This window comes from Silene latifolia, chromosome X, assembly GCF_048544455.1.
Source record: "Silene latifolia isolate original U9 population chromosome X, ASM4854445v1, whole genome shotgun sequence".
Classification (NCBI taxonomy): domain Eukaryota; kingdom Viridiplantae; phylum Streptophyta; class Magnoliopsida; order Caryophyllales; family Caryophyllaceae; genus Silene; species Silene latifolia.
The window spans coordinates 185,905,431-185,977,519 of record NC_133537.1 but is presented as its reverse complement, the minus strand read 5'-3'; the positions used below and the strand labels follow the sequence as shown (position 1 = coordinate 185,977,519).

The following is a 72,089-nucleotide window of genomic DNA, read 5'->3' as shown; positions in this document are numbered from 1 at the left end:
TAATCACTCATATTCCGTCTTATACTGAGTTCATGAAAGACATTTTAACTAAGAAGAGGACTTTTGACGAAGTTGAAATAATAGCCCTCACCGCCGAGGTGAGTGCTCTTTTGCAAAACAAGTCCCCTCCTAAGTTGAAAGATCCCGGTAGCTTTTCTATTCCATGCACAATTGGCACTTATCAAATTGATAAAGCTTTATGTGATTTAGGTGCTAGTGTGAGTGTAATACCTTACTCTATTTGTGCTAAGCTTAATATGGGAGTCTTAAAATGTACTAGTGTCACATTGCAAATAGCGGATCGTTCTATAAAACGCCCTTTGGGAGTTTTGGAGCGAGAATGTTCCCGTGAAGATTGGTAAGTTTTTCATTCCGGTTGATTTTATTGTTCTTGACATGGCCAAAGATGCCCAAATCCCAATCATTTTGGGAAGGCGTAATAGGAATATTTATAATAGTTGGGCCTCAACCATCACCTTAAGGTTTTGGCTGAGTTGGTTCATCTATCATGGTATCAGAGCCAGTGTGACCGAAGGTCACGGGTTCAAATCCTGGTAACCTCAAAACTCCTCAAAAACTCGAAGTGGAAACCCAGCACACGGTACGGGGGAGCCGGTGCACAACCAACACTCTTCAAGCCCAATGGGCATTTGAGTGAGGGGGCGTAATAGGAATATTTATAATAGTTGGGCCTCAACCATCACCTTAAGGTTTTGGTTGAGTTGGTTCATCTATCACCCTTTTTACATACCGCGGGTGCGGTAATTGATGTCAAAAATGGTACAATCACATTAGAAGTGGGTGACGATAAGGTCCCATATAATTTGAATAGTGCCATGAAGAGTCCTATAATAGAAGAGTCTTGCTATTCTATTGACATTTGGGATGTTGTTGACATTGTCATAGAAGACTCTATACCTCGATCTTTGTCTAAAGATCCCTTGGAGGCACTCTTGCTATTGGAATCATTTGCAGGTGATGATGAGATTGGAAATGAGGAGATAGATGTTTTGGAGCATGAATTGGATGGAGAAGAGCTATCATTGGAGGAAAGCTCACACTTTATAGGTTTGGTTGCTACACCTCAAGACCTTGAGGTACAAAAACCCGAACTTAAGCCCCTCCCTTCCAATTTGAGGTATGCTTTTCTAGATGATGAGGAGATGTGTCCGGTAATTGTTAGTGCTAAATTGAATGAGAGTCAATTGTCTAAATTGCTTCATGTCTTAAGGTCTCACAAGAAAGCCATTGGATATAAACTTGATGATTTAAAGGGCATAAGCCCTGAATTTTGCATGCATAGAATCAATCATGAGGAAGATCATAAACCTTTTGTCCAAGGTCAAAGGCGACTAAATCCTAACATGTAATAAGTGGTCAAAAAGGAAGTGCTTAAATTGTTGGATGCGGGAATTATTTATGCAATTTCCGATTCTAAATGGGTGAATCCGGTCCAAATGGTTCCTAAGAAAGGAGGAACCACCGTAGTCAAAAATGATAAAAATGAACTAATTCCAACTAGAATTGTGACGGGTTGGAGAATGTGCATTGACTATAGGAGGCTAAATTTAGCCACCAAGAAAGACCACTACCCATTGCCTTTTATTGATCAAATGTTGGAGCGGTTGGCATGTCACAAGTATTTTTGTTATCTAGATGGTTATTACGGGTTCTTTCAAATACCCATTCACCCGGATGACCAAGAGAAGACCACATTTACATCTCCCTATGGTACCTTTGCTTACCGTAGAATGCCTTTTGGTCTTTGTAATGCCCCCGCCACTTTCCAACGTTGCATGATAAGCATCTTTTCCGACTTTATCGAGTCTATCATGGAGGTGTTTATGGATGATTTTAGTGTCTATGGTTCTTCTTTTGATTCATGCTTGGCTAACTTGTCTAAAGTGTTGAAGCGTTGTGAAGAAGTTGACTTAGTGTTGAATTGGGAAAAGTGCCACTTCATGGTGAATGAAGGAGTGGTGCTTGGTCATATTGTCTCGGAAAGAGGAATTGAAGTGGACCGTGCTAAGGTCCAAGTTATTGAGCAACTACCCCCACCGGTAAATGTGAAGAGTGTAAGGAGTTTCTTAGGCCATGCGGGATTCTACCGTCGTTTTATTAAAGGCTTTTCTAAAATTGCAAAACCCCTTACGGAGCTTCTTTTAAAAGATGCTCCCTTTGTGTTTACTAACGATTGTCTTGAGTCTTTTAATAGGATCAAGAAGGCTTTGATTTCTGCACCTATCATCCAATCACCGGATTGGAACTTGCCATTCGAGCTCATGTGTGATGCAAGTGACTATGCGGTAGGTGCCGTGCAAGGACAAATAAAGGACAAGGTTTTCCATGCTATCTACTATGATAGCAAGACCTTGGATACGGCTCAAATCAACTATGCCACCACGGAGAAAGAGCTACTTGCCATTGTTTATGCCTTAGACAAATTCCGCTCTTACTTGATCGGTTCAAAAGTCATTGTTATACCGATCATGCCGCACTAAAGCACCTCCTAGACAAACAAGAAGCTAAGCCAAGGTTGATATGATGGATCTTGCTCTTGCAAGAATTTGATCTTGAGATTAAAGACAAGAAAGGGGCCGAAAATGTTGTTGCCGACCACCTATCCCGTTTGAAGTTCAATGATGGAGGTATTGAATTATCTATCGATGATTCCTTCGTCGATGATGTTTTGATGATCTTGGAAGACAATACTCCTTGGTATGCCGACATAGCCAACTATCTAGTTGGAAGAGAGTTGTCACCTAACCTTTCATATTAACAAAGGAAGAAGTTCTTACATGATGCCAAGTTCTTCCTATGGGACGATCCAAATTTGTTCAAACATTGCTCCGACGGGCTATTCCGGAGATGTATCCCACATTGGGATGTGAAAGGGGTGATAGAAGGATGTCATTCTTCTCCTTATGGTGGTCATCATGGACCATCCAAGACCGTTGCAAAGGTGCTGCAATCCGGCTTCTATTGGCCAACTATGTTCCAAGATGCTAAAACTTTCGTGATGGCTTGCGATCCTTGCCAAAGGACGGGTTCCATATCAAGGAGGCACGAGATGTCTTTAAATGGTATCTTGGAAGTGGAGGTATTCTATATTTGGGGAATTGATTATTAAGGACCGTTTCCTTCATCAAAAGGGAATCAGTATATTTTGGTTGCCGTTGATTATGTGTCTAAATAGGTAGAGGCAATTGCTACTCCAACAAATGATGCCCATGTCGTGATCAACTTATTTAACAAGATCATATTTCCAAGGTTTGGTGTTCCAAGAACGGTCATTAGTGATTGCGGTACTCATTTTGGTGAGAAACAACTTGATGCCTTATTGGAGAAATATGGAGCCTATCATAGAAGAGGCTTGGCTTATCATCCACAAACTAGTGGCCAAGTGGAGGTTTCTAACCGTGAGCTCAAGTCCATACTTGAGAAAGTTGTTGCCAAGTCACGAAAGGATTGGAGTATGAAGCTCGATGATACCTTGTGGGCCTACCGTACCGCATATAAGACGCCTATTGGTACCTCACCATATAGGTTGATCTATGGAAAGGCGTGTCATCTCCCCGTTGAGATGGAACAAAAAGCTTATTGGGCGGTTAAGGAGCTTAATATGAATCTAAAGTTGAGTGGAGAAAAGCGGTTGTTGTAACTAAATGAGCTTGATGAATTCTGCTTACAAGCTTATGAGAGCTCCTGACTTTACAAGGAGAAAACAAAGAGATGGCATGATAAGAAGATCTTGAACAAGGAATTTCAAATCGGTGATAAGGTGTTTCTATTCAATTCCCGTTACAAGTTATTTCCGGGAAAGTTACAATCACGGTGGTCCGGTCCATATACCATCACAAATGTCAACAAGTTCGGTTCCGTTGAAGTGATGACCACCAAGGGCGATATATTCAAAGCAAATGGCCATCGTTTGAAGATCTATCATGAGAATGTGATCGTTGGTGTGATAGAGGAAGTGACTGTTCAAACTCTACTTAAGAAAGCTTAAACCGACTCAAGCTTTTTCGTCGTGCGGGACGTTAAATCAGCGCTTCTTGGGAGACAACCCAAACTTTTTCTTTGCTTTTATTTATTTTTGTTTTTAATTTTCCGCAATTTACTGTTTTTCGTATATTAGAAATAAAATACTAGACTTGACAATGTTTGTTTTTGTGATTTATAGGTGAAAATGAAGAAAAGGAGACTTGGAGGAGAAAATAGCACGCTTCCCCATGCAAAAACCCCGTTTGGGGACGTAGTTTTCGAAAAAACAGGACATAATTAGTTAATTACGGAAGTAAGGCAAAACGAGGCATGGCAACCCCGATCGGGGACGTGGTTTTGCATTTTCCTGGCAGTTCTTGGGCACGGGTAAAAAAAAAACAAATTCTATCACTTTCATACACCCAACGGTACTCTCCTCTACTCTCCGCCTCTCATTTTCTTCACTTTTTCTTCACTAAAATCACAAGGAAACATCAATTTCTTCATCAATTTGCAAGATTAATTCATCCATTAACATCATCAAGTAAGTTTTCTTCCCTTTTCTCTTTAATTTCATCCAATTTAATCAATTTCATCAAGTTTATCAAACCCTAACTCAAATTAGGGGAAATTGATTTTGTGCTTATTTGTACTAGAAATTGATTTTAGTATGCTCTATTCATGTTTATAGTATGAATTAGTTCACTAATTCGTTCTATTATGTCTATTTGGATGAATTTTTGTTTGCCTTAAAATGAATTTTTGTCTTCAATTTCAGAAGAATGGCACCAAGAAGACCTCCTACCCAAGGTGCTTCTAAGAGGAGAAGAGGTGATGCGGAATCGTCCCGGGCTGCGGAGGATGTGCAAATGGAAGAGGTCCCGGAATGGCAAGATCCGGATTTTCCCGAAGTAATTTTCAATTGTCAAAAGCAATATGACAATTGGGTCATCTTTAGGAGAAAAGGTATGAACCCGACTAAGTTCATTAACCAAGCTTCTTTGAACAATATTGGAATAAAAAAGAATGTTAAGACATTATTTAAAAACTTTGGTATGAAACATTGTTATACAATGGATTATAAGACCTTTCCCAAACTCACTCTTGAGTTCTTGAGCTCTTTTGAGTTTCATAGGTCGAAGAAACCCGGTTTTGTACTTTTTGTGACTTTCCGATTGTTTAATGATGACCATAAAATGGACTTAGCGGACTTCGCTAATATCTTCCAATTGCCTCATAAAGACTTACCTATTGAATCACCCGAGTCTTATTACCTGGGGCTGGTTTTGACATGGAATGCCATTTCTCACTTCCCTTTTCAAAGTTGGGACCATTGCCCTCACCAATACATACACTACCCCGACATTCGGGTTTGGCAAAGATTTATGGGGTGGACCTTTTTTGGGAGAAATGAGCCTCACTCGGTGAGGAAAGTTGAGGTGGAGATTTTGGGTGCTTTCCTTAATGTTAATGGTGATGATAATTGGGGGATCAATATTCCCTACCACTTTGCGGTCCACTTGACCAAACAATATAACCCAAAGAATAGTTGTATTGTCTTAGGAGGTTTGGCTACAAAGATTGCTCACCATTTGTGTCGCTTCAACCAAGAAAACACCAACTTGAGACCATTGCTTGTTTCTAGGGAAAAAGGGGTTGGGCTAGATTATGAATATTTCCTTTCTTGCAATTGGTTTAGGGATTCTCACCCTAACATGGTTTGGAAAATTGGTAGGCAAGACTCCATTAGTCTACCGGAAGAAAAGAAAGAAATTAAGGCCTTGGTCCACACCAAGCCCTATCATGGGAGTTCCCCTTTTACTAGACCTACTTACCATTTGGCTCTACGAGGTGAGACACGTACCACCGTTGAGCGGCGTGAGGGAGGTCAACCCTCTCAATCACGTCATTCCACCTCTAGTATTCATTCACCCTCTAGTCTACAAATGATGGATATGATGCGAGACTTAAGCTTAAGTGTTAATACAATTCGTGATGACTAAAGACTTGCATTGCATCCCATATATGATCATTTTGCTAGGCAAGAAGTAATCCAACCCGCGGGGCCACACCCTTCATTTTATACTTATCCCCCGGGTGGATTTCCTCCTCCTTCTCCCCCTCATAACAATGATGCAGGTACTTTTACTACATATGCTCCCGGTCCGAATTTTTGTGGTTTGGATTATGGACTTGAGGCATTACATGGAGGATATGGAGGGTATGGTGGGTATGGTGGTTATAGTAGTTATGGTGTTGGTCTTGGAAGTGGCCAAAACATTGGTGAGTATGTCACTCCTCTCCAAGAGGATGACTCTAGTGGAAGTGGTCAGCAAGATGAAGCATCCAGAAGTGGAAGTGGTAAGAAGAAGAAAGGAAGGAAGGGGTTCAACTTTTGGCCCTTTTCTTAGATGAACGTTGAAGAAAGAATCCCCCGTATACATACTAGCTTGGGGGGAGGCTAGCAAGTCTAGTAAGTTTTCTTTGCTTTGCATTTTAGTTTATTTTCTCACAACCCATTAAATATGACCCCTTGTCCTTCTTATTTATGTGCTTTGAGCCATTTTTATGGTTTGGTTGGGTAATTTAATTGTTGGCACATTGAGAACAATGTTGTGTTTAGCTTGGGAGGGGGGGGGGGGGATTGCATTTGCATATAGTATAGTTTGCATGTAGAAAATTTGAAAATTTTGAGAGAATTTGTGTTTTTTTTGCTTGCTTGTAGCCTACTTTCCCTCTTACGTATCCTAATGATAGCTTATAGCTAATGATTTACTCTTTTATGATGGGATAATTGCTACATGGGGACGTCTTGACATAGTAGGTGGGAGATGGAAAATGAACCGAATAGGCTTGATCTTGACTATTGGCAAGCTACAAAATTGGTAAGGTAGAGCCTCTTTAGACCGATGCATCCATATCCGGTCTCTCTTATGTGAGTATAGGTGTCTCCTTATGATGTGTGTTTCATCAAAACGCACAAGTATGGTCTTCATTTATATCTTTATAAGCATGCATTCATTTGTTATAGCATTTTGGAGCCATTCACATGATTATTTTTGCCTTTTTGACCCCTTCACAAACATTTATCCCTAGCTACATTATAATTTGCCTACCTTGTTGAGCTAGTAACTTTGTTTAGTTTTGTTTGGGTGCTCAATTGGGATTTGGTTCAAAGTTTGGAATATCATGTGAGCTTGGTCTTAATGCTCAAGAAACAAATGAAAGAGAAAAAAGAAAAATAAATGATGAATGGAAAAAAAATGAAGAAATGAAATGAGAAAAAGAAAAAAAATGAAAAAAGCATGAAAGAAAATGAAAAAAAAAGTATGATTTGAAAAGAAAAGAAAAGAGAAGAAGAGGTTGATGTGAGAATCTCTCATGCATTATTCACATATTTTGGAGAGTTTACTTATGATTTGTGTTGTAATTTGGGATTAGAATTGGGATTGAGCATCCTTACATTTGGTTGTTGCTAGCTTGACATTAGCTCCACAATCCATAATTCATTTGTTCCCCTTTCTTATCCATTACATATTGCCTTCTTCTTACCCATTTGGCTTCTTTATCATGCTTGCATTTGATTGTTTTGGCTAACTAGTTTTGATTGATTACCATATTAGATTGCGGGCACATTATTATAAGTCGAGGATAGTTGAGTGTTTATTCACAAAAATGTCCTTTCACATATAAAAGAGTTTGAGTGCACCGTGAGAGTCCATAAGTCAAAAGATCATGCAAGAGCTTAAAGGTTCATTTCAAGTTTTCCATGCTACGTCGTCATGTAAATCTCATCCATGTTATGCTTTATTCCTTTGCCCATATTGTTTCGGGTTTTAAATCATTATGCTTAGCTTGTCTTAGGATATTGCAATTGATGGGATATGGTTTCTTGCTTAGGGACAAGCAAGAGTTTAGCTTGGGGGAGTTTGATGTGTTCATTTTATATATACTTTTACCCCTCATTTTAGCTCGATTTTTATTGTATATCATACTTTAATTAGTATATTTGTGAGCTAATCTTGTGTTCTAGGTGTATTGTTTGTATTTGTTACGTTTTGTAGGAATCTAAGCATTTAGAGGCTTTTTCCTATCACATTATCAAGCACCAAGTTCACTAAGCTAAGTGGAAATAAGATGGACCAAGTATAACAACGGAAGGTGTGTTTCCAAGCCCAAGCAAGAGTGTATGAGATAATGCAAAATGATCCTACAAAAGAGCCCAAAAGAAGTCCAAATTTATGAGAGAGTTCTAAGCTTAGGATGCTCCTTTGGATGCTCTAAGAAAGATTTATGAAGCATTTACCGGAGGCGTTAAGAGGCATTTATCGCATACTTAGGATTCCCTTAGCATTTAAGCAAGGAATTAGGGATATCTTTTCTTACGTCTTTCATACACTATATTAGCCTTAAGCAAAATTCTCTCATTAGTTTTCATCTTTAGTTTCAATATTATTAAGCATTTGATTGTTAAACATTTGGTTCTAAGTTATTCAAGCATTTGGTTCTCTTTATTGTTCTTTGCAAGTTCATTTCCATTACGGTAATTCTAATTCTAGTCTATTAGTTTACATTTCTACTTTAGTTATCACATAGATTATCAATAGTACTTTTTATATCACATAGCTTATTATTACATTATATGCTTTACCATTTAGTTTATATGCTTTCCATTAACATGTCTATCATTTCTTATAACAAAGTTTATAGTTTACATTTCGTCATGAGTAGCTAAATTCCTTAGTCTAGGGGCTAGGGAAGCCATGCAAAATCAAATATGTAAAATGATAAATTAGGTTGATATAATATTGTCTAATTATTTCTATCACATGTTTGCACCTCAACGTTTAATCTTTGATTATTGGCCGTAATCGTAGATTAAGTTTGTTCATTCATTCTATAAGTCGAGAGGCACAGAATTGGATTAGACTAAGCATGTTTAGTAGGGCGACCCAGTCATAAACTAAAGTTTCTCTAGGACCCGGTCTATGGTTGACACTAATATCCTAAGGTGGATGTCTCTAAGCCTAAACAATTGACAATGTTATTATTACCAAGTTTAACATGAACATATATTTACCTTTGCATGTGTGACCCGACTCCCCTAGACTCCCTTTATCATATAATTTACATCTTCATAATTATTAATCCTCAAACCAACCAACAAATCAAACCAAACGTAATCGACCTTGATAAGAATCTTTCCATAGCATTTCCTAAACGCAATTCCCGTCTCCTTGTGTTCGACCCCTATTACTACGTTAATTTGTGTTTAGGGTATTTATCTTTGCATAGCTATATGATAGCCTATCAATGCACTTAAGAAAAGATCAAATAGTCCTAATGCAAAGATTGCACTAGGACAAAGGGAGAAAACAAATAAAGGAACTAAGCCTAGATAAAAACAAATAATCCTATCCAATATTGCCGTCCCCTGCAACGGCGCCAAAAACTTGTTGTAACCAATCTTAATACTTATTTCCTCACAAATGTACGAGGGTGTCATGTGCATGTGAGGGTCGAACCCAAAGGAAGAAGATTATGGTTCTAGGATTGTTTGTCTAGACACTAGTTTAGTTCAATCTAAGGTGATGGATTGATTATAAGACTAACTAAGGAGATTAAAGCCAACTAATTAAAAGTAGAGCGATTACTAGAATGATAAGAAACAATGATAGGGAAAAACTAGGATGTCCGGGTTCACTCATATAGAAAAGGGGAGAAGTACACATAGATTAATAAAATCTAATAGTAAATGCAAAGGAAAGACCCAATCTCTCGATGTGAGGCTAACCCTAGGTTAAGATCGATTAAGCTCTCACTTAATTAACCAAACCCATAGTTTCATCATGTGATTCCTAGACACAAGTCAAGCTCTCACCCAACAAGTAGAAAAGATAGTGTAAACACCTAAACTCGCATTCAAGCATTTTCACAAACACCTTATGTGCATGATAAAACTAACAAGCATATACTCAAGGATTGTAGTCTTACTATGTCATAATCCACCCCTATGACTCTATATAAGATCCCCCTCCATCCTAGTATGAAACTACTCACACATGTTCACAATAACAAAGGTAAAAGATGAAGATTTTAGCATGGAACAAGTAAAGGAAAACATGTTTGCAAAGTAAACTAATTAAGCACTTAAATATGTAAACAATTGAAAGATGAACAATAATAAGAAAGAGATTATACCAATAATGAAGACAAAGTTACAATCTTTGATTAAATAGAAGAATAATTTTCACCAATCTTCAATTAACAACCCAATACAAAATGTAAACAATTGATAACAACTAATTCTTAAGCTAATCTATGAAGTAATTAATGTTTGATTAAGGAAAGATTAAAGTTTTGATTAAGGGTTTGCATAAGATTAAAGAAATAATTTGAGATCTAGGGTTGTGTGTCCAAGGGGAATTAGTGACGAAGTATTTATACTATCCCCTTGGATTAGGTCTTAAGAGAAGAGAAGAAGCCCAATCCCGTCTGAGGCTCCTCTGCCGGTCCACCGGCCTGCCTGCCAGCAGCGAGCTCTTTAAAGCCAAATGTAAGGAATTCATCTGAGGTTGTTCTCTGCCGGTTAGCCGACTGTCGGCCTGCCGGCATAGAACTCTTTTCCTTGTCTTTTCTTCATTTCTTCACAGGTGTAGGCGTATGTGCCGCTTGACCGGTTGTCGGGTAGCCAACCGGCAGCGAGCATTTCTTTAATTGGCTTCAATTCCTTTCTTCAAAAACGGCTATGCATTGGGAGGGGTTCCCTGCCGGCAGAGAACACTTCTTCAATGCTTCCTCCTCTTCTTCCTCTCATGCTAACACAAGCTATCGTCCGTGCTTGCTCCTTATTCCGTCTTGCCTCTTCCTTGGCCTATTCTCTACAAGATGAGACGGGAATTCATAGTATGGGAGCACATGGAATAAAAGGGGTAAAATGCAAGCGAGTCGGAGCTAAAACCATGTCAAATGGGGACAAAAGGCATGGGAATAAAGAGGGGAAGCGGTCTAAATTAATCACATATCACTCGGGCCATTTAATTGTATTACAAACCCATCTGATATGCCCTAATCCTTTGGCCCATTTATTTGTATTGTAAACCCATTTGCTAAACCCTAAACCCAATTCACTCCCAATATAATTTCCGGAGAATTGATGTTACCTAAATTCACTCCACTCATCTTTGATCTCACTACTTTAATCACTCTTTCACTCCACAACCGTCTCTCTCAATTCACTCTAAACTCAATTTACTCCCAAAATTAATTCACTCCCTTACCCTATCATCAGATTAATGAAATTATCTATATTTCATCGACCCTATATTATTTTTGTCCAACATCTTTTTTATGTCGCCGATATATTTCCATCACTAAAGTGAATTCATGCATTTATAGGGACGAATATATGCGGATATGTTCCTAATTTGAGTGCATGCTATTATTTTTTTATGGTTATTTCATATTTTGTGTATCTTTTTTGTGTATGAATATCTCAGATCTAATGTTTGTAATTGAGTTTTTTTTATGTTCACAATACTAAATGACACCCAATATATTTTTAAATTTGGATTTGATCATAATTAACTTTTTTTTAAATAAAATTATGAATTTTAATATTTTTGCTTCTTTTACAGTATAACATTATTTATCAAAACTATTATTTTTTGTGATCCTAAATTTCAATTTATTGTTGATTTTTTTCAAAATATGAGTTGATGATAGCAATTGAACCCCAAATTTTTCAAAACTATATGTTGATAATAGCAATTAAACCCCAAATTTTCCAAATTATGAGTTTATTCTAATGATTTTTTAATTTTTTTTAATTATGTTTATTTAGTAATTTGGGGGACTACCATGTTTTGAAAAGCAAAAAAATTATTTCTCTTTTCTAAAAGTCATGGACCAATAAGAAGCCAAAAAATGTTATGCTTTATAGTATAGGATTATTCTTTCAAACCAATCCAACGAATTAAAATCTTTGTATCTTGGATCCAAAGCAATGGCAAGCCAGTTAATGTATTATGCAACCAGTTCTATATACAACTAGTTTTGTTACCCGTGAGAATTCACGGGACTATTTATGGTTTTCCGTTCATGTTTACTGTTTGATGTCATGTGTACAGTGTACTCGATCTTGACATCTTGTGAAGAATTAAGATTTAGATGATAGCGTAGAACCTTGTTTTAGTTTTCGTTATATTTTTGTATGTGTTAAGCACGAACTTTCATGGAGATGGGGAAGTTAATATATAGACAATATTATTGGATATTCAAAAATTAAAAAGAGGGCATTAATTTTAGGATAAATTTTTGGAGGAATTGAACAGTAAAATTGAGATACAGCCATATAAGGAGTAATACTTTGGAAAATTGAGTTTTAAATCATTTACATGTATTGTGATATTATTTGCTTCAGTGATAAATAATCATCATTGAGGCCCTTATTAAACTACCCTATTTAACTTTTATTTCTTTTATTTAATAAGATGACCTATTATTTCCCTTTAATATTATTATACTTTGTATTTATGTTACCATAATTTAATTTTTATCTTCACCTTCATTAATAAAATATTTTTTCTTCCCTGTAATAAAATGTCGAAATTAATGTGAAGATTAATTACAAAAAAAATCTTATATAAATATTATAATAATCCTAATTTAAAATTCCTTACCAAAATATCATTATATCTAGAGAAAATTGTTGATTACAGCCTTTTATAAACCACTTTTTGAAAATTACAGCCTTATATAATTTTTTTTGAAAATTACATCCAAAATATTACTTTTCTTCTAAAATTGCACCAACTTGAGGTTTTTGGTGAATTTTGATGATGTTTTTATGATGTACCCTTTTATTATTTGAGAGCCTACTTACCCAGATTTCTTACCTCTCCTTAACACAAACCAATTAATCACCTCAAACATCATAAAAACATCATCAAAATTCACCGAAAACCTCAAGTTGGTGCAATTTTAGAAGAAAAGTAATATTTTGGATGTAATTTTCAAAAAAAATTATATAAGGCTGTAATTTTCAAAAAGTGGTTTATAAAAGGCTTTAATCAACAATTTTCTCTTATATCTATATTAAATTAATTGTGTACATTAAAAATTTCGCGAGTTAAAAAATTCCAAGACTCTATAAATCACATCTACGTTTCATATTTTATAATTAAAATTGACATTTTGATTAAGGTTTTCATAATTGAACGTGTTAGTGAATCGATTAAGATTTTTCATACTAATTTTTTTTAACTGCTTTATTGTGATAAAATATTGATTGAAAATGATATATATTTTTTCTTTGATAATTGTTAAACTTAATTATTCAAAAAATATACTACTTAAAAATTACACATTTATTTATTTATTTAAAATTTTAACAAATAAGTAGAATTGTTTTTAGAAATATTAGTTGCTAACACACAAAAAAAGTTAAATTAAAATAAACTTTTTATTTTCCTCTCCTTTGTTATTAAACTACCCTATTTATTTAACCTTTATTTATTTTATTTAATGGGATGATCTTTTTGTTTTCCTTCAACATTATTATACTTTGTATTTATGTTACCATAATTTTTTTATCTACCCCTTCATTCGCAAAAATTTTTTTCTTCCCTATAATAAATTTGTTAAATTAAAGCGAAAATTAATTACAAATTTTTTCTTATATTAATATTATAATAATTGAGACAATCCTATTGTGAAAAAAAAACATCTTATTTATCACCAACAAATGATTTTTGTTAACGCAAATTAAAAGTCTCATATCTATAATTTGTGTTACGGAGTAAATAGTCTTTGAGCTAGTAGTTTGTTTATATTGCAATGATTCCTCTTTAATTTGTTGGATCTCACATTACTAACATCACTAGAAAAATTTATCACTAAAATAAAGTCATAATTTTAACAATGTACCTAAGTAAAAGGATCTTAAGGAATTTAAACATACCAAAAAAGCTATTGAGAGTAAATACGAAGAACGATGGAATTCCAGTAAGACAAATTATTATTAAAAAATAAGGATTACAATTTTGTCATTCATTCTCGAACTCACTTTAGTAGCTAGTAGTCTAAAAGTTTTCGTCTATCGATTTTATATTCAACCAAAAGGATTAGTCGCTAAAAAATCACACAAATTACGTAGTCGGGGGTTTGGGGATTTTGGAAGTGACCACTTTCATCCGAACAACTCAAAATATATACACCTGACAAAATAAGAAAACCATATAAGGACATGACATGAAATAATTAAAGGCACAATAATCTAGAGTACTATATCAAATCTTACTTGTTAAAAAACGCAAACAAAAATCATGGCAAGATAAAACATGCATACTGCTTACATCTCAAATCTCTACCATTAGAAGACAATATATCAGTGTATTTGAATTCCGATTAAAAAAATCCTACAAAATAAATAATAAAGTAAAAGTTAAGATAATTTTACGATTGTGGTAAGCAAATTTCGCTAAACACTTTCTAACAAATTACTTATAAAGTCGAGGTTTTGGTGATTTAGGAAGCGACCATTGAACACCTCAAAACATATAAACCTGGCAAAATAAGAAACCATATAAGGACATGGAATGACATAATAAAAGGCACAATCATCCAAAGTAATATATCAATAAGTTAATCTTACTTGCTAAAAAAACTAAACAATAATCATATCCAATAGAACATACTACTTACCTCTTAAATCTCCCAAGTTAAAAGATAATATATTGGTGTATTTGAATTCCCATCAAAGAAATTCTACAAAGTAAATAATGAAGTAAAAGTTAAGATAATTTTACGATTGGAGTAACAAATTCCAATAAACACTCAACTAGATAACAATTTGCGCCACATAATGCATTTGGCGTGTAATGTGGAAGACATCATTTAAAATCTACAAAACGTCCATATGCAAAACAAATTGTTTGGTTTGAATAAAACCAAGAAGCAACTAATATGTAATTGGTAGAGCGAAGGGTGGATATCGACATGTAATGGTGTTCATCTATTGATGTCAATAATTTAAATGATAAAATGAATAAGACTTATAGTTAAATGGAATAAACGGGGAATTTCAAATGGTAGAATTAATTTTCTCAAAAAAAAAAAAAACATAGAATTAACAAACTCATAAATGAGTGGGGTAAATGGTAGAATGTAGATAGTTTTTTAATTAAATTGGTCAATTATTTGTTTTGACATTTAAGAAGCAAATATAGATATGAAAATTTCTAATTAAATTTGGTAGGGTATTATAAGTGGAATTTACTTAAGAGATGTCACATATGTTTTAGATGACTTAAGAAGATGTCATGTCACATTGTTCAAGCTAGCCTTTTTATATTGTTTATAGATTGTAGATAGATATAACATGTCACCACATATCAGAGGTTCATATTATCATTTTATATTACACACCATAATAGAAAATGGAAAAACCCGACAAAAATGAAAGAGTATTCAAGCCAAAAGAAAAGTGTAAACATTGCCATTATTTTCTAATTTCATGTAATGTTATTGATATGTGAGGATGTCACCCTCCTGCAATTCGAAAACAAACACAAAATAATAACTAAATTAGATTCTAACTATTAATTCAAAACATAATAAGGATAAAAATTGAAACAATACATTTAGTTCTCTATGTATTTTTTACCTACCGACTTTTGTAATAAAAATGAAAATTAAGATTGGTGTGATATTTATATAAGATCATTTTTGTAATTAATTCTCCTATTAATTTCAACAATTTATTTGGAGGAAGAAGAAAAATTTTGTGAATGAAGGGAAGATTAAAAATTATCATAACATAATTACTAATAATGGTGATTAATAACACATTACCATTAAATAAAAGAAGTATATGTTACATAAATATGATAGATTCATAACCAAAGTTGTAAGTGGAAAATAAAAAGTTTATATTAATTTATTTTTTGTGTTTGTTGTATTAATTTATTTAAGAATAATGATGATAATATTGACATTTTTGTTAGACATTTTAGTACATTTTATGCATATATAAAAGGGTTAATTTAGTAAATTTACATTGTATAGATTAGTGCCATGTCATAATAAATTTTGTCATGTCACAATTAAATTTTTGTCATGTGGCATTGTCTACGTGGCTTTAATTGGTCATTTTAGGATAGCCTTTTAATAATATTTATAGACTTATTTAGTGTTGTGGAGCTTTGTTACAAAGTTGTCGAGCTGTATTAAAAAAATTATCGAGTTATGATACAAAATTGTTAAGTTTAACAAATAATTATTAAGCTCAATCACTTCGTCAATAACTTATAAAATAACTCAACAACTTTTTGTAATGAGAGCTCGACAACATATTAATATCAAGTTATTGAGCTCTCACAAGTTTTTTGGTTCATTGCTTAGGAATGTGATGACCAACCAGTCCCTAAACAAAATCATCTATCTTTCACTTATTAATACTATTAATTAATGATCCATTAATCTCTAAAGTATCCTTGAGACAACCATGGCGGAGAAGCCTGACTCAGTGACGGCGATCCGAGTCCCCTATCAGAACCTGAAGCGCACGGTTGAAGTCGAAATGATCGGCTTTAACGATGACTCCAGTGTTTCCAATGGTGGCGGCGGTGATTGTAGATCGGAGAATGCTAGACTGTTGACGTTGATACTTAGTTGTACCGTTGCCGCCGGCGTTCAGTTTGGCTGGGCGCTTCAGCTTTCTCTTCTCACCCCTTACATTCAGGTTCTTAATATGAATTTTCTAATTCAATTGTATTGTTGTTGAAACTATAGAAAGTTCAGTTAGGTGGATTCAGATATTGTTTGTGTTGTGCGGAAGGTAATTAGGTTAGAATTGCACGGATTCTATGGAGTTCATTTGTTGAAATGCCCAAGGACAATAGTTACTGATTGCAAGTTTCCATTGAGAAAGTAGAAACTATGCACTATAAGGTTTCGATCTGCAAATAGATGCTATCTCCGCCGATAATGTAAAAACTGTTTAGGGGGTGTTTGGTTGGTAGGTTTGGAATGGAATGGAATGAAATGAATTCTAATCATTCTAGTGTTTGGTTGGGTATTTTGGAATGGACTTAGAATCCATCAGGATTCTCATCCCACCCCAACCCCTTGGAATCCCATACCCACCTCCTCACTATGGATTCAAACTCCATTCCTCTATGTTTATTTTTCTAATAAACCAAACATGTTTTGAAAGGTATGGAATTGGAACCCCATACTACTATGGTTTCTCATTCCAATCCATTCCATTCCTAAGCACTGTACCAAACGACCCCACTAGTGTATGTTCTTTAATTGTTATTATGGAATGCAGTTCGACAATAGCTCCTCTTGCCATGGTGTATGCTGTTTGAATCGATCGAAATAGTGGAGTCTCACTACTGACCATTGCAATGTTGATCAGATAGCCAGGAGCGTAATCTATCTGTGTAGCCATCTTGTTATATTTTGGTATTCTTGTTGAGTTGCTGTCTTCCAAGAGGAAGTAGCCATCTTGGCTAATGCTCGAGTCGTCACTACTAACCAACTGTTTTTTTTTTTTTGATAAAAAAAACCACATACTTCACGTTTTACTTCGATTTTCAAAATTGTTTTAATCTTTATTCTCGATTTAAATTTGAAGTTTTTATAAAAGAAATCCGGACTTCGATTTTAAAACCTATAAGTCTACCTTGACTTCTGTATTATGTTGCACTCCCCTTTTGTTTTTCACTTTTTCTTTTCTATATTTTCGCATTTTGAGGTGTGCGATCACCCATGGACGGTTCTAAAGGATGATTCATGTCAGCCGACCTCAAATCATTTTGCGATTAAGGCTCTGATGTTGTTGTATAAAAAAAAAACCAAACATAAATGACCAGTTTTCAAGATGCATGTATGACACTTATGAAATATCGTTTTTGTTTTTAAATTTAATCCTCTTGTGATTTTTTCTTCACATATCTACTATGGCAGATAAACTCCCAGACCAATTTTCCATTATTAGACTCTATTGATGCTGGATGAGACCTTCGGATATAAATATGTTAAAACTATAAATTTGTCTTCAAAAACAGGCCATGTTGAGTTGAGTCTATGAGGTGTGTGCTTTCCTCTCGCGCCTTGTATCTTGTTCTCATCACCATGGACCTCCATCACCTAGGTGCGCCTCACACCTTTTAAAACTAACAATTGAACTAAAGAAATCAGCGTGTGAATTGTGACTTGTGAGTTATGACTTTTTGTTTGTAGTGATATTTATTTGTTTCATCAGTGACTACTTTTTGTATTTCAATTTACTTTCTTAGCTCATTTTCAACATTGTACTTAACCTTGCTGTTTTGACTACCTGTTGCAGACGCTAGGAATAGGACATGCATTTTCTTCCTTTATTTGGCTTTGTGGTCCTATCACGGGACTTGTGGTAAGTAATGAATCATTAAATCACGGCTCCCTTGAATAATGGTGAAGACTTGAATAGGTCCGGTTCAAAATTTGCATTGTATTTGTTTCAGGTTCAACCATGTGTAGGTATTTGGAGTGACAAATGCACTTCAAAATATGGCAGAAGACGACCTTTTATTCTTGCTGGATCTCTCATGATATCTATAGCTGTGAGAACATGTAGCTCTTGCTATTTCTATTTAAATTATTTTTATGGACTATTACGTAAATGCTGAGGTGAAATCTTGTACTTTAGGTGATAATAATAGGCTTTTCTGCAGACATCGGATATTTATTAGGGGACACAAAAGAACACTGCAGGTATCTACTTCTTTTATCCGTTTATCTAATCTGCTTTTCATCCAAGTTACTTCCAATTTGCTTACTTTTGTTGACAGCACATTCAAAGGTACTCGAACAAGGGCTGCCTTCGTGTTTGTTGTTGGTTTTTGGATGTTAGATCTTGCAAATAATACTGTACAGGTTAGTTTCCGATCGATAGTTTTGATCGAGACCTTCATCTTGTATGTTGTTAGTTGTTCAACTGATGGATTTAATGTTAAATTTTGGTTTCTGCAGGGACCAGCGAGAGCTCTTTTGGCTGATTTGTCAGGTACCTTATGGTGTTTTTGGTATGCTAATCATGTTTTTTCCACACGAACGTGTGCCGTACTGACTCACTAATGTTCACCAACATTTGGAATGTAGGACCTGACCAACGGAATGCCGCAAATGCTGTGTTTGCCTCGTGGATGGCTGTTGGGAATATCTTAGGGTTCTCAGCTGGTGCTAGTGGGAATTGGCACACGTAAGAGTCTTTGCAACAAAAAACTCAATGCTTTCAGATAAACGTTGATTTAAATAGATATGGTCCAAAATATTGGGAATGATTTTCAGTTGTTAACCATTGACATATCAATGCGTTACCATTCCTACAAAGACCCTTTGACCCTCCTTTCGGTTCACACCAAAATGAAACCCAATATTACCCGTAATCGAAGTCCATTGCTCTGGCTAATCGTGAGATTAAGTCCTCAAGTTTCAATTGGAGTGATTAGGCTTCTTAAGTTAGATGAAAAGTGAAATTCAACCCCTTGCCCAAAATATCGTGAAAAATTGAATATCTCATACCACAAAATACAAATGTCTAACCTAAAACATAATTAAACTTCGGAAAACAATACAAATAACAAAATTAGAATAATTTCTTGGAATATTCTATATTGTACCCCTCCTTTTTTTATATTCTACATTGTACCCCTAAATTTCTTACTTATTTCTCCATCATGACCTTTTCAACTCTCCATTAACTTTATTATTATCGAACAATCGTATTTTGACATTTATTCTGCATTAATAATGTTGTATCACCATTCTGTATGAAAAGCCTCACAAATCATTTTTAATAATCACAAATTACTATTAAAAACCTTGGGTCATTCGGAAACAGCCTCTTTGTGTTTCTAACACAAGGGTAAGGCTGCGTACATCCGACCCTCCCCCTTCTCTTACCCCGCAATTTGCGGGAGCCATTGAAGCATTGGGGTAATGTTGTTGTTGTACTATTAAAAACCTCCTTAGATGAAGCATGAAATGATGATGGAGATTTGATGAATTTTAGTTAGATTCGTATACTATTTGGTAGCTTAATGGGTAATTCGGCAAACTAATAAGGGGGCGTTTGGTTGGGGGTAATAAGGAAAGGGAAAGAGAATAACAATGGTTGATTCCTTTTGTTTTTGTTTGTTTGACACAAAGAAAGGGTAACCCATACCCCCCTTACCCCCAAAATCATTCTCATCCTTACCCCTCTCCCCCTTGGGTAAGCCCATAACCTCATAATCCCTTCTTCCTTCTACTCCCTATTTCCACCGCTCCCACCAACACCCACCACACCCTCTCACACCGTCAACCACTGCCACTTACACCTTACACCCACCACACCGACACAACCACCACCAGGGACGCCGACACAACCACCACCAGCGACGCCGCCTGTCCACGCTACCCATATCCTCAACCACTAAACACCACACCAACACCTTCAGTAACTCTCCCACCCCACCAACCACCACCAACACCTTTCTCGGCCACACCACTGCAACCGCCCGACGCCGGCCACACCAGATCTGGTGTTTTAAGGGGTGGGGGAGGGGTTTTCGAAGGGTTGTGGTGGATTTTTTAGAATGAATAAGGTATTTGGGGTCGGGATTGTGGTCTTTGTTGAGGGCGTGAGGCGCGGTGATTAGGTTCATCGTGGGGTACCGTGAGGAAGATCGTCGGCGCCGCTACTTGTGGTGGTGTCGGTGTAGATAATGGTGGCAGGTGGTGGGTAATGGTGGTGGGTAATGGTGGTGGAGGTGGTGGATGTTGGCTTTTAATTCCCTTTTCCTCTAATTGTCAACCAAACACCCAAGTATAATATGGGTGATCCCATTTATTTCCCTCTCTTACCCTTTCTTGATTTCATTCTCTTACCCTTTCCCGTACCAAACGCCCCCTAAGTAGGCACGCCCCCTAAGTAACTGATTAGGTTATCAAGTAGTTGGAATGATATAAACGGTTTAATAAATCAGTTAAGAAACTAAGTTAGCAAAGACAATAAATAATGTTACGATATAGACTAATATATAAAGTTCAGGGGTACACCATAGAATTTCAAAAATGTAGGGGTACTATATAGAATACCGAAAAACTCAGAAGTACATCGTAGAATATCCCTAATTTTTTTTAGAGAAAAGAAGTCATAATTGGGAAAAAATGATAAAAATTTAGAAAAGAAAAATAAAAAATTATAAAACTTCACAAAATATAAAAAAATTATATTTTTAGCTTGCTATACTTTCAAAAATGTTTTGATAGGAACATCATTAATTTTTGCCAAAATATTTTGCAGTACAAAATAAAAACTTGGTAACCAACAACTCAAAATAAGGTATATTATTATTAGGTTTTTTTTCAAGTTTTTGGCATTTTTTTTTCCCTAACTTCTTTATACTTTTTGTAAGAATTGTTAGGAAATTTAGAAGAAAAACATTTTATTTAAGATCTAATTCTTTTTTAAAATTTCTTATAATAATTCCTATGTTTTATATCTGTTTCGAATATTTATATTTTATACACTCCCTCTGGTCACATGAACTCCATACGTTTTCATTTTTGGGATGTTCATTTTAATTCCATACGCTTCTATTTTAGAAAACTTTTACCATTTCAAAGTACCAAATACCCTTATATTTTGTCATTCATAACAATTGGATCCACTATAAATAAGGGTAGTTTAGTATAATCACTTTTCAACCCTTTATCTACTTTTTCATTGTTTTGTACTTTAATCACTTTTCTTAAATCTTTCGCGAAAAGCAAACGTACGGAATTCAAGTGAATGGAGGGAATCTTATTTAATTTTTTTCTTCTAAACCGTCATTTTTTAAAAATAAATTTAAAAATAATTCTATATTTCCTTCCCTAAATTTAATTATGTTTTAGGTTAAATATTTGTATTTGTAGTATGAGATATTCAATTCCTCTGCAGATTTTAGATGATGGGTTGAATTTCATTTTTTTTTTCTTCAAACTTAAGGGGCTTTATTACTCCAATTGGAACTTAAGGTGTTTAATCTCACGATTAGATAAACTAAAGGGGTTTACTGACTACTTTCACGTATTTCGCTTTATTGAATGAAATATTGCCTTTGAGATTCAGTCATAAATTACAATTTCATTTATTGCCATTCCCTGCGCAATTTTTAAACGGGCCATACAGAAATAGCCTTGAGGCAACCCCAACGGAAAGTTGATGCACATATGGAGACGTTCACTCTGTACCACTATAAATGAGTGATTTTGAAGTACTACTGGTGGTTTTGGTACTTTTGTTTCAGGCCTAAACCTCAACACCCCTCCCCTCGCTTCTAAATACAAATTAATATCTGAAACCTTTTAAAGGAGGTATCTTGTGAGGTCAGAGAGGGTGTTGTACACCTCTTCTGGACTTTCTAATTTTCAAGGTGGTTAGTTGGTTACTTAGAACCTACTATTGCTGCTCTTGTTACTCCCAGAATTAATATTTTATAATTTATTATGATTTTAATGTACGACTCATTTGCAGATGGTTCCCTTTCCTGATTAACCGAGCTTGTTGCGAGGCCTGTGGAAACTTGAAAGCAGCATTTCTGGTTGCAGTGGTAGGGAACCTTATATATGAGCATTTCTGTCTGTAAATGTATACAGTATTCTAAAATTTTGGTTACAACCTTATATTGATATGTTATCTATTCAGTTGAGTAAATCTTATCTTTGTTGACATGTTCATCTGAGTTAGAGATTCTTCATCTGTAATCAACAGTACCTGATTTTTGCTGTATAACACCCGGAAATGGAATCAAAGAAAGATCATGATTTAATGATTTCCTAGCTGCTTGCATAACATCAGAAGCCTTGTGATTGATTTTGTGTTTAATATCTTTATGCTTCCAGTATTGTTTGATTAACTAATGTTAGTAATAGTGTTGAAAACTTCTGTTTTATATTATCAATTCATAATAATTGCTTAGACTGTGGTAAGTCAGGACATTCTTAGTTTAAAAAAGCGCGCCTTGAGTGCGCCTAAGGCGCGCCTTAGATGAGGCACTATCCAAAACGCCTCTGTGCATTTTAGGTGCTCCTTTTAGACAAGGCTCACCTAACAAGGCTAACTAGTACGCACTTTTCATATCTTTTAGACATGACTCACCATTCATGTTCCCCTTTATTCCCAACTTTGCTCCTTGACATGTTAGCTAACTTGAAAACTCCTAAAAAGGCTATTGTTGCCAAAAAAATTATTTGGAAATTACAAATTTGTTATCGAAAATAGGGCGCCTCGCGTCCAAAAGGTGCGCGCCTTCGCCTTGCGCTTTGCGCGTCATCGCCTTGGCCCTTTAGCGCCTCAATGCGCCTTGCGCATTTTCAAACTAAGCAAGTCCGGATTCTAGAAAGCTATGGAATAAGGTGGTATAGGTTCTGATAGATCCTGACTTTTCTGTGTGCTCAAGTGTTGCTGCTTGTTATTCTTATTTTTATATCCATCATCTGTCTCTTCTCAAGATCTACTCTTCCCCTCTGTTGCATGTTAAAAAATTTCGACAACTCTGTATTGTTTTTTCTTAGTTTGTAGTTTTTTTTTTTTTTTTTTTTTTTTTTTTTTTTTTGAGAAAACTAGTTTTCCTTTGTAGTATGTTATGCTCCTATTCGTGAGTGTTTCGTTCCTCTCTCGTTGGTTGGTTGCAACATCATTTTTAAACTCTCATCATAATAATTCTAGCACGCAAGCATATTCTCTTATCATAATCAGCGTTTAGATTCAGAAACCTTTATCTGATATTTTGCAGTTCTTCTTGACATTGTGTACATCTGTGACACTTTACTTTGCCAAGGAGATTCCCTTGAAGGCGAACGTACCACAAAGGCTATCAGATTCTTCACCTCTACTGGACGATCCTCAACGGCTTTCCATGGATCTTTCCAAATCAATGGGGAAAGAGAGTAGTCCCCTGTCATACTCTGAGAATGTGCGAAGGGTGGAAAACCATTTGGGCTCTGAGGAGGCCAGAAATGAAGATCATATGGATGTAGATTTGAATGATGGACCTGGATCTATTATGGTCAAGTTGTTGACCAGCTTAAGACATTTACCCTCTGCAATGCATTCAGTGCTTATTGTAACAGCTCTCACTTGGGTACTTCTTTTCTCTCTTCTTTCTTTTTCATTTTCTATCTTTTAATATATGGGTGGGTGGTGATGACAATATCAATATGATCTTGTCTACTTATGCAAGTAAGCAGGGCTGTGACTTAATCCCCTTAATTCTTGTCAATGAGTGAGACAGTTTCATTAAGTTGTTTAAACAATGTATTTTTTTTTTTTTGATAAGGTAAGGAAACTAGGTTGATCGAAATCAACCTATAACATCCTTGCGGATGAGAGAGGTGAAAGAAAATCAATGATTTTTAAACAACCAGGAATCGAACATAGTAAAAGGGCATTAAAGAGGAAACTCTCAATCAAAAAGAATGTCACTTCAAAGCCCAACAAAGAATTAAAGAATAATAAAGAAAATAAACTTAAGAAGTATTCCAAAATTATAAGTGCAAACAATTCTAAAGGGGAAACAAAGAAACCCCAAATTGTAATGAAGAAATAACTTCAGATTTCAGTAGAAAAATAATTTCAGATTTCAGTAGAAATCCAATAAGATCAAAAGTTCAACCAGATTTCTATTTTTTCTCAACAATAATTTCAGATTTCTGTAAAAATCCCAAAAGATAAAAAGTTCAACGACATTTCTATAATCAACATTGATTTAGGTACAATTCATTTGAAAATACTCTTGAAATATTACTCTTAAATCCCTGATTTAAGCCTTCTTTTACCAAGACATATGACTAAAATAAACTCTCCTAGGCTAAAATGCAGAGTAAATTAAAGCCGAGTCTTTAAGAAGTAGAAAATCAAGAAAGAAAACTGAATTTTTTTCAATTAAAGGACTAAATAAGACAAGAATCTACACAACCATGAAGAAGGGAAAAGATGGCTATGAAGAAAAGAATTGAAGATGAGAGATGAGAGATGAAGGGCTGGGAAGAAGACCAAGGAAAATGAAAATTTCCAGATCGCCTTTTTCTAAGAAATTGAGAGTATTCTCTCTCAAGTTTCTCTCTCACACAAATTTTGCGTTTGCATCTGTTTAAACAAAGTAGTTGTTAGTTCATAACTCATTTGATCCAAATTATCCAAAACATTGAACTACCAGGAATTGAATCTTGAATCCTGGACCGGTCCCTAACATGACATTTTCTTATTCTCACTTTAGTAGGATCTAACCCGTGACCTTCCCCTCTTCCCTCACCTTCGACTTTGACATTGTCTTGAATCCCTACATAATATCTCAAAATGAATATTGTGTCGCTAGTTGCAGTAGCGCAAATAACTTAGTTCCATATTGGTTTTTATGAAGATGCAAAATAAACCATTTTCTGATCATTGCCCTCAAAGGCCTACCTTTCTTTGTAATCCAAAGGTAAAAGGGATGTCCGCTGGTTCGTTATTTTTTTTATATGAGTACTGAATGGCGGAGTGCGTAGAATACAAAAGAGTGAAGTTAGAAAGGCGCTAAGGAAGATGGGGTCAAAGAAAGCACAGGGACAGGATGGTATACCCATAGAAATTTGGAGGTGCTTGGGGGAGAAAGGAATCAAATGGGTAACCATGCTCTTCAACAAGATTTGGAGGAGCAACAATGCCATCAACTTGAAGGAGCCCTTTGTATAAGAATAAAGGTGATGTTCAAGAGTGCTTCAATTATTGGTGAATTAAACTTATGAGCCATACGATGAAATTATGGGAGCGGATAATCGAGCAAAGGCTTAGGAAATGTGTACACATCTCGGATAACCAATTTTGATTTATGCATGGGAGATCGACTATGGATGCGATTTTTATCTTGAAACAGTTGATGGAACACCATCGGGTCAAAAAGAAAGACCTAAGACCTGCATATGGTTTTTATTGTCAAAAGGCATATGATAAGGTACCGAGAGAAGTAGAAGTACTCTGGTGGGCTTTGGCGAGAAAGGGTGTGTCTCGAAAATATATTGACCTCATAAAGGACATGTATGAGGGAGCTAGTGCAAGTGTTCGTACTAATCTTACTAATGTTGGGAGAACGGATGAATTTCCCACTACCATTGGGTGCATCAAGGTTCCGCACTTAGACCTTTTCTCTTTTCTATAGTTATGGATGAGTTGACAAGGAATATTCAGGACGACATCCCTTGGTGTATGATGTTTGCGGATGATATTGTGTTGATTGATGAGACGAAAGAGGGGGTTGAGAGAAAGTTGGAATTGTGGAGGCATACTTTGGAGACTCGTGAGTTTAAGCTAAGCAGGAGTAAGACCGAGTACTTGAGGTGTCAGTTCAGTAACGTCGAGGCGGGGTCAAGATCGACAGAGGTGGGGAGTATTATTTTCGATGGAAATGTTGAGGGGTCAGATTTCTTTAGATATTTAGGATCTATTATTCAAAAAGATACGGAGTTAGACGGAGATGTGACTCACAGAATTAAAGCGGGATGGTTGAAATGGGAAAGTGCTCTAGGATTTTTATGCGATAAAGATCTGCCCGAAGGATTAAAGGGAAAATTTTATCGTACGACGATTAGGCCTGCCTTACTGCCTTACTTTACAACTCTGATTGTAGGGCCGTGAAACATTGTCACATTCAAAAGATGAGTGGCGGAGATGCTTATGTTGAGGATGTGCGGCCATACAAGGAAAGATCGATTAAGGAATGGGGTAATTAGGGAAAAGGTGAAAGTGGCGCCAATAGAGGATAAGATGATGGAAAACCGACTAAGATGGTTTGGTCATGTGAGAAGGAGACCTATGGACGCACCAGTTAAGAGGCTGGAGATTTCGGGAATAGAAAAGGTTGCTAGGGGTAGAGGGAGACCAAAACAGACATGGCTGAGAGTGATACAATACGATATGAGATTTCTCGGGCTTGGTGAGGGAATGGTGACGGAGAGGGCACAATGGAGGGCAATGATACATGTGGATTTTTAGTATTTGACGTTATTTGGTGAGGGAATGGTGACGGAGAGGGCACAATGGAGGGCAATGATACATGTGGATTTTTAGTATTTGACGTTATTTGATATATATATATATATAGAATAAAGTTCTTATGAGTCCACCAAAATGTTTGAGTCCATAAGTCCTCTCTACATCCCTTAGATCTTCCACTAAGGATGGTTGAGATTGAAAGCAAAAAAGCATACTTAACACTAATGAGTTCCCTATACACTAATTAATCCACTTTCTCTCTCTAGCTTTAATTATACATTCATTAATGGATTAATTATACACAAAAAAAAATTTTTGAGCATAATTTTTTTTTTGGACTGAAACTTTATACAAATGTTACTACACTTTTACTGTTTTAAAAGTGTAATTTCAACGGAAAAAAGTGTAATTTCAACAAAAAAAAATTGCGGTTTGACGGATTTTATTTTGAAATTTGAAAATTTGAAGCAAATTTACAATATATTTTGCGTTTTACGAGTGTAACTCAGTTTTTTCGACAAATATTATTTTGAATTTTTCCAATTTTAACACAACTCATTGTGAATTGAGTGACTTATAAGTGTAACTTTAGTATTTTAAAAGTGTAATTTTAGTCTATTAAAGTGTAATTTTAAACCATTAAAGTGTAATTGTAGTCCATTAAAGTGTATTTTTAGTCCATTGAGAGTTTATCTTTAGTCCATGTTAAAAGTGTAACTTTAGTCCATTAAAGTGTAATTTCAGTCCATTGAGAGTGTAACTTTAGTCCAGAAAAGTATTATTTTAGTCCAGGCAAATGTAATTTCAGTCCAATGAGAGTGTTATTTTAGTCCAGGAAAGTGTTATTTTAGTCCAGGAAAGTGTAATTTTAACAGAAAAAAGTGTAATTCTAACAGAAAAAAGTGTAATTCTAACAACAACAAAAAGTGTAATTTTAACAGAAAAAAGTGCAATTTTAATGGAAAAAAGTGTAATTTTAACAGAAAAAAGTGTAATTTTAACAAAAAAAAGTGTAATTCTAACAACAACAAAAAAAATGTAATTTTAACAGAAAAAAGTGTAATTTTAATGGAAAAAAGTGTAATTTTAACAGAAAAAAGTGTAATTTTAATAGAAAAAAGTGTAATTTTAATAGATGAAGGTGTAATTTTAATGGAGAAAAGTGTAATTTTAACAGAAAAAAGTGTAATTCTAGCAGAAAAAAGTATAATTTTTAACATAAAAAAGTGTAATTGTAATGGAGAAAAGTGTAATTTTAATGGGGAAAAGTGCAATTTTAACTAAAAAAAAGTGTAATTTTAACAGAAAAAAGTGTAATTTTAATGGAGAAAAGTGTAATTTTAACAGAAAAAAGTGTAATTTTAATGGAAAAAAGTATAATTTTAATAGAGAAAACTGTAATTTTAATAAGTGTAACTTTAATAGAGAAAAATGTAACTTTAACAAGATAAAGTGTAACTTTAATATATAGGGGAAAATGTAACTTTAATCGAGAAAATTATAACTTTAATTAAGAAAAATGTAACTTTAATAGGGATAAAAAAACACAACAATCAGATCTAAAACTTTATCGACATAAAACAAAAACAAAAAATCAAATCTAAAACTTAAAACAAAAACTTAAAAAAAAAATTAAAAACAAAAACAAAAAAAGGAAAGGAAAAATGAGAGACAAAAGGAAATCTGATTGTTGGTGTTGACTGATGGTAGGCAAACTTAAAAAAAAAAATTAAAAACAAAAACAAAAATAGGAAAGGAAAAATGAGGGACAAAAGGAAATCTGACGAGGACAAATATGAAAAAGCAAAATCTGATTGTTGGTGTTGACGGAGGACGGTAGGCGGCAGGAGGGAGTGTTGGTGGTGGTGGAGGAGGTCATGAAGCAGGCGTGGAGGAGGTCGTGGCTGTGTGGAGGTCGTGGCGGCAGGAGGGAGGGTCGTGGCTGTGTGGAGGAGGTCGTGGGGGTGGTGGAAGTCGTGGCGGAGTGGAGGTCGTTGGTGAGGCAGGCGTGAGGATGGCGGTTGTTGTGGTCGTGGGGGAGGTGGCTGCGAGGAGGTGGCAGGATGCGTGGGTGGTGGTGGCTGCGGTTATGGTGTGTCGGCAGGAGGTAGTTGTGGTCGAGGGGGGTGGTGGCTGCGTGGTGGAGGTGGCTGTGAGGAGGTGGTGGGCTGCGTGGGGGAGGTGGGTTGGTGAGGAAAAGAGGGGGAAATTTTTTTGAATTAATTGGGTTTTTGATTTTATTGGGTTTTTGATAGAGAAGTTGAATGAATTGTGTGAGATGAGAGATAAATGGGTGTGATGATAAATTATATATAGTGGAATTAGTGATAATTAAGGTGGATTAGTTAAGGTAGTGAGAGAGAGTGTTTATTTAGCTAATTAATTACCTTTTTGTGCTTTAATCTCCACCACCCATCTTCCTCATCCAATGGCTTGGATGAGGACTTATGGACTCACACTTAATGGGTGGACTTACTTGATCTTTACACTATATATATATATATATATATATATTTAGAGAGAGAGAGACCCATCATCTCCCCCTCACTCACCCCAAAACCGACACCCACCAACCGCCATTTCCACCACCATAGCCGCGCCGACAGCCCACTAATCCTCCTCGACACCACCCACGACCACCATTCCCCACACTCCTTCCTCCTGCTGCCCCGACAACATTCCGGACCACACCACCCTGCCAACCCGACCACACCTGTCGACAATACCACCTCCCGACAACACCACCGCCGACAACACCACATCCGTCCCAGATCTGAAATTTTGTTTTGATTTTGTTTTTTGTTTTTTGTTTTTTGTTTTTGTTATTTTTTGTTATTTTGTTATTTGGTTCTTGTTTTGATTTACAAAGCCGGTTCTTGTTGTTTTTTTTTTATTTTGTTATTTTGTTTTGATTTACAAAGCCGGTTTGAGTACAGATTTTTGGTGATCCATGGTTGGAGGTGGGGTTAGTGGTGTTCATAGGGGAAACTTAGATGTTATGGGAGTGATGTTCATAGGGGAAACCCGTAAATCTTATGAAAAAAAATCAAATAACAAGATGTTTAATTGGTGTTATTCTCTGTGTGTTTGGTTTTTTTTTGTGATTGTTTATTTGTTTTTTTTCCTTAGATTTACAGGTTTTTTGTTAGATTAACGGGTTTTTTTTCCTTATTGGTTTTAGATTTGTTGATTTTAATTTTTCATATTTATTTGATTTTTATAAAAGTTACACTATTTATGACTAAAGTTATACACTTAAAACATTAAAATTATACTATTTACGACTAAAGTTATACCCTTAAAACATTAAAGTTATACTATTTACGACTAAAGTTATATCCTTCAAATATTAAAGTTACACTATTTACGACTAAAGTTATACCCTTCAAACATTAAAGTTATACAATTTATACTATTTTGTTGTGTGTTGTTATTTACTTATTATGTTGTTATTTACTTATTTTATACTTCCTCCGTTCCATTGAATTGTTTACGTTTGCTTTTTGGGCACTATTCATAAGTGAGAAGAATTTTCAATACAACTTCTAATGTATAACATAAAAGATAGTCATGTGAGATCTTGTTTAAATTGTCTTACCGAGAGCATTATGAATATCAAATTTTTATAATTTTTAATTATATGTAACTAAAGATATAAACAAAAGAAAACAAGCATTGGCATACGTGCATAAAGCAAACGTAAACTATCATATGGAACGGAGGAAGTATTTTTTTATTTCAAATATGTCTTATATTACATTTTGATATTTGGATAATGACTTTTTTTTTTTTTTTTTTTTTTCAGATCTAGTATTGTTGGTTTAAAGTTAGTATTGGTGGTTTTTTGGATTTCGGTTATATATTGGACTAAAGTTATACGATTTTGGACTAAAGTTATGCGATTTTGTAGTAAAGTTACACAATTTTGAACTAAAGTTATACAAATATGGACTAAAGTTATACATATGAAGGACTAAAGTTATACAAAAATTTACTAAAGTTATACAAATAAGGACTCTAGAGTTATACAAATATAGACTAGAGTTATACAAAAATGGACTAAAGTTATATAAATAAGGACTAAAGTTATACAAAAATTGACTAAAGTTATACAAATAAGGACTAAAATTATACAAAAATGGACTAAAGTGATACAAAAATTGACTAAATTTATACAAACAGTACTTATATAACTTTAGTCCATTTTTGTATAACTCTAGTATAACTTTAGGCAATTTTTGTATAACTTTAGTCCATTTTTGTATAACTTTAGGACTAAAGTTATGCGATTTTGTAGTAAAGTTACACAATTTTGAACTAAAGCTATACAAATATGGACTAAAGTTATACATATGAAGGACTAAAGTTATACAAAAATTTACTAAAGTTATACAAATAAGGACTAAAGTTATACAAATATATAGTAAATTAGTGGTGGGTGGTGGTGAATGAGGAAGAGAGGAATGAATGATTTATTTGGGTTTTTTGATTTATTTGGATTTATTTGGGTTTTTTTTTATTTATTTGGATTTTTGGGTTTTTTTATTTATTTGGATTTTTTGGGTTTATTGAGGTTTTGAGAGAAGAGAAGAGTGAAATGTGTGAGATGAGAGAGAAATGGGTGGGTGGAAAACAAATATATAGTAAATTAGTGGTTAATTAGGGTGGATTAGTAATGTGTGTTAATTAGCCTTTATAATGACTTTGGGTGGGTTCATCTCATCCCTCAATCTCCCTCTATCCAATGGCTCATAATAGGACTTATGGACTCAATACATATACATGGACTTAAATGATCTCTTCTCTCTCTCTCTCTATATATATATATATATATATATATATATATATAGAATTAGGATCAAATGAGTCCACCTTTCTTAGGTGAGTCCATAAGTCCTAATCTTAGCCATTAGATTATAACAAAATCAATGGCTAAGATTAATTCTGAAAATAAATGGCCTATATAAAACACAACAAACCCTAATGCTATTCATTTTACCACCTCCCCCTTCTCTCTCTTCCTCCATTTCTCTCTCCGTCCGTCTCTCTCTACCTCCCACAACAACCGCAGCTCTGCCGCCGTGCCCCCCTGCCACGCCTATTTTGCCGCCTCCACTCCGCTCCTGCCACACCCCCCTGCCTCGCCGCCAACACTGCCCAACCACCATACCACCACCACAACACCTCCGTCGGCGTCGTGGTCGTCCCTCCTCATCTCCTCCACCGCCGCAACCAGACCTCTCTCACTTCTCGTTTTTTTTTTGGTCAAAAGGTTTGTTTTTGGTGGTGGTTGGAGATGCGGTTGTTGGAGTTGTCGTGGGTAATGGTGTGGCAGTAGTTCTGCCGCCTATTCCCTCCTGTCTTTTTTTTTTTTTTTTTTTTTTTTTTCAGATGTAGGTGGTGGTGTTGGTGGTCCTTTCTCTTATTTTTTTCTTCAGATCTAAGCAAAGGAGTGGTTGTTGGTGGTGGGTCATTTGTGGTGCTGGTGGTGCGTGGTGGTGGTTCTGGGTGTTCGTGGAGAACCGTGGTGGTGGGTCTGGGATGGTGAAGTCGTGTATGGTAGTGCGTCGTTTCTATTTTTTTTCAGTTATTTTTTTTTTTTTTTTTTTTTTTTTTCGGCGGTGGAGTGGTTGTGGTTTCTGAATGTAATGGGACGGTGGTGGAGTTGTCTATTTTTTTTTTTTTTTTTTTTTTTTTTTTCATATTTGGTTTTCTTTGAGTGGTTGGTGGTGGTCAGTGGACCGTAAATTGTTGTGGTTGGTTGGAGGCGGTGGTGTCGTGGTCATGCGTCTGGGTGGTTGGTTGGAGGAGGTGAGGGTGGTGGTTGCGGGTGGTTATTAATATAAAGTTTCAGCGGCATGGACTAAAGTTACGCTTATATGGACTAAAGTTACGCTCTGATATGGACTAATTATACTCGCCATGGACTTAAATTACATAAATTCACATTAGTATAAAGTTACACTCCTAAAAAAAAGTGTCAAAAATTATGACTAAAGTTATAATCGTAAAATATTAAAGTTTCATTTATAAAATTACCATATTTACATAAAATTTATAAATCAATAAAATTAAATAAATTCAAATTTTTGTAGTAGAAATTGTCTAAAAAATTAAAGTTTCAATTTTTAGTATTAAAGTTTCACTAGTAAAACATTAAAGTTACATTTATAAATCAGTAAAATTAAATAAATTCAAATTTTTATATTAAATATGTCAAAAAAAAAAATTAAAGTTTTAATTTTTACCATTAAAGTTCTACTCGTAAAACATTAAAGTTACATTTATAAATCAGTAAAATTAAATAAATTCAAATTTTTATATTAGAAATTGTCTAAAAAAAATTAAAGTTTCAATTTTTAGCATTAAAGTTTTACGATAAGTCAGTAAAATCAAGTAAATTCAAATTTTTATATTAGAAATTGTCTAAAAAAATTAAAATTTCAATTTTTAACATTAAAGTTTCACTCGTAAAACACTAAAGTTACACTCAAAAATCAATTTTATATATTTAAAATAATATTTTATAACATAAATTTAAATTTTTATTTATAAAATGACCTTAAATATTAAAGTTATAATTGTAAAGAATTAAAGTTACACTCATAAATTAAAGTTACATTTATAAAACATTAAAGTTTTCATCTTAAAATTTTAAAATCTCAACCATCAATCCTAGAAGATCAATGGCTAGAATTAGGACTTAGTGGACTCCCCATTTTAGATGGACTCATTTGAACTTGCCTATATATATATATATATATATATATATATATATATAGATTGAGGATCCTATGAGAACCCTACTCCCATGAGAACCGTGAGAACTTCATGTTCAGAACTCTCGTATGAAAGGTTCAAAGTCTTTATGCCAAAGTTTCAGAACCTTTGTACCAAAGGTTCATAGATTTTAATTACGATCATAATGGCACCTGTTGCAAGTTAGGATAATCTAATACAAATTGGGAGCTTTAATTTGGCCTTCTACTTGTTCGGATAGCAGATTTTTGACGGAAACCTAATTAGTCTACCTAACACAAACTATTATTGTCATTGTGTTGGCGCATGTTGGAGGCCTCATAATCATGATCTAAAGATGCGAATTTTGCATCCATTGGCTAATTATATACTTCAAAAAGTTGTTAACTAAAACTAAAGCTATTAGTTAACTACCTCAAAAAGTTTGCAGATGTGTTTGAGTGGACAAGTCCACAAGTCCATAAATTCCTTAACAATTAAACCAAATTGCAGCAGCATGTTTCGACCACATTAAGATATTGCAACCATAGAAAGAATCATTATACACTTATTAACACGCTTAGTTTGAGCTCTAACAAGATTGGTCCGTCATTTTCCCGCAGCTCTATCTTTTATTTCCACCTTTTTATATTGGTTAAGTTAACTACCAAATTCGAGCGATGTCTACGACATATTTTACTCCTGAAATGATTTTTTCACTAAAAAACTATCAAATTGCAATTTGTTTCAACCAACATAAAGATTTATACATATATAGATTATGATTTACTTGTGCTTTGAATTTGTTGACGAACGATGTGCGAGTATGTTAGTTATCTTTCATCTCATGCATTACCCCTATACCTTTTGTACAAGGGTTCTGAACCTTTGGTATAAATGTTCTGAACTTGAGATATGAAGGTTCTGAACCTGAGGTTCTCACGGTTCTCATGGGAAGAGAGTTCTCATAGGATCTCAACCCTATATATATATATATATTTTTTTTTTTTTTTTAAATTTATTTGTTCTTTTCGGATTTATTACACCTTTTTACCAACAACTTTCTTATATATTAATACTTGGTTCACTTTTAAGGTATTCCAGGCCCTTAAGTTTTACTCCGGTTTTCAAAATCGTTTTAATCTTTATTCTCGATTTAAATTCTAAGTTTTATAAAAGAAATCCAGACTTCGATTTTAAAACCTACTCCCTCCAATTTCCTATGTTGTTCCCTTTTCTTTTTTGCCCAAGAATTAAGAGAATAAATTTGGACCACACAATATACATGACCCCACATGTAGTTAATTTTTGACCACATAAACTTGTCCAAAAAAGGAAAGAGGGAACAACAATGAAATTGGACGGAAAGGGAAAGAGGAACAACATAGGAAATTGGAGGGAGTATAAGTTTACTTGGCTTTCGTATTATGTTTCACTCCCCTTTTGTTTTTCACTTTTTCTTTTTTATTTTTTCGCATTTTTGAGGTGTGCGTTCACCCATGGACGGTTCTAAAGGATGATTCATGTCAGCCGACCCCAAATCATTTTGGGATTAAGGCTCTGATGTTGTTGTTGTAGTACTGAATGGTTGAATTGTGTCTCTTATCTTGTCCTACTGTGTTACTGGAGGCCATGCAACACTTTAATGTCCCCAAAATCTGTATTTATCCTTTCAGATTTGTTATCAAGCTTCTATGGATCTTTTCATGTCTTGTTAACACAAACACCATTATCATTTACTGAAATTTGTTAAATGACAGGACACGAGTTTTGTCTAGAGCAACGAATAATTCGTGTTCTATGTTTGGTGGAGCTTTGCTTCTGTTTTCTGAAGTAGGTCTTAGTTTAGAAAGGTGCGCCTGAGTCGCGCTTGAGCCCTTCGTGAGGTCCTAGCCAAAACGTCTTGGTGCAGCTTAAATGTAAGGCGCTTTTAGCGTTGCGCACTACTATGCAATTTCCAAATTTTCTTCTTCATCTAGCACTTATATTATGGCGTTCTCTTTAGCACATTATTCCTATTCTTCTACCCCTTACATGTTATCCCTCTTCAAAATCCAAAAAATGTTATTATTGCAGAATATTTGATTTTGAAATGTAAAATTGTTTGTTATACGTGCACCTTTGCCTTGCGCCTTCTGCTCGTTGACATAGGCTCTCGTTGCATCAGGGCGCATCACACCTTGAACAACTAAGAATAGATGATGTGTATGCCGACATGCCGTTGACTGTAAACTATACTGCTCTGGTGGCTATTATTTGTATTGGTGAATATTTTTAATTTAGATAACAACTTTGGATTGCTCCATATTTCCAATGAAGCCAAAGACTCATTACTCTTTGGTTCTGGATTATGATGGAGTAAAGCAAAATGGCTTACTAAAGTGGCTGTGCTTCTTTCTCTTGTGAAGTAGAGTCCTTCGATGCGGTTCTCGACGCAATTTTCATCTTGGGTCATTCGGAAACAGCCTCTTTGTGTTTCACGCCCGACCCCCCCCCCCAATTTGCGGGAGCCATTGAGGCACTGGGGTAATGTTGTTGTTTGTTGTTGTATAACAACCTTGGATATGTGGTTTTGTTTCTTCACTTTTTTTTTCTTTTTCTATAGCTGACTTTATAAAGTGGCACACAGCTTTCCTGGTTTCCCTTTTTGCTGTTTGACACTGATTGGATGGGAAGAGAAGTCTATCACGGAAACCCGATTGGGAATGACTCTGAAATAATTCTGTATGATCGTGGTGTCAGAGCAGGTGCTGTTGGGCTGCTGTTGAATTCAGTAAGAGATCAAAATTTTAATGCTTCTCCTTTTATTAGACGACTTTATCCATTTATTTTTCTAGATTTTCTCCCGTGTTGGTCTTATCGTTTGCTTTCAAAAATATAAGTCATTTTTGCTTTTGGATTAAGTTCTCATCGTTTTTTAAAAACCTTTTCAGGTCGTCCTTGGTGTTGGCTCTTTTCTCATTGAACCTATGTGCCGGAAATTGGGAACCAGAGTGGTGTGGGCTTTGAGCAACTTTGTTGTGTTTGTCGCAATGGCATGCATCGCTGTGATCAGCTTGGTTTCACTCAAAAACTATAAAGATAATTTGTCAACAAAGACTGCAGCGCTGGTTGTTTTTGCCATTCTGGGTTTCCCTCTCTCTGTAAGGACCTGTTCCCCCTTGGATTATTGGGTACATATCTTTGTAAATCCTGTCTATTAACTCTGTTGTGAAATGCTTCCTGCATTCCAGATAACGTATAGTGTACCCTATTCTGTCACTGCTGAGGTGACTGCAGAATCAGGTGGCGGTCAAGGTATGTATGACGTCTCTCTCTCTCTTTTAAGCCATTCACTGACCTGATGCTTCATTTTATAATTTATATCCTAAGACAGTAACGTTTATGTAGGTTTGGCACTTGGAGTTCTTAATCTTGCAGTGGTTGTTCCCCAGGTAACTTGTGCTATTTTTTCGCTGCCTCTGTCAGTATATCTGAATTGCTAATAAAATGGTACTGTATGGGTGATTGTTTGATGGCTTGTTTTAACACGTCTGTATACCCTTATGTACAGTTGTACAGCTTTGAAACTTACTCTACGGTTTGAGTGGATACTTGAATAGTAGTTTATGACTTTTTGCTACAAGGTTGAGTTTGTGCTCATCAAGGTATAAACTGCATGAGAACTCCTTGAGACCTACCTGGTTCATTTAAATTTCATTGATCAGTTTATTACTCCCTCCGTCCCAGTCAATTGTTATCCTTTGGTTTTGGCACAAAGACAAAGGAAAGAGGATGGAGCCAATTACTAAATGACAAGTGGAACAAATTGAGTGTGAATGATCAAATTGCTCATCAAGTTCATTCTTAAAATAGAAAGGACAACAATTGACTGAGACACCTCAAAATAGAATAGGACAATAAATGACCGGGACATAGGGAGTAAAAGGGTTTTTTGTTAGAAGACACCTGACATTTCGACCATCTCCTAAAAAGGCACCCAATGTTATTTTTATTGCCCAAAAGCACGTGCCATTTGCATTATTTTGTCACAAGGCACCAACTAACGTTTTCCATTAAAAAAAGTCAACATTCAGTCTTGACTTGACGGAAAACAATGTTTAACCTAATCAGTCTATTATCCATTACTCTCATCACCATTACACCTTCCATTCTCTCACTTCAATAACCTTGTCTCTCCTCCTCTCCTCGAGTCCTCCACACTCCATCCATGTCTTCTCCTTCCTTCCTCATCCAACCACCATCTTCTTTCCCATCCATGTCATCTTCACTCCCTCCACCACTTCACACCACCCTATCAACTGCCTTTATCGTCACCTGAATGCTTCATTAATTCTTCACCTCACTTTTCCCTTTTCAGCTCATCTCCCTACCTTGCATGCATCTCTCTCCTCCCTAACCTAACTTATCAACTTTAATTGTCACTTCTTCCCCTTTCTTATTAGAGGATTCAGTGGAGGCGAAAATGGTGGCTAAAAATTGCTTAGTGGTGCTCATTTAAAGGTGGTTGGGTGAATTAATCTGTGGTGGTGAATTTGTTGGTGGTGCAAGGGGTTCAAATCTGGGTTGTCGTGGTGATTGACCGTGTTGAAGATAGGGTGGCTCAATGGTGCGAATTAGATGCTGGGGTGGTAGAGGGTGGTTCAGTGGTGTGAACTTGTGGTTGTGGTATGATTGTTGTCATGGTGGTTGTTTATTTGCCACTAGTTAAGGGGGATGGGGAGATGAAAGAGGATGAAAGGGGCCGAAGATTTTGGTTGGCTGAAATTTATAATTAGAGACTATTATGAAGCTAAATATCTTGGTAAGATCTGAACAAAACAAAAAATCATGTTTTCTGTCAAGTCACGATGGAATCATGACTTTTTTAGTTTTTTTTACGGGAAACGTTTCTAGGTGCCTTTGGACAAAGAAAATGTAAATGTTAGGTGCTTTTGGGCAAAAGAAATAACTTTAGGCGCCTTTTTGGCAGATGACCTAAACATTAGGTGCTTTCAACAAAAAAATCTATATTTAAATATATCAAAATTGTCTTGCATGGATTTATTGATGGCAGGTTGTTATTAAGGCAGTTTATACCTTCAATTTTGTAATGTGTACATGATGTTAAGCTTGATAAACCCCTAAAATTATCTCATCTGGTTCTTTATGCGTTTATTCATTTGTGAAGAGTATGTTTATCAAATGTAAAAAATCAATTGAGACAGAGGAAGTAGTAAGCAAGGCAGCTGTTGAAAGTTGTGAAAATTTGATCGCTGAACTTCCTATCTTGTGCTTGGTTATATCTCATGTCGTCTAATTATATCAGCTTTTGACATTTCTTGTTTGAGTAACTCTTCCTTGTGTTTCTCTTCCTCGTAGTTGAAATGTTGAATGGCAGCTTGGTAGGGACGTGGGAACTTATTGCTTTAGAACACTCATTAGTAATCTATGGAAAATGGTTTCCCTTCTTCTACCCCATCCTGTTAAATGATGAATCAGAAATTGGTGGTAAAGTAATGATATCCCCTTCCCCCACCCTCTTCTCATAATACTAACACCGTCTTACGATAGTTTTGCTTGGACCTAGCTAATCTGACATGACTTGATTCATACCCGGCCTGAATTTTGTTGGATCGAAACCAGCCGACTCCAAATGACACAAAGGGACCCAAAATCCCGTGAAAGTACTAATTGGAAATTATAGTTAATTATGTGAATTAAATATATCAAAATCGTCATCGTCTTGAACCAAACCTGACTGAGATTAGACCCGTAAATACTGGACCTGATATTGACTGGATCAAAGTGACTTGGTCAAGAAATGACCTGGCCCAACCCGAGACCCGAGCTTTGTAGGTCTCGAAATGGGTTGACTTGAAACCACCCGACCCAAAATGACCCGAAACCCAAAATGACTTGAAATGACCAAGTGTCCTGATGAGAAACAACGAAACCCGATAGATTATCTGCATTAAAAATATCAAAATCCATCCGCATTGAACCAAATTATTCAACACTCGCATAAAAATTACCATAACCCAAATTAACTTGACCCAAAAATTTTAACTCACTAGAAATGATCTGATCTAGATCCATTCCGAATGAATCGTTTGCCAGGAATTCTATTGCATGTATTTTCAAACGTGTTGGGTCGATGTCGTTGATGTTTGTGAGTTGAACCTCCACAAAACAGAGGGATATGTAATACCTTTCTTGCTTGACCATTCTTATCTTGGATAACCTTGTTGTAGATGATTATATCGCTTGGCGCTGGGCCGTGGGATGCTCTATTTGGTGGAGGAAACATACCAGCTTTCATTTTGGCCTCTTTAGCTGCATTTGCAGCTGGTGTCATTGCAGCACTTAAGCTTCCTAATATTTCCGGAAGTTTTAAGTCATCTGGTATGCATGTTGGGTGATTTCAGTTCCTTTGGCTTCAAACGCGCATCGATTTTGATTGCCACGAATGTCAATGTGCAAATTCTATAATAGTGATCCCCATATAGTCATGTATTATCCCATAGAATTTTTCTTCACATGGTAATTCAATTCATTTTTTCTGTCATACTCATAGTGGCTTATGTATCTTAGTGTATTGTTAATATTAGCACTTTTACAGGAGGTGAGCAGGGTCCGCTATGTGTTTTTGTAGGAAATTGTAGCCTCATGGTAAAAATTTAACCATTTAAAAAATAATCTTGTAGTTTATGTATGCTTATTTGTTTAGGGCACTAAACTTCAAAGTGGTTTGGGTTAACTTCAAGTTGTTGAATAGCATTATGGGCATCCACCGCGGATGTTTTTGTTGTCCCACTTGCAACTTTTTTCTTTATTAGTGGAAGTTAATTTCTTCCTTTTGTCCTGGTCACCTATTTCATTTTGGAGTGTCTCAATCAATTGTTTATCTTTCTATTTTAGGAATGCGTTTGATTAACAATTTGATCCTCTATATTCAATTTGGTCCACTCATCATTAAATAATTGTTCATCTTGTCTCCTTGAACTTTGTGTCAAAACCAAAGGTAACAAATGACCGGGACGGAGGGAGTATGTGCTTTATACTTGCATGATAGATAGGATTGATAGTCTATTGCTGATTGGTTATTACATCTAAGGTCTACTGTGTAACCCTGTCATTAATCTAGGACCCTTAACTTGACCTCAGAATCACGGCGAACAGTGGTAGCGTTACCCAAACAAACATATAATTTAATAACTTTATTGAACTTATTAATTAAATAAATGACCACTTTAAAGTTGACAAAATCAACCGTAAAACAAAATATAACGAAAGTTATGTCCGCATCGCACACCTCAGGAACTCTTCAAATCGTGATTGTAAGTATCATAAAGATCCTCACAGACCACCTAGTTAAAAGATTTGGGTGACTGACACAAACCAAATAAGGCAACCACGAGCTAAATAAAGCTAATCATTTAACGACATATCTTAGGGCACACATCAATAACCTATATGTGGAGATAATAATAAGATAATTTTATTAATTATGGTAAAAATGAATTTATTATTGACTATATAATAAGTTTATCTTGTTATTATTTCCATATATAGGTTATTAATATGTGCCCTTAAGGCACACGTTAGAAAAATCCTATAAACAATTAACACAAGATAATAGACGACCTCAAAGATTAAACCAAACTAACCAATACCAACAAAACTGAGCCAACATACCAAGAGAAATAACAACTTTTTTTTCTTCAGCGGAAGCAGAATAACTTACAATGTTCTAATAGTTACAATGTGAGCTACTTGACTAGGTAGCACCAGAAACTCGACAACTAAATTTAGTATTACAAACCCATACCTAGGGATTACATAAACATTATTTAAAACTAAAACTACAACCTTAAGATAAACTAGATCAACGATGGTAGGATGGATAAGGACGAAAGATTGGCCACGAACAACCGTACCAACTTCAAAAGCACGCTTGACTTCCAGAAAACGTCGACGCAAATGAGCCGCAGAGTGGCAATGACAACGTGTACTTCCGCTCTTGCGAAAAGAACGAAGAAAGAAAAAGTGATAAGCAAGACGACAAAATCTGCCATTGGCGGAGATAAATCTCCTACACCTTAGAAGTCGAACCATTTGACCATAGGACTAACACAACGAGAAATCCAATATGCAAAGAAGTGAGAATACTGGCAGTCCCTTAACCAAATTCCAGTCAATTGAAGCCAATAAACATCGTCTTCTAATGAATCCAACCTTATATCACAACTAAATATCTCCGTAAGGAGTTTATTAAGACTGAAAGCATAAAAGTACTAAAGATGATGCGTTAACTTGAAGAAAACCACCGCCCCCGACCCAAGCCAACATCACAACCATATCCGGTCGGGCCAATCCCAATCACTCCTCAAAGGACAAAGATCACTTTAGACCGAAAAAACTCACAAAAGCCTCGACTGATCGACCGAATCCAAAGTCTCGTCAACAGAACAAACACAAACAAATACAAAGGATAGAAAGACAAGGTCACCACAACCTCCGACAATCCACAACACAAGACCACACTTGACAACATGACTTAATGAGCCCAGCCACACATGCAGCAAGGCAGAAATGAGAAAAGACCGATTGGGTGGGGGGGAGGGGAACACCAAATCAATCCAACCTTATAGCAATCAGACCACAATAAGCCCATCACACTCGACAATAGGACCCAACGAACCGCACATGCAGCAAGACAGAAATGAGAAAAGACTGATTTATGGGGGAAAGGGGCGAGGGGAGGGAGAACACCAAATTGATTCACTGTCACAACAATCAGACCCGAAGAAGGGTTATACCTATCCGAATTACAGGCAAATGACACATCAAGAGAAAGAATAATGCATACCGTGGGGTGGGGAAAGAGGCGAGGGGGCGGGGAAACACCCCTTGACGCATGCACGATCGACCCCAGCCAGAACTAAAAAATGAGGGATCGAAGTGGACGGTGACCAGATCAGACACGCAACCCGACAACTTCATCACACAAAAAAGATAAGACCAATGGATAAGAAGGATCGATCTTAGAAACGACAAGGTTTAATCAGTAAGGAGGGATCAAGAAAAGAGGAGTGAACCTTTCATCGGAGACAGGCTAAGGAGCGCCGGCGAAAGGCCGGGCAGCAGAGGGGAGGCTGTGAGAGGTGAGGGGAATAGTAGTGGTGACAAGGTCAATTTATTTGGGATTTTTATATAGAGAGAGAGGAAATAAAGAGAGAGAGGAAATAAAGAGAGAGCTACCACTGTTCTGGACAAGATTTTGAGTTTAAAACTGATCTCCAGCTCTCTGAGTTAGTTGCTTTTGCCTGTGCATTAAAGAATGCTTTACTCCACTCAGACCAAAACCCTCTTCCTCATTAATACACATTTAAAAATAATTAAATGTGCATTATAAATTTACATTCGAATTGTGTCTTAAAATGTACATTTACAAATAATTAAATGTACATTTTAGGTATTTCAGATGTAGCACGTTATTGTAAATCCTAATTTCTTATTTTCAATGTTAGAATCGATTAAATTATAAATTATCTACTAAATGTCGAAATTTAGGAAGAAAATGAAGATGCTTTAAATACATTTTCAATGTGTTTAAGGTTGCCGTAGTGCATAAGTGTAAACCTAATTTTTTTTATTGAAGGTTAGAATATATTAAATTCACGTATATTACAAAAAAAGCATATGTAAAAATTGTGTTTTATTGACTTAATGAATAACTACAAAAGGATTCCTATTTACACAAATGCTAGAAGAATCAATTAGTAGTATGAACACAATACTTAATAGCTACAACTAACGAGTGATTAAAGGGATTATATGTAACCCCCGCGATTTAACTTAATGGGTAATTTATTAAAATCGCTAATTTAATAATACTTGATTTTAATTGGTATATTATTTATTCGGTTTTATAATTTCGAAATCGTGTTTTCGTTTCATAAAAATTAATTTGGTTTTATTTGGACCCGAAATGCCTTAATTGTCGTAGTGTGAGTCTTTTTAGTGCAAAACCGAGTCACAAACCAAGTGCCTTTGTTATTGGGCCAAAACAAACCTATGAACCATCTTTAAGACAACAAAACTTCCTTCTTTTAGGGTTCCTCTTCTAATTTTTCAGCAACTTTTCTTCATCTTCTTCCTTAGGGAAGATGAGATTTCCACCATTAAAATCTTCAAACTCCAAAATCTTAAGACGGATGCTGTTTCTTCGTTTCTCAACGAATTCCTATGATTTTTGCACCAATCTCCTCCTCTCCTTCTCCTCCTTCTTTCTATGTAAGAATAATCTTACCTTTTGAACCTTTTAGAAAATCCATCTTTTTGTTAGATGAGTTTTCTAACCCTTTTTGTCTTAATCTTGTTGCTAGGTAAAAACTTTAGTATTCCGGAGTGGTATTGGGTCGGAATCGTGTCCTTGAAGATCTAAAAGGTAATGGTGATAGATTACTCGGTATTATATCAAATTATATGCTTTAATTGTTAAAGTTTAGTCTTTAGCTAGTAAAGTTACTACCTTTAATGTTAGATGATATTTTAATTGTATTTTTATGTTATTGAGATGGCTTATTGCAAATAATATCAATTGGGTAAAGTTGGTTTGTAAGGAATGAGATGTTGTTTAGCTATTGTATGTAGATTAGTTCTAATTAATGCAAATTTAGCCTCGAAAGGAACTTTTCAAATGCAAAGCTTCTTGCTTCCCTCATCAATCCATAAAAGATTGGACAAGATTAATACAGTTTTTCTCTGGAACAAGAATCCCTCTCAACGATCCCCTAATTTGATTGGTTGGCAAAAAGTCTGTTTACCGAAATCTTTGGGTGGACTAGGAATTAAAACGTCTGAAGCAGCTAACAAAGCTCTCCAAATGAAACTCTTATGGAAAATTCTTATGGACAAGGAAAATATAAGGGTCAAAGTGATAACTAAAAAATACTTGAGAAATTGTTCACTTTTTGACCATAAGCCAAACTCAGTATCCTCTTGGCAATGGCGTAAGCTTATGAGTCTTCGAAATCTCTTTAGAAAAGGACTAAGATGGCAAGTAGGTGATGGTAGCAACATTAAGTTTTGGTCTGATAATTGGGTTTTTTCACACCCACTTACAAGCACTATGATTGATGATGATAGTAACCGTGACCCTAATCTTTTGGTTAAATATTTCATAACCTCGGACAAACAATGAGATGTTTGTAAATTATCCAGTTTAGTGAATAACGATATAGTTAATCAGATTACTAACATTCCACCACCACATAATGATATTCCAGATACCCTCATTTGGGGGCTGTCCGTAGATGGAACTTTCTCTACCAAGACAGCAACTTGGTTAGCGCAAGGTTTGTTCGATCAAGCTCTTGACAAATGTGAATTTCAGTGGGTTTGGAAATTGAATATTCCTCCAAAATTGAAATTTTTTCTTTGGAAAGCCTGTGTTGACGGTCTCCCAACGAAAAGTAGACTTCTTAAGAGTCATATTAATGTCCCATCTCATTGTCTTTTGTGCAACAATCTTATTGAAAGCAAAGATCATTTCTTTTACGAATGTCCCTTGATTGGATCTGTCATCCAAGACTAGGACATTATTAGTTTCAATGAGTTTGTGTCAAAATATGATAATTTTACAAGTCAAAGTTTTCTAAGGAAACTTAAACTTCTCAAAGATTTAATTTCAAAAGATGATTTCACTAAGATTATTTTTATTTGGTGGAATGCATGGTTTTATAGAAATGACATTATCTTTAATAATGTTAACTTAAGTATAAGCAAGCTTATTACTTTATGTAATAATAGCATTAAGACCTGGAATGTGACGAGATTTAAGGATCTCAACAACCCCGAGATAGAAGAGTCAGCTAGAAACAATTCTAGTAAGGAAGAAATTTGGTGGGAAAAACCTAGAAACAGCTTCCTAAAGCTAAATTTTGACGGATTAAGAATAGAAGGTAGTAAAGCCGCCTTAGGATATTCAATAAGAGATCATAATGGTAAAGTCGTTTTGTTAGGAGTAAAAAAGTGCGGTTCCAACAGTATTCTTGTTGCGGAAGTTCTCGTTTTAAAAGAAGGCATTTTAGTAGCTAAATATTTAGGAATCTCAAAGTTAATTATGGAGGGTGATAATCTTTGTGTGATTAACTCGATTAGAAGTACCTGGCAAATTCCTTGGGAAATTTCTAGTATTATTAAGGATGTGAAATTAGACCTTCATTTTTTCGATGAAGTGATAATTAAACATTGCTTTCGTGAAGCCAACGAGGTTGTTGACTTCATGGCTTCTATTGGACATTCATGTCCAACTCTTTCAAGGTGGTTTGATAGCCGGTGGCTTCAACTTACCTCCCTCATTCGAAAGGATGAGATATGTTGGTCCTACCCTAGAGGATCAACCTAGTTTTCTTACCTTATCAAAAAAAAAAAAAATTCGTGTAGTTTGCGACGATCTTTGCTACGATCTTTGCTACATATTGTGGGTGTTTATTGTTGAGATATGGTGGCTATGTTATAGTTGGACGGTCTTTGGTTATATGATTAATTTGGGGTTGTGAATCTACCATAAAATTGAATTGGGAATGAAGTTCATGCCTTGTTTGTGTCGTGGGAAGCAGCCCGCAGCCGCGATTTCAGCCTGACCAGTTTTCGTAAAATGGCCATAACTCCTTCGTTACTTGTTTGTTTTTGGGCTTATGACCTACTGTTAGAACCGTAGGAGAATAAGCTATCACCTCCAATTAGTTTCACCTCATTCTCATGTCTAGAAGTCAAGTTATGACCGTTTGAAGTTGACCCTTGTTGTAGTCGAGTACTAAACTTGTTGTTATAAATTGGGTTTTATGTTTCTTGTTAGGTATGCATCTTAACCTTGGTTCTAATGCTTATGTATGATGTATTGACACTTTTTATCATTGGAGCCCCTTGCTTATGTCTCATTCACATGTTAAACATCGGTTTTGGTTGTTAAGCTTAAATGCAGTTCGGTTTGGGTTTGTTTACATTTTACCTAGTGTTTCGCATTACTTAATTCATTTGTTATCGTTTGTTTATACTATGTTTAATTAAGATGTAAATATGGAGTATAATGTTTATTCATGTTAGAAAAGTATGAAATGATGTTATATACTTCATATTTGAGTTCTCATTTGTTTGTTTACGTTTTGCGTTGTATTTCGTATCACTTAATTCATTTGTTATCACTTGTTCTATTTTAAGCTCAAGTAACTTGTAAATATGAAATAAAATGTTTAGCCATGTTATACAAGTATGAAATGACGTAGTATATCTCATATGCAAGTTATGATTTATTCATTCTCATTTATTTATCACCTTGCAAGTATGACCGACTTATGTTAAATAATTACCTGAAATGGGTTGTCTTCCTATGAAAATGACATTATACCTTGCCTTATTATGCTTGACTCACTAGTCCACCTCTTTCGTGCTGTTCTGACGAATTTGGTATACTCGGCTTCCGTTCTGTTGCTCGAGTCATGGGGGTGAGATGCTTATTGCATACCGAGAGGATAATGATCTAGTGTGGTTGTTTGGGTGTCTACTTATGGTAGTGTCATATTGTATAGCATACTAGCTTGTCTAAGTTTACGCCCTACTTGTGCTGTTCTGGCAAGTACGGGTCTAACTTGCTTGTGCTGTTCTGGCAAGTACGGTTTATATCTTTCCTTTTACACCCCACTTGTGTTGTTCTGGCAAGTGTGGGTTATCTCACTCTATCTCCGTCACTTTCGTGTTGTTCTGGCGATTGGGGTACTCGACTTCCGTTCTGTCGTTCGAGTATCGGATGCGGGCTGTTCTGCCGCATGTCGAATCGGAAAATGTTTATCCCGAGAGTCTGGACAGGTTTAGACTAGGACTGTATTATATTATCGTCGTCCTACTGGGGGAATTTGGGTCTTAGAGAGTAAAAGTCTTGCATAGTTATGAGTCTTACATATGCCATTCACCGTGAGAATGATACCTTTGATTGTTTGGATGGTAAGAGTCTTTTGGTCCTATTGAGCACTAGGGGTAAGATGCAAGCCATCTAGTATCGATATGATCGGCGGGATTGATGTTCCCATTCGTACCTATGGTGAGATTCAAGCCATAGGTATGCATGTGACATTAGTAGCCACGTCCCGTTAATTGTATGTTAAAATGATTTCAAAATAATTAAATGGCTACGGTTTTCATTCACATATATTATATTGTTGGTCTCCTGTTATCCATTTCGCATGATATCTATGATTGACTTAGAGTTGTGTTACCATTTATGATGCATTGGTCTGTTTGTCTCATAAGACATTGTTCTTGCTTGACTTCACATGTATTGAATACTATTCTCATGTTGAAGTGGTTATGTTACTTAGTTATGTATCATATGCTTTAATATGTTCTTGGTTATGTTTGTTTTGACATAATATGGCTGAAGAGAACCTCGAGTTACTTCCCACTGACAGTGGCGTTCATGTTTACATGAATGACAAGTGATAGTGTTGCTTCTTGGGGGTGAAGACGTATGAGCTAGCGAGCGTTGTACTTACAACGATTGACCTTCCTCGTTGTAGTTTAGAATTGTACATAGTTTTTATCATTGAGTTTTATTTAGGGATTAAGATCCCGCTCATCTTGATAAGTTGTATTTTGTATATAAGCTTTATTAAAACTCAACTTTCTGGTTTGTATAGTGACTCCGCGGTTTTCAATATCAAATTTGTTAAAATATCGTTTTTTCCGCTGCAAAGTTTACATTTTCTTTTCGTAGAAATCCGAGAGTGTCACAGTTGGTATCAGAGCCTATGTTGCTCCCGACGCACACACGTGTACCCTAAATTTAAATTTGAACTTGACCTTAAATAATAAATGAGAGATGGGTATAAATAAGGACCTAAGTTGGTAGTCTCTTTGTGTATGCCTTTTGGTAGGTTAGTTCTAACATGTTTGTTGATTGTTATTAATGATTTTTGTGCCCTTGGATCAAAAACCGTAAGCTTACCTATGTGGCGATCAAGACGTGGTGCCTATTACCTAGAGCTGATCAAGTGCGGGCCAGCCTGTTTGGCCCGCTAATATAGTGGGCTTGGACAAGAAAAATAAAAAACTAAACGGGTAACGGACAAGAAAACTAGACCCGCTAGAATAAATGGACGGGCTTGGACTAAACAAAATTGCCCATGGACGGCCCGCTAGGCCCGCTATTAAAAGTAACCTCATAACCTCAATCCTCCGCCGTTCTCTGCTCATTTTATTTATAATTTGTACACTCTAAACTAATTAGGTAGCGCAAATGAATATTATGTCTTACGTATAACTGGGAGATTGTCGGATTTACACTTGTCGTATAAAGATTCGCCGAGAATGGACATGCTAATGAGATTGTCATATAGAGATAGTACCTTTATAGTATTTACAAAAAACGTGTATGTAACCGCCATCAATGTCGCACAAAGACCAAGGCAAAAATGAAATTTTCATGTTTATAGGAGAACATTGCCAAACGTGTGTTTTTTTTTTTCCAAAATCTAGTAAACTTATCTTTTGAAGATTAATATACTTTATTAAAGGTAAGCTTTTAAAGACAATTGTTAAATTTTAGTGGGATCAAGCGGTAACAAACTCGTGTTTTAATAGAAACATTAATTTCTTTATTTGATTTTAGCCAGGCCCGCGGGCCGGCCCGCTCTCTTGAAGTGGGCGGGTACGAACAGTGGAAATCAGCCCGCTTAGCGGGCTCGGGCTATAAAATAAGGCCCGTCAGACTCTTTTTTAACAGTTGGGCGCGACCCGCGTCCGGCCCAAGCCCGCTTTTGATCAGCTCTACTATTACCGAAACTTGAAGATTTGATCAACCTTTTGAAGAATGCTTCTACTTCCTCGAAGATATTCCTCGTTCTTAGTTTATCTTGCCTTACTCTTTACTTCTTGATGCTTATTTCTCTTCTAAACTCTCTTTCGCTTTACCTTGGAAACCAGTTTGGTACCCACCCGACCTATGCTTCATTTCTTGTTTCTCCTTCCATAACACCTTGTATATGGATCTCTTTCTCTTGAAGAATGTTTCTACCCTTTCCGAAGGTCCCTTCCTTTCTTAGACTACCTCGTCTTATCCTTTTTTCTTTGTGCTTCTTTACCTTCCGCAACTCTTCTCTCATACCTTGGAAGTTGCTTTTGTATCTTTCCTTCTTATAAGACCCCTCATGGACACCTTCATTTTTGTCTTATGGAATGTTTACCTTGGTTGGATAAGTTGGCTTTTGAGGAGATTGTTTGTGGTTGACCCATAACCCTTGTTTTGAGAGGTTGTGTTGTTTGTGACGCTTAGGTAGTATGGTGAGACATACCTTGGTGATTCTTATGCCTAGTCGCTTGACATAAAGTGGGTGTGATCGGTTGATGGGATTCTTTGTGTAAAGTGTGAGTTGCATATGTTACTAAGGTTATGGAACTTGACTTTATTTGTCGTATTTGGGATTTGAAAGTTTAGTAGGTTGAGTGTTGTTACTTTAGGAGTAAACATGGAGTAAAGTTTATGATGTGAGCTTGAAAGAAAACCCCTTTAAGATGTTGATAACCATACATAGATTGGTATTGTCTTTTGACGTTTGTTGGGTATGAGTATAGCTTTGTTAGTAATTTTAATCTTGTTTTTGTGGAAGTCGTTTGTGGATGTTTAATGATTGGAAGTTGTTGAATCACAAGTGTGGTGAAGTATTTTGTCCCATGGAATAGCTTAGAAGTAAAGTGACGTAAGTTGATTTAGGAAATCCTTGGAAGTAATGTGGTTATAAGACCAAATTTTAGGGATGTTTGAGGAACCGTTTAGGACGACGCTGTTATTAGTGATTTGAGTATGTGGCATTTCCTAGTTGTCTAGTTTCCTCTCCTTTTTGACCATAAGCCTTACCGTTCATACCCCTCTTACTCGTTTCGTTGTGCTCCTCCTTTGAGATTGATGCTAGTGACCTATAAAACTCTTATCTTCTTTAACCTCCTTGTTGACCTTATTGATAAGGCTAAAGTCGTATTACCTATATCAAAATAAATCCTATAATATTACTAACAAATAGCTAGCGGTAAGTCATGTATAGAATCCACAGGGAGGCGAGGTAATTAATCTAGTTTGCTTATATTTAGGTTTGTCTTAAAGGTAAAAGTTCTATGGGGGTTTTGATTGGTTTGATTACTAACAACTAATAGTAATGTAAATAAGAGATGAATTCAAGTATATTAAGAGAGTCTAGGGATCGGGTTCACTAGGTCGTCATCCAAGGGTAAGGTTTAATTCATTGATTGAGCAATTTATATTGTTGAAAGTCATACGATCGGTCGATTCTAATATGTCTTTTTAGATCTAACTTAACATGCTATCGCTATCATTAAGTCGGTCTAATTCAGTTATTGTGGCCTATGCTAGTCTTAACCCGGTCGGTGAAAATCCTAGTTTATGCAAGACTAATTAATCAATTCTGATCAGTAATTAATTAACTAGATGTAATACGATAATTGAACAACAATCAAAAGCAATTTAACAATCAATTCATAAGTTAACCCTTTTCTAACAACCTAGATCCCCTTTCTCCCTAGATTAAAGGCTTAGCTACTCATATTAATAACAATAACGATATAAGAAAGCATAATTAAGAACATAATAAGATGAACAATAATGATTGAATAAGTATTAAAGAAAGATTGATACCGTAATAAAGGAATGCTTAGATCCGAAAATAAGAACAATAAATAAACTAAACTAAGTATTTTAGAGAGTTTTTTTTAGAGTAGCTATGCGAAACTACGTAAAATAAGACGTAAATAAACTTAGGGTACGATTTAAGTATTTATAGTAAAACATAACCGACTTAAGGAAAATTGCGGAAAATCTGGAAAATTGCGGTTCCTCGATCGAGCCCCTTCGTACTCGATCGAGTACACACTTCCTCAATCGAGCCCACACAAAATTAATCGAGGCACCACTCTGTTTCTTTTCTTTTCTTCGTGTTGTCTTCTTAACTTCTCTTCCTTCATTCTTATGGATTCCGGTGCCATGCTCTGTGTATTCCTTCATGCCTACTCCGCGATGCCTATTTCATTCTTTTTCTCCTCAAATGCATCTTTCCTGCATTAAACATCAAATAGCGAAAGTATCAACGTTCTAACATAAAAGGCATGTAATTAATATAAACTAGCACGAAAACCGTATCAAAAGTAATTAAGGGGAGGCATAAATATGTATATAATTATGACTCATCACTTATCATGGCTCTCTACTATTAAAAGTTCGGTTTAGTTCCTTTTTTTTTGTTGTTTGTAGACTTCTTTATCGTGATTTGTGATTGTTATACCCGAGTTACTTTTAATTTTGCTCGATTTTTAACTAGTTTTGGTTCATTTTTTATTCCTTGTCGAAGTTTAATGTTACATTTTCAAAAACTTGACTTCTTTTTGAGTTTATAAATGGATCTTTTACATTCAATTTGGCCTTCTCAAAAGAAAATTTAAGCGGATTATCATTTTCATTTGGTTTTGACGTAGATGGGGTGTTAGAACTCGTTATTGGAGATGCCTAATAACTAGTTCTATGCTTGTCGGCACATGATTTTGTCTTTGACCTTGGATTTGGAATGTTGGTGTTCTTGAATGCGCAACGAGAACTCTTTGGTTCATTTGACGAAAAACTTGTACTTTTGGAAAATTCTTCTTAAAATTTTTTGAAGGAATTCTAAATTTTATGATATCACACCTTGTAATGTTTTGGTTGTCGACTTCGAAAATCCGACTAGATCTTTACAATTTTTCGTTTTCTACTTTCAAGTTTCGAGGACGAAACTTTTTAAAAGGTGGGATGATTGTAACACCCGCGATTTAACTTAATGGGTAATTTATTAAAATCGCTAATTTAATAATACTCGATTTTAATTGGTATATTATTTATTCGGTTTTATAATTTCAAAATCGTGTTTTCGTTTCATAAAAATTAATTTGGTTTTATTTGGATCCGAAATGCCTTAAAAGTCGTAGTGTGAGTCTTTTTAGTGCAAAACCGAGTCACAAACCAAGTGCCTTTGTTATTGGGCCAAAACAAACCTATGGACCATCTTTAAGACAACAAAACTTCCTTCTTTTAGGTTTCCTCTTCTAATATTTCAGCAACTTTTCTTCATCTTCTTCCTTAGGGAAGATGAGATTTCCACCATTAAAATCTTCAAACTCCAAAATCTTAAGACGGATGCCGTTTCTTCGTTTCTCAACGAAATCCTATGATTTTTGCACCAATCTCCTCCTCTCCTTCTCCTCCTTTTTTCTATGTAAGAATAATCTTACCTTTTGAACCTTTTAGAAAATCCATCTTTTTGTTAGATGAGTTTTCTAACCCTTTTTGTCTTAATCTTGTTGCTAGGTAAAAACTTTAGTATTCCGGAGTGGTATTGGGTCGGAATCGTGTCCTTGAAGATCTAAAAGGTAATGGTGATAGATTACTCGGTATTATATCAAATTATATGCTTTTATTGTTAAAGTTTAGTCTTTAGCTAGTAAAGTTACTACCTTTAATGTTAGATGATATTTTAATTGTATTTTTATGTTATTGAGATGGCTTATTGCAAATAATATCAATTGGGTAAAGTTGGTTTGTAAGGAATGAGATGTTGTTTAGCTATTGTATGTATTTTGTAGTTTGCGACGATCTTTGCTACGATCTTTGCTACATGTTGTGGGTGTTTATTGTTGAGATATGGTGGGTATGTCGTAGTTGCGATGGTCTTTGGTTATATAATTAATTTGGGGTTGTGAATCTACCATAAAATTGGATTGGGAATGAAGTTCATGCCTTGTTTGTGTCGTGGGAAGCAGCCCGCAGCCGCGGTTTCAGCCTGACCAGTTTTCGTAAAATGGCTATAACGCCTTCGTTACATGTTTGTTTTGGGTTTATAACTTACCGTTAGAACTATAAGAGGATAAACTATCACCTCCAATTGGTTTCACATCATTCTCATATCTAGAACGCAAGTTATGACCGTTTGAATTGACCCTTGTTGTAGTCGAGTACTAAATTTCTTGTTATAAATTGAGTTTTATGTTTCTTGTTAGGTATGCATCTTAACCTTGGTTCTAATACTTGTGTATGGTGTGTTGACACGTTTTATCATTGGAGCCCTTTGCTTATGTCTCATTCACATGTTAAACAACTATTTTGGTCGTTAAGCTTAAATGCGATTTGGTTTGGGTTTGTTTACATTTTACCTAGTGTTTCACATTACTTAATTCATTTGTTATCGTTTGTTTATACTATGTTTAATTAAGATGTAAATATGAAGTATAATGTTTATTCATATTAGAAAAGCATGAAATGATGTTATATACTTCATATTTGAGTTCTCATTTGTTTGTTTACGTTTTGCCTCGTATTTCGTATCACTTAATTCATTTTTTATCACTTGTTCTATTTTAAGCTCAAGTAACTTGTAAATATGAAATAAAATGTTTAGCCATGTTATACAAGTATGAAATGACGTAGTATATCTCTTATGCAAGTTATAATTTATTCATTCTCATTTATTTATCACCTTGCAAGTATGACCGACTTATGTGAAATAATTACCTGAAATGGGTCATGTTCCTATGAAAATAACATTATACCATGCCTTATTATGGTTGACTCACTAGTCCACCTCTTTCGTGCTGTTCTGACGAATTTGGTATACTCGGCTTCCGTTCTGTTGCTCGAGTCATGGGGGTGAGATGCTTATTGCATACCGAGAGGATAATGATCTAGTGTGGTTGTTTGGGTGTCTACTTACGGTAGTGTCATATTGTATAGCATACTAGCTTGACTAAATTTACGCCCTACTTGTGCTGTTCTAGCAAGTACGAGTCTAACTTGCTTGTGCTGTTCTAGCAAGTATGGTTTATCTCTTTTCTTTTACGCCCCACTTGTGCTATTCTGGCAAGTGTGAGTTATCTCACTCTATCTCCACCACTTTCGTGTTGTTCTGGCGATTGGGGTACTCGACTTTCGTTCTGTCGTTCGAGTCTCGGATGCGGGCTGTTCTGCCGCATGTCGAAGCGGGAAATGTTTATCCCGAGAGTCTGGACAGGTTTAGACTAGGACCATATTATATTATCGTCGTCCTACTGGGGGAATTTGAGTCTTAAAAGAGTAAAAGTCTTGCAAAGTTATGAGTCTTACATATGCCATTCACCGTGAAAATGATACCTTTGATTGTTTGAATGGTAAGAGTCTTTTGGTCCTATTGAGCACTAGGGGTGAGATGCAAGCCATCTAGTATCGATATGATCAGCGGGATTGATGTTCCCATTCGTACCTATGGTGAGATGCAAGCCATAAGTATGCATGTGACATTAGTAGCCACGTCCCGTTCATTGTATGTTAAAATGATTTCAAAGTAAATGGCTACGGTTTTCATTCACATGTATTATATTGTTGGCCTCCTGTTATCCATTTCGCATGATATCTATGATTGACTTAGTGTTGTGTTACCATTTATGATGCATTGGTCGGTTTGTCTCATATGTATGTCTCATAAGCCATTGTTCGTGCTGGACTTCACATGTATTGAATACTATTCTCATGTTGAAGTGCTTATGTTACTTGGTTATGTATCATATGCTTTAATATGTTCTTGGTTATGTTAGTTTTGACATAATATGGTTGGGAGAACCTTGAGTTACTCCCCACTGACTGTGGCGTTCATGTTACATGAATGACCGGTGATAATGTTGCTTCTTGGGGGTGAAGACGTGTGAGCTAGCGAGCGTTGTACTTACAACGATTGACCTTCCTTGTTGTAGTTTAGAATTGTACATAGTTTTTATAATTGAGTTTTATTTAGGGATTAAGATCCCGCTCATCTTGATAAGTTGTATTTTGTATAAAAACTTTATTAAAACCCAACTTTCTGGTTTGTATAGTGACTCCGCGGTTTTCAATATCAAAGTTTTTAAAATATCGCTTTTTCCGCTGCAAAGTTTACATTTTCTTTTCGTAGAAATCCGGAGGTGTCACAATATATACACAAGATAATTGACCATATCAATTATGGTTTGTTTCCTATTATTGAGGATGATTATCTTTAACTCCTCAAGATGGATTGTCGATCAAGCAGGCCAATTTTGGATATGACTCGAATGAATTGTGCTTTTAGAAGAGGTTTGGTGAGTACGATTACTAGTTGCTGGTCATCGCCAGATATGTGTTGAACTCATATTTTCCCTTGTGAACCTGTTCGTGAATGAAGTGGAAATTGAGTACAAGATGCTTCATTTTGTAGTGGAATACGGGATTAGCGGAGCAGTGCGTTGCACCAAGATTGTCGCAGAAAATTACTGGTTGGTTGTTGTGAATAACTTTAAGTTCGGTCATAAGGGATTTAAGCCATAAGGCCGTGGTTTCGGCTGCGGCTCTAAACTCAACCTCAGTGGAGGAGGGAGATAATGCTAGTTGTTTCCTGGAGCTCCAAGAGATGAGTTACGACCAAGATAAATAATATAACCTGAAGTGGAGATGTAATTGTCTTTATCGCCTGCCCAATCCATGTCACAGAAGGCGTGAAGATTTAACGGTGCATTTTGGTACAAATGGATGCCGTGGTTGAGCGCTTCTTTGAGATACAGGAGGAGTCTTTGAAAAGAGGAGCAATGTTCTTCGATGGGGTTGTTTAGGTATTGGGTAAGTTTGTTAATGGAATAGGATATGTGGGGGTATATCATAGATAGATATTGAAGACTACCTATGGTAACTCGGTAGTTGGTTTCATTATGGACGGTTTTGTGACTGTTTTTAGTGAGTAATGGTTGAGGGGACATGGGTGTCGTAATGGGATTGCAGTCGAGCATATGACGTTTGTTGAGAATATCAGTCGCACATTTGGTTTGATTGAGATGTCCTTGTGGTGTGGGAACTACTTTGATGCCTAGAAAATAAGATATAGGTCCTCGATCTTTCAAGGAGAAGCGGCTGGTAAGATGGGTAATAAAATCAGATATTGCACGTGAATTTGATCCACTTACGATGATATCATCAACGTAAACTATTACATAAAGGGGTTTGGTATCTGTTTTGTGGATGAAAAGTGACGAATCAGCGATCGAATTGCTAAGAACCACAAGCGAGGAGATCGGTGCGAAGTTCGGTACACCAAGCTCTCCGTGCTTGTTTGAGGCCGTAAATTTCTTTGTTCAATTTGCAAACATAGTCGGGTGTATCAGTGTTGGAAAATCCTGGAGGTTGTTTCATATAAACGGTGTCGGTAAGTGTTCCTTGTAAGAAGGCGTTGTTGACGTCTAATTGGTGAAGCAACTCCCAATGGCTCACGGCTGAGGAGAGGACAAGTAGAATGGTTGTTGGTTGAATGACTAGGGTGGAGGTGTCGGAATATTCAAGACCCGCTTCTTGGCTAAAGCCTTCCGCTACAAGTCGGGCTTTATATTTGTCGAGGCTGCCATCGGGATAGTATTTTACACGATATACTTATTTATAACCAATGACATTCTAGGCTTCATGGGGCGGAACGAGTGTCCAATATTCGTTATGGGTGAGAGCTTGGTGTTCGGCTAACATGGCATCACGCCATTTGGGATCGATGGGCGCTTATTTTGTGGTGGTTGGGATGACGGGTTTGGATGTGAGAATCAAAGCATGGGCATACTTTGGGTTAGGTTTGACTGTGTTGTTGGAATGGCGGGTTTTGTGCGAGTGAGGCAAGGGTGCTGGTGGTGGTGGGTGATGAGTCACATTTATATACATTAATATGCTTCCCCTTAGTTGCCTTTGATATGGTTTTTGTGCTAAATTGAGTTATTTATATGCCATTTATATTAGAATGTCGATACTTCCATTATTTGGTGTTTAATGCAGGAATGAAGCATTTGTGGAGAAAAGGAATGAAATGAGCACCACGGAGTTGGCATGGAGGAATACACGGAGTATGGCACGGAAATCTAGAAGAATAAAGGAAGAGAATTGAAGAAGACAAGACGAAGAAAAGAGCTGAAAAGACTGAATACTCGATCGAGTGTTGTGTACTAGATCGAGTACACTTGCACTAGATCGAGTATCCAGCGTGTTTTACACTTTCCGCGCAATTTCCTAAAGTCGGTTTATGTTTACTACTGTTGCTCCATCCCCTTGACTGCCGGGGTGACTCAAGACCAAGTGAAGCAGGCGCTTTTCCCTTTTGCACTAAGAGATGGTGCGGCCGATTGGCTAAGAGATTTGGATAAGGAAGCACATGGTATTACTGACTAGAATGTGCTAGCCCTTGTATTCTCTAAGAGGTACTTCCCACCTCAGAAAACCAATGCACTACGAAGCCAGATTACGAGTTTGAAACAAGGTCACACTGAAGACCTGAATGAGGCATGGACTCGCTTCAAGAGATTGGTTCGCTCTGTTCCCCACCATGGTTTCCAGATTTGGTTCCTTTGCAACCAATTCTATAATGGGTTATATGATGATCACAGAGCCTTACTTGACTCTTCTGCTAATGGGAGATTTCAAAATAATACTAATAATGCTAATGCATGGAAGCTAATAGATGAGATGGCTACTCACACTGCTGAGTATGGTAACCCTAGAGGAAGTGCAAGAGGAGGTAGTTCAAATAGTGCAGTTGCAGCATAATTAGAAACGTTGATGGCTCAAATAGCCGAATTGAAGACCACCCAGTCATTGGCTAATCAGCTGACGGTTCATGCCATGATCCAGCAAGAAGTGTCCTGTGAAAGATGTGGGATTGACGGTCATACTGTAGCTAGATGTATGAGTACAATTGAACAAGTACATGCCTTTCAATCATTTAAGCAAGGTACTCCCTATTCCAACTTCTTCCCTGAAAGAAGTCAGAATGTATTTAATCAACCCCGCAACAGAATGCCTATATTATTCCCCAGAATCATGGTAATCAACCACAAGGGAATTTTGTTAGGCAAAACCAAGGAGGTCAACAATTTCAGCAGGTGCAACCTCCTCAGCAAGCTCCGAATAATGATATGGCAGAGATAAAGGCTACGTTGCAACAAACTTTGATGATGCAACAAAAGAAGATGGCTTAAATAGCCGAACATGTGGGTCATAATAATATGTTGGATACGCAGGTTGCTCAATTGGCGGTTCAAAATCCTTCAAAACAGCCTGGAACTCTTTCTTGTCAAGGTAAAAAAGCACATGAACAAGTTAATGCTATTTCGTTGAGGAGCGGTACTACTTATCAAAGTCCGGCGATGCCCATTGATGAAGATGAGGTCCCTTACATGCATCCTAAGGGATTGGGTAACCTGGAGTTAAGTGATGACGAGAATGAATAGAGCAAAGATAAAACATGAGGTAAAAAGAAAGACGAAATAGCAGGAAAAGCAGCGTGTACTCGATCGAGTAGCCCCAGGCTCGATCGAGTATCCACCCCACAAGACGTTAGTTCTCGTTTTTCAGCTACGACAATTGAAGAAAATAGGGTACTCGATCGAGTGACCCCTGAACTCGATCGAGTAACCCCTGTAACTAACGACGGTGCTTCCAAAACTACTACTAAAGCAAAGGAAGCCGAGCCTATTAAAATTGCATTACCTTTTCCACACCGACTACAGAAATCCAAGCTTGATCAGCAGTTTGGAAGGTTTATGGAGGTAGTGAAGAATCTTCAAGTTATAAGTGTGCCATTTACTGAATTGGTCACTCAAGTACCGGCCTATGCAAAGTTTTTAAAGGAAATATTGACAAAGAAGAGGCCTTTCAATGAAGTGGAGACGGTCGCTTTTACTGAAGAGTGCAGTACTATGTTGCAATCCTGTTCACCACCTAAGGTTAAGGATCCAGGGAGTTTTTCTATTCCTTGTATTATTGGTCCATTAGCGATTGACAATGCTCTTTGTGATTTAGGAGCGAGTATTAGTGTCATGCCGTATAAAATTTGTAAACCAACTGAACATGACCAAACTTAAATGTATTAGTATGATCCTGCAAATGGCTGACAGATCTATTAAGTGCTCTATGGGTGTCTTAGAAGATGTGCCAGTTAGACTCGGGAAATTCTTTATTCCAGTTGACTTTGTAGTAATAGACATGGTGAGGATTCCCGAGTTCCTATCATTCTAGGACAACCATTCCTACACACAGCCGGGGTGGTTATATATGTTAGGCATGGGAGTCTTACATTCAATATTGGAGATGACACTATCACCTTCGGTCTTGACAGAACATCGCGTCCTCCTGACTTAGAAGCTTCTTGTCATATGATTAATGCTATTAATCCTACTATTGATGAATGCCTTGCTTTATGTTTGGACAGGAATCAGCCCGACGTCCCTGCTGTTGCGTCAGGACCATGGAGCAAGGAGGTAGATGAGATAGAGAGGTTGATTTATGGAGATGAGCCTCATCCTGAGACGTTTTACAGCTTTGATGGGAGTGATGATTTAGAAGCTGAGTTAGATGCTCTGGAAGCTGAAATATTTAGAGAGGAGGATACAGGTCAAGTTTCTGAGGTAGTGATTGCTCCTATAACGGGTGAGGTAGTGCGTTATTCTCCCGTTGACGATGAGATGTATTTGGACAAGTACCCATGCTCGTATTTTATCTTAGACTTTGAGTTTGACGAGCCTAAACATTGTTCATTATTCATTTTATTTGCTTGAGTTATCTTCTGGTGCTACTTATGTCTTTGTGTAGCACATGCGCAACTTTTCGATTTATTAATGCGAGCTTTGAGTTGTTTTGACCGTGCCATGGGTGAGCACGTGGTTTAAAGTGCAGGAACTATCTCGCCTAGTATGTACTCGATCCAGTATTAATGGACTCGATCGAGTGTCCTGTATTTTGGGTCTGAAGCGGAGCTGATGATGATGGATATGCGTGGTTGGTCAATTTCCCCTATTTTTGAAGCTGGTTTGGGGGAACTCCTAAGCTTATACTTGTTATTCTCTTTCCTTGTATCTACTTTTAGTGTATTATCTCTAGTCTTTCCCTTTCCTTTGTTAATAATGTCATTTAGGTTGCTGGTGATTTATTGTGTGATTGCGATGCTGTAGGCGTCACAATGAGGACACTGTGACATTTAGGTTTGGGGGAGGATTTTAATTATGTTGTGTGATTTACTTTCAGTTGTGGGATTTAATTTCTGTTTGTGTGCTTTAAAAAAAACAACAATCCACCATAAAATTTAAAATTTTTTAAAAAATACAAAAATATGTTGTTTATTTTATTAGATTAGACTTGGTGAATTGAGTATCAATGATGATAATTTGCCTTGTTTTTGCATTTGAATCCCAAATAGTTGTCCATGTACTTAGTTTTGAGCTGTTATTCATGAAAACAAAGATCATAACCCAAGTCTTGACCGTATTTGACATGCTGATGTGGGTCATAATTACGCACATTTAGTCCCCTAACTAACCTAATTTTGCATAATAATATATCATTTCATAACCATTTTATTCGTCAATTGCTTCCTATTTGCTTTCCTAGTGCATTTCATATGTCTTGTTGGAAAGAAGATAAATGAGGCGGAATTCTCGTCTCTCGCGCATACTGGACAGACTAGTATGAAAAGGAGGTAAGAATGGTGACCAAGGATTATAGGAATAAGGAGTATATGAAAGCATCATAATCATAGAAGCAAAGGGAGAAGAACTGCTGCTCAACCCGCTCGAGTTGGGATCAACTCGCTCGAGTTGGCCAGTGACCCGCTCGAGTCAGATTCAACCCGCTCGGGTTGATGCCTAGACTGCTCTATAACTCGGGCGACGGGCGGATCCTCTTCAATCGTGCAAAGGATTATTCCTTCGACACATAAGCATGTTTCCTAATCTACCCTTGCTTAACCTAATATTGTACCCACTATATATACTTCATTTGTAATAATTAAGGGATTAAGTTCCCTTAGAGTAGATTAAGCCCTCTTAGATTAGATTAGGAGTAGATTAGTCTTTAATCATTCCACAAATTGCACTTTAATATTTCCTTAATTAATTCTCAAACAATCTTAGATCTAGCCTTGTAATTGAAGAATTCTTGGGTTTGTGTTGGGGAATTAACATCTCTCCATCATTAATCAAAGGTTTCTTCTATTATCCTTCCAATTTCCTTTGTTCAAATCAAGTTATTTACATTTGGATCTCTTGGGTATGTATTTGAAGACTAAGTGACAAGTCTCCATCTTTATTCAAAGATTCTCCTTTATTTATGTTCATCTTTACTTTCCAAGTTGGTAACCTTCTTAATCCCTCTTTATTTACTTGTTAATCTCTTGTTTTAATACGTTGCATAATCATCATGTTCATTTGTGTTGTGATGTTTGACATCATTAATAGCATAATAATCATGATGTGTAGTGAGTAGTCTTCTAGCTAGGGTTAGTAGGGGATTAAGGGAGTAATTATGGGATAGATCTATGCTTAATGAGTTCATATGAATGCTTGCTTATTGTACTTTCAACTTATGCACATGTTATGTTTGATGAAATGCTTGATTGACAACCTAGCATGATTCTCTTATCTTTTCAACAAGACTTGTAAGACATAAACTAACTCAAGCCTTGTTAGACCATGCATACAGTTGAATAGGGAGAACCAAGTCGATGTAGGTGTTGTAAAGTTGTGATCAACTTGGCTCCGAGACCTAAGTCTTCCTAGGAATTATAAGACATAAACTAATTCGATTCCAACAATAATAATTGCTTGCATCTATGTGACTCATTTATGTTATCTTACCATGATTCCCCTATGATCCCATGATACCCTAGTGTCTTTTAAAATTTGTTTACATCCTTTCCTTTGTTGCTTGTTTTACCTTTCATTGCTATTTATTGCTTTCATTAGTTTAGAACCATCAACTCAAATTAATTGTGACAAACTTAGTGCAACTACAATTAGATTGAACAATTCAAATACCCCCATCCTTTGGGTTCGACTCCGACTTACTTGCTATGCTAGTAGTTGGATATAAATGTGTTTGACGGCGGACAATGACCCGTCGCATCAAAATGGCGCCATTGCCAGGGACGGTGTTGTGTATTTGAATCGTTCTTTTGTCTAGTTTTACTTGTGCTTCTTCTTGAGGGATCTGGGTTCCTTGAGAATTTTATTTCTTGTACTTGCTTTATTTCATATGTTCAACATGTCTACTTTCACTTTGCAATTTGAAAATGAGTCATTTGATAAGTATGCAAGATTTGAAGATTATATGACTTATGCTTGGCATCATGGTTTTACTCTTTCAAATTAGGAAGCATGCCGTGTTGTTTGTGATGGCATGAACCTTGAAACCCACAACTTAGCATTTCAGTTGAGTGGTGGTAGGATATGTGAGATGAGTTGTGAGGAGTTTTGGGAATTTGTTGAGTTCATGGCCCCCAAATGTCTTAAACAAATTGTGCATGACATATTTGAAAGTGCAAAGGAAGGTGTGTTGGAAGCGATAAAAACCACATTTCAAAAATTCATTGAGGAAAACTATGGTGAAAATGAGATTTGTGAGGATGAGACACCTTTCTATAACCTTGAGCCTACTTACTATGTGAAGAAATTTGCCCCTCTTTGGGAAGATGGAGTGATAGATGAAGAGAGTGATGATGATGAGGAGTACATTTTTTATTGTGAAACCAATGCTTGGACCTCGTTATCTTACTCTTCTTGTGTAACAATGAACCCAACTTCCATGAAATTTGATGTTAATGGGCAAGCTGAAAGTGAGATGGATGTGAGCTTAAGTGAAAACTCACCCTTTGAGGATGACATGTTGGAGAGAGACAAATATGTTGAGCTTGGTGAAGCTTTGTTTGAGCCTTGTTATAACAACCCCTTTGATAATGGTCTTCGTTGGGATGAGGAATATGATGACATTTGGGAACCCCAAATAGACACCATTGAAGTCACCTTGGATGAAAGTGAGAGCACTACCTTAAATGTGGTGATTTTGACTATTTGGAGGATGAGTTGAGTGAAGTGTTAAGAAATTACTCGTTTCATGCCCCTTCCATCCATCATATCTCCTACTCCCTCCAATTCTGCCTATAGTTCCCCTTTCTTTTTGGCACAAAAATAAGAAAATGAATATGGACCACACAAAACACCCTACCCCACATGAAAATGAATTTGGACCACACAAAGATTACCAAATAAGGAAAGAGGGAACAAAACGTGACTATCATCAAAAAGGAAAGAGGGAACTATAGGCAGAATTGGAGGGAGTATAATTTTTGTCATAATGTTCTTCACATGCTTGTTCGGTCTATTGCTTGGGCATTATTTAATTGCGTAATCTTGTGTTGCTATTCATGCCTATTTATGTCCCACTCCCAAGAATTTGACCGACTTCTACGAGATTTAAGTGCTAGTGATATTTTTGTATGAAATTATTAATTGACGATCTTTGGTTTGATGGAGTTCCCCAATAATCATTAACTTGTATATATGCATTTAGTGTCATTTTGCATACATTCATTTAATTATTACATGAGATATGAAAGGGAGGGATCTCATATTTTAATTGAGTTTTTTGAAGGAAAATAATGAAAATGAAAAGATAGAAAATGCAAAGAAATGAAGAAAATGGAGGATTCGAGCTTTTGTCTATATTGCAAGTCACTATAAAAGTTTTGGGCCAAATCTTGCATGAACCCGTGCATTTTGAGATGGACTCGCGCGAGTTGAAGCCTAAAGAAAGGGAGAAATTTGCCCTGAACGTTAACTCGAGCGGATTCCAGTGAATCCGAGCGTCCCCAGCCACAACCTGAGCGGGACAAAATCAACTCGAGCGGGTCGACCTGTAACCCGAGCGGGTTAAAATGGAATCGGGCGGGTTGAGGTTAAAAATCCAGAACTGAAGCAGAATCCGGGCGAGTTAAGCTCAGCCTGCCCGAGTTGACCCTGAAACTCACTTTTTGCTCTAAATGGCTCGTGACATTGCTGTCCTATCTACCATCTTCATCTTCTACAAACACAAACTCATCCCCAATTCACAAAAATCCACTCAAATGTTAATCAAATTCAACCAAATCACCTTCTAATTACTCCAAATTTCATTCTAATCCATTTGTACACAATAAAAACCAACATTTCAACCTTCTACATACTTAAAATGACCCATTTTCATCATTTTAAAATTTTGGGATCCTAAATTTCGTGAGCCTCATATTGCATTTCGGGTTTGATTATTGCCTTATAGCTTCAATTCATTGCTTCTATTGTGCTAATACGGCATTTTCAAGGTTGATTGGCTCTTATTTGTGAAGATTCGAAGCACTCTTTGGGTAGTAATTTTTGGTGTGCTTAAGACAACAACCATGAATTTTTGGGGTAAAGGAAAGACTACTACTTGTAAAGGAACAAAGAGAAGAAAATGAAGTGGTTCTAATGGACCACCGGAGTTCCAAAGGCAAGAACAGGAGCTAGTACCGGAAATAGAACAACTTGAGGACTTCCCGGAAGTAGTCTTCATAAAAAATGAGCATAGGAGACGATTTGTGAAGCTACTAGGTAAGGAATTTGAGCCTACTCGTTTCATTTGTCGTAACATCTTGGATAAACTTGGTATAGAAAGTCAAAAAGGGTCCTTCTTTAGAGGAATGGGTCTTGAGACAATGTTTAATATGAATGAGGTGACATATCTTAGCCTCACATTGGAGTTTTTGTGTAGTCTCAAAGTTTTTGAAGGAGAAAGATATGGGGTATGTTTGGAATTTCGGTTGTGTAATGAAACCCATAGGATGCATTTGGGTACTTTTGGTGGAATTTTTAGACTTGAAATACCCGAGACCGACCTTGAGAAACCCATAGGGTTCACGGAGTCACACTTGTGGAGAGCGATTACCGGTTTGGAATTAAATGGTTTTAAGAGGTGTCATGCTTTCTATATTCATCATCCGGTCATTATAGTGTGGTATCAATTTATTGCGGGGACTATCAATGGTATGAGTGACATGGGAAGCGTTAGTCAACTTGACATAACTTTCCTAGAGTCTTATTTGAATGTCCAAGGATTACCAAACTACAACTTTAACCCCGCACTTGAGTTACTTGTCCGGTTTCGAGCTCTAGCAAGGGGCACGACTAAGTCCAAGGGAATTGTGATTGGTGGCCTTGTGACTAGGATGACCAAAGTGTTATGCCCGGGGTTCAATGATGATGAGAGGTATATAGCTCTACTTGGGGATACTTTGATCGATGAAAAGGCTATCTTTCGGTTTCACAAATGGTGCAAGTATAATGAGCCGGGAAGCATTGATTGGTACACGAAGGGGAGCACTACATTCACCCTTTCTTGTTGGAACCTCCCTCCCACCGAGCCTAGGTCAAGCTACCTTACACCTATGCCAAGCTACCTCCTTCCCATTGAGAGGATTGTGGCTCCACCACCTAGGAGACATGAGGAGGCGCCTACTACTCCTTCCCATGCACCACCACCATCCCAAGGACCAAGCCTTGGCTTCCCACCATTCCTTCATAGTGTTCGGCCCTCTAATGCGGAGATACCCCCATATCCCCATGTCTGCCGAACCTACACTCCTCCTCCTTCCAACACCCCGCCATCGGGCATTGATATTTTGATGTGTATGATGAGCAACATGGATTTTAGGATCCATCGTGGGCAAGAAGACAACTATTTGGCCCTTTACCCTTAATATTACCACATGGCTCAACAAGGGTTCGTTGATCCTAATTCCTAACGGTCCTAGGCCTTCTTCGGTGCAACCGCACCTTGTGTTCCCAAACCAAGGCATGAATGAAGATGATCAAAGAGGAGGAGAGGAAGAAGAAGAAGAGAGTGCAGATGATAATAGCCCCGATGAAGGGGGATTTGATTGAGATCGTGATTGTAAGAACCCTTTCTATCTATATCTCTTATGTATAGTTGCATTGCATTACATTTTAGATTAGATTGAATTCTAGTTTACATTTCATCGCACTTGCATTTAGTCATATATCTACATATACCTTGCATTTATGTAGTTACCTCATGATTAAACCCCTTTCTTCCTGTATTAGCAATAGTGTTTAAAATCGGTTTGGGGAGGTTAAACCATGAAGTGAAATACATTATAATTAATCATATAGTTTAGGCTTGTATTTGTATTATATTCCATATTGCATTTGCAATAGTTAGTTCATATAGTATAGTTTGCATTGTAATATATCTCACATGTCTCATAGTCACTAATGACCAAACCTATTCCTTTCTACAATAGAAATAGTGTTTAAATCGGTTTGGGGAGGTTTGATCATAGGTGACCTAAGCTAATTTAAATTAGCTTCCAATTTAATAGAAAACATGCATCATCTAGTGTAGTTTATATTGCATTCATTTGTTATGTATGTCATATAGAATTGCATTTACTTAGAGCATGTATTCACTCATATCATTGCATTTGCATTTGTACTTCAATTTTCATAAATTCAAAAATCCAAAAACATGTATTTCCTTTTTATTCCTACTCCTACATGTACATTGAGGACAATGTACAAAATAAAGTGAGAGATGGAAATTTATATCCCAAAACACATAAAAATTGAAAAATCTCGAAAAATCTAAAAAATATGTTCTTTAATTTCATAAAAACAAAATCTATAAAAATTTGAAAATTACAAAACCAAATATATGTTCTTTAATTTAGTAGTGTAGAATTGTATATATTTGTGTTTTTGTTCTCTTCTGACATAGATACGACACTACATTTGAGGCATTAGCAAGGGAATGTGAAGACCGCTTGGTATGATCGCTCTAATCCCTATTTCCCTTCCAGTTCTTTTCATTATTCATATGAGGAGGATGGGCTTACATGCCAAGGAGGACGTGGTGTATTTTGTTGTTGCGGTTTGTGTACCTATGTGTCGTTAGGAGTTGCATCTAGATTACATGGCATACTAGTTGGTAGAAGCATTTGCATTTAGACTTATATATATATATATATATATATATATATATATATATATATGTAGGTTGCATCTTGGCATATAGTTGCATTTAGAAAAGTTTTTAAAAATGCCTAATTGAGAAATTTGACAAGTGTGCATAGGCCATTGTAGATACTCTTTCTACTTAACACTTTGTTCTCTAGAATAGTCTTAAAACACCCTTTTTAGTGTCATTCTAGTATCGTTCGACCCATGCACAAGAGCCTAGTCAAGAGTACCTTGTGGTGTGATAATTCCTTGGCTACTGTTTATTCCAAGGTGACCCTCAATGCCATGCAACCGTTCTTTGATTTTTATCATCTATCATTTTGTTAACCAAAGGGGAATGGACACAAAATCATCAAATTGAGTTCAAGTCCCAAAATCAAAGTCAAATGTTTGCAATTACATGAATGAAATGAGGAGCAAAAATAGACTCCTATACTTTTATAGAAGTATCCTTGCTAGAAATGGGGTTACTCTTAAAGTGTTAAAAAATGCAAAGTTGAAAATTGACAAGTAAAAAATGCCAAATCATCAAAAATGGCAAAAGAAATGTTCTTAAAATGTCAAATGCCACAAAAATAAGGAGGAAACAACTCAAATGCAAACTACTATCATGAAACTCATATACTTTGAAACCCTTTTATTCGTTGATGGTCTTAAATTTGTTGCATGGTGGAGAGGGGACGACCCTTTCTTTTGTCTAGGCAAGAGGGGGAATTCCGCGATCCTATGGTGTTTCTAATGCCATAAGGACCCTACTCTTGACGAAAGCATCTAGTAATTGTGGACGAACGTAACCTAGTTCAACACTACTAGGAGGTAATTTACTTATATCCTCTTAGACTTAGTAGTTTGTAGAACTAGTATCTATGACGGAGTATGTGCCCTTAGATTGATTCTCTTTTAGTGCTTCCACCACTTAGATGAGGAAAGTGGCTATTCTTTTTTACATGCATCCATTATTTGTTTTGAGTGTTAAATGCTTGGATGCATCGCCATTTTGGCAAGCCCCACCTTGCCTTTCAAGAAGACATCTTACCTCATAGATGTCTTATTGTGAATTGAAGGGGCGGAGTAAGACCCGCTAATTGTATCACATCGGTTATATTATTATTAGGATAGTTTAAATAAAGGTCTAGTTCTAGTCATCTCTTTACTCGGGACAAGTAAAGGTTCAGTTGGGGATATTTGATGTGTATCATAATTACGCACATTTAGTCCCCTAACTAACCTAATTTTGCATAATAATACAACATTTCATAGCCATTTTACTCATCAATTACTTCCTATTTTCTTTCCTAGTGCATTTCATATGTTTTGTAAGAAAGAAGATAAATGAGGCGGAATTCCTATCTCTCGCTCATACTCGGAAGCTTGTTGATGATCTTGGATGGACTAGTATGAAGAGGAGACAAGAATGGTGACCAAGGATGATAGGAATAAGGAGTATATGAAAGCATCATAATCATAGAAGCAAAGGGAGAAGAACTGCTGCTCAACCCGCTCGAGTTTGGAACAACCCGCTCGAGTTAGGCAGTGACCCGCTAGAGTCAGATTCAACCTGCTCAGGTTGATGCCTAGACTTCTCTATAACTCGGGCGGATCCTCTTGAATCGTGCAAAGTATTATTCCTTCGACACATAAGCATGTTTCCTAATCTACCATTGCTTAACCTAATATTGTACCCACTATATATACTTCATTTGTAATAATTAAGGGATTAAGTTCCCTTAGAGTATATTAAGCCCTCTTAGATTAGATTAGGAATAGATTAGTCTTTAATCGTTCCACAAATTGCACTTTAATCTTTTCTTAATTATTTCTCAAACAATCTTAGATCTAGCCTTGTAATTGAAGAATTCTTGGGTTTGTATTGGGGAATTGACAACTCTCCATCATTAATCAAAGGTTTCTTCTATTATGCTTCCAATTTCCTTTGTTCAAATCAAGTTATTTACATTTGGATCTCTTGGGTATGTATTTGAAGACTAAGTGACAAGTCTCCATCTTTATTCAAGGATTCTCCTTTATTTATGTTCATCTTTACTTTCCAAGTTGGTAACCTTCTTAATCCCTCTTTATTTACTTGTTAATCTCTTGTTTTATTACCTTGCATAATCACCATGTTCATTTGTGTTGTGATGTTTGACATCATTACTAGCATAATAATCATGATGTGTAGTGAGTAGTCTTCTAGCTAGGGTTAGTAGGAGATTAGGGGAGTAATTATGGGATAGATCTATGCTTAATGAGTTTATATGAATGCTTGCTTATTCTACTTTTAACTTATGCACATGTTGTGTTTGATGAAATGCTTAATTGACAACCTAGCATGATTCTCTTATCTTTTCAACAAGACTTGTAAGACATAAACTAACTCAAGGCTTGTTAGACCATGCATATAGTTGAATAGGGAGAACCAAGTCGATGTATGTGTTGTAAAGTTGTGACCAACTTGGCTCCGAGACCTAAGTCTCCCTAGGAATTGTAAGACATAAACTAACTCGATTCCAACAATAATAATTGCTTGCATCTATGTGACTCATTTATGTTATCTTACCATGATTCCCCTATGATCCCATGACACCCTAGTGTCTTTTACCATTTTTTTACATCCTTTCCTTTGTTGCTTGTTTTACCTTTCATTGCTATTTATTGCTTTAATTAGTTTAGTACCATCAACTCAAATCAATTATGACAAACCTAGTGCAACTACAATTAGATTGAACAATTCAAATACCCCCATCCTTTGGGTTCGACTCCGACTTACTTGCTATGCTAGTAGTTGAATATAAATGTGTTTGACAGCGGACAATGACCCGTCGCATGACATGCCTTATGCTAATTAGATTTGACTAAATTATGTTGGTAAACTATTTAAATTCTGAGGTCTATAGAGCTTTCTAGGCCAGGAACATCAATAAACTGGTCTCATTTGTTATTTAGGCTTGAGTGTGGTTTCTCTTTGTGGAATGTGTAATATCAAACTGCATAAGTGTGACATTAGTTTCTTAATACTTTTATGCGTTCATATGATGAAGTGCATAAGGATAGGCGGTTCTTGCCGTTCAAATAAGCCTTACATTACCCTTTTGTTTAGCCCGTTTGAACCCTTGTAGCCAATTTATATCCCATTTAATAGCTACAATCTTAGAATTTGCCTACCTTATCGGGACAGTCGCAGTTGCTTATTTTTCTTGCCTATTTTGCTATTATGGTTGGGTTGGGACTTATTATTGTCATGTAAGTATACCAAGATTTTTATTAGCAATTGTGTTGTATTCCTTATGTTGAGAAAAAGAAGAAAAGTATGAAGCAAAAGAAAAAGGAAAAAAAGATGTTTCATTGGGTTATGTTAAGGGATCAAAAAGATGTTACTAGAGTCGAATGCATATTTGCAGAGTAGTTTGTTATCTCTCATGTGTTGTCAAGTTAAGATTATTTCTCTAGAGGGTGTTTAATTATGCTTAATGTTGTAGATTTGGTTTGATTTTAGCGCTGCGACTACCGTCTTAGCCTCACATATCCATATGTACCTTGGCACAAACTGTTTCTACACCTTCACCTATTTCCCATCTTTATTGTCCTTGATACATGTACTTTTGTCTATATTGTGAATGCATATTAGTTGGAGAAATTCTTATCACATTAGATTGCATGCATGTTTCATAGGTTGAGTGAGTGTTCTTGTTTCTTTCTATCTTCACATATAAACTCACCCTTACATACTTATGAGTACATGAGTGAATCCGCGAGAATCCGACTAATTTGTCTTGCAAGATCGAAAGGTATTTGGTACTTGTCTTTACTACGGTACCATTGGGATTTGAGCTGCGTTTTTGATGTGAACACTATTTGCGCACATTTAGTCCCCTAATTGAGCCTATTTTGCATACTATTATAACATTCTTTGGCCATTTTATCCGTCAAAACCTTCCTATTTGCTTTTCTATCGCATTTCATATGTTTTGTAGAAAAGGAGATAAATGAGGCGGAAATTCCCATCTTTCGTGCACATTTGGAAGCTACTTGACGATAATAGATGGACTAGTATGAAGAGGAAGCAAGGACTAAAGACCAATCTCGAAAGAATAAAATGGAAATGAGCAAAAAGGGAAGAAACGAAGAAGAACCACTGCTGAAGAACAATCCGAACGGATTGTCTGAAATCCGTCCGTCTCATCACCACAATCCGAGCGTCCTGCTCTCTAATCCGCTCGGATTGCCCCGCTTGAATCCGCCCGGATTCCCCTGAATCCGCTCGGATCCACTTACCAGAATCCGCCGTCCGACTCCCGGCCCGCGGATCACACAAGACAAAGACACAGTTTCGTTCTTCAAGCCACGAAATGAAGAAGCCCTTCTCTCGGACAATCCCGGAGGCTCCTTGCTCAACTTAAAAAGTGTAATTACTAGTTTA

General features: G+C 36.2%; 1 protein-coding gene across 1 annotated transcript; it reads left to right on the top strand.

The window, feature by feature from the left end:
- Positions 1 to 16,363: 16,363 nt before the first annotated feature.
- LOC141623749 (sucrose transport protein SUC3-like) lies at positions 16,364 to 40,511 on the top strand. Its single transcript, XM_074439902.1, has 14 exons — positions 16,364 to 16,726; positions 18,341 to 18,406; positions 18,498 to 18,596; positions 18,683 to 18,747; positions 18,825 to 18,909; positions 19,006 to 19,039; positions 19,135 to 19,234; positions 22,538 to 22,613; positions 23,799 to 24,146; positions 36,402 to 36,545; positions 36,706 to 36,915; positions 37,006 to 37,069; positions 37,163 to 37,206; positions 40,006 to 40,511. Exons 1-14 carry the CDS (start codon positions 16,490 to 16,492, stop codon positions 40,171 to 40,173), a joined length of 1,740 nt encoding a protein of 579 aa, XP_074296003.1. The 5' UTR covers positions 16,364 to 16,489; the 3' UTR covers positions 40,174 to 40,511.
- The last annotated feature ends 31,578 nt before the right edge of the window (positions 40,512 to 72,089 follow it).

What these genes read in the sequence shown, in the direction of transcription:
- LOC141623749 (XM_074439902.1), top strand. Translation starts at nt 16,490, where the DNA reads ATGGCGGAGAAGCCTGACTCAGTGACGGCGATCCGAGTCCCCTATCAG. An exon ending in TCTTTTGGCTGATTTGTCAG is followed by an intron (nt 19,040 to 19,134) that starts GTACCTTATGGT and finishes TTTGGAATGTAG; the next exon opens with GACCTGACCAACGGAATGCC. An exon ending in GCTAGTGGGAATTGGCACAC is followed by an intron (nt 19,235 to 22,537) that starts GTAAGAGTCTTT and finishes ACTCATTTGCAG; the next exon opens with ATGGTTCCCTTTCCTGATTA.